The sequence below is a fragment of the Procambarus clarkii genome, chromosome 71 (assembly GCF_040958095.1).
Source record: "Procambarus clarkii isolate CNS0578487 chromosome 71, FALCON_Pclarkii_2.0, whole genome shotgun sequence".
Classification (NCBI taxonomy): Eukaryota; Metazoa; Arthropoda; class Malacostraca; order Decapoda; family Cambaridae; genus Procambarus; species Procambarus clarkii.
The window spans coordinates 14,432,321-14,504,409 of NC_091220.1; the positions used below are offsets into that span (position 1 = coordinate 14,432,321).

The following is a 72,089-nucleotide window of genomic DNA, read 5'->3' on the forward strand; positions in this document are numbered from 1 at the left end:
ACTTTGCATTCATGAATGTAGCTAGCTGCTAAGCCATTTGTATGTACATTGTATGTTTCTAAGTTTAAGTAAGAAAAATATTCTACAATAATTTTTATTAAATGACTTCAATTAACTGTCGTGTGTGGCCCTCATGACAACATGAATGTGACCCATATGGTCCTCGGGAACCCTCAGTTTGACATGCCTGACCGATTCAAGATTACTGTATCCAAGCATGGAGATTTCATAGTCAGAAGGACATATCTGCTTTGAATAAAAATTAACATTCAGTGACAATAATCATCCAGAACCAATTTAACTCTCATACCAAGAAAGGTTAAGAGCCACAGGAGTAACAACACGCCACACCAGACATAATTGAACTTGTTGACACTTTTAAAATACAGTACAGAATTGAACAATTTGGATTTGTTAATCCAGATTACTTCTTTAAAAGGTCAATTGTGACACGAGGAGTATGGCTTCAAGCTTAAGGGGCCCAGTGACAGAAATTTTAACAAATATGAAATATAGTGAAATTTTTTTAAACAAATCTCCCATTATTTGGCATCAGTGTCGTGAAAAATGTCATCCCAATATGTTAAGAAATTATTTTTTTCATGAATTTTAAACAAATAAATGTGTTCACGATGGGAGGCAACCGGTACTGATAATAACAATAACACCTCCTATTTACTGGCAATCAGGGATAAAAAATGCAAGCACCTGTCCAACGCACATAGAAGACAAAGTAGTAGTAATTAAGGAGGGGGTCTACAAAGTTGATATGCAACTGGTGCCACCTGGAGGGCCAGATTTCACACATTGTGTTCGTATGTTATTATGCTGTATTTTATTATACTGTATATCATATAATACATTGCCCAAGGGCAATATTTCTTATGTCCCAATGAACAAAAAGCTGACAACCACTTATTTTTTTTTAAGCACTCTACCCATTTGCCAGCCGGCCAGTCACCAACCCACAAACAGCCAATCTGCCTTTCCATCCACTTGCACCACCCACCCAAACACCTACCAGCCAGTAAACTCACCATCCATTCCAATGCTCTCCAAAATATGACTTAAAAAGTTACCAACATTTTAATACCTCCGTATTTAACAGAGCCCGGATTTAACGACCTGGATATAGTTCCGTATAGGTCATTGAGTGAATGCATAACAAAAAAACCAAAGAGACTTCTACCTCTACCAGTTGATGTTTTAGATTCAGCTACTCTGAATGAAAGTTCCAAGTAGCATGGGCTATGGTGAGCCCGTAGTGGACTTAACCTATACCTGAAGACACCTGGGATACATACGTATTTAGGAGCTTTCTCAAAACTCAAGTGTCAGATAGACCTTAATTGTGTCAACTTTGTGAAAGAGAAAACATGCATTCCTATTTACCTGAGGGCCACTAACACTCAAGTGACCTCGATGAGGACAGGAAGCCAGCAGCTTGTCGAAGAACATGTCACAATTTTTTTTCAGGGTAGATTTTAAAATTGAACTTTTAAATGTTTTGGAATTTATGGCTTCAGTGGGTAGGTAGAAGTTCAGGGTAAAGAATCAACTCGACAGTTCATGGTAATGAATCAACACGATATATTATATATTATTATAGTTCAGGGTAAAGAATCAACTCAACCATTCTGGATAAAGAATCAAACGACTGTTCAGGGTAGAGAATCAACTCAACAATTCAGGGTAAAGCATCAACTAAAGAGTTCTGGGTAAAGAATCAATTAAAGAGTTCAGGATAAAGAATCAATTAAAGAGTTCCGGGTAAAGAATCGACTCGATAGTTCAGGGTAAAGAATCAACTAAAGCCAGCCCCATATCCCAGCCACATATCAACACATATCTCTCAGGCAGCTATCCAAACTCTCTTCTCCTTTCACCAGTCAGTCCGACAGATGTTGTGTCCATCATACACTCACTAAAAACCAAAGCTGGGAACATCAGTGAAATCCCTTCCATTGTATACAAGAGCGCCTCCCATGCCCTTGCGCCACCTATAGCTCTGCTGTTCAACAAATCCCTTGAGTGTCATACCTTCCCTGATATCCTTAAAAAAGCAAGAGTAACGCCAGTTCATAAAGGAGGTAATCCGGCAGACATAAACAACTAAAGACCAATATCGAACCTACCCATTCTATCAAAAATATTTGAAAAAATTATCTACAAAAAGCTCTACTCCTATCTCGTAAAATTCGACATTCTTAGCCCCTGTCAGTTTGGCTTCCGCTCTCAAAAGAGTACCAACGATGCAATTATTAGTCTCCTTGATATAATTTACTCAGCCCTTGACAAAAATGAGTTTCCGATTGGACTCTTCATTGACCTGAGAAAGGCCTTTGATACTGTTAATCACGATTACCTCTTATGTAAACTCCATCATTATGGAATCCGAGGCCATGCACTGGACTATATCCAATCCTATCTTAGTGATAGACACCAATGTGTAGCCATCAATAATATAACCTCTCCCATTCTACCAATAACTGTTGGAGTGCCACAGGGCAGCATCTTGGGACCTCTTCTATTTCTTATATACATCAATGATCTGCCTAATGTCTCTAACATTCTGAAACCTATTTTGTTTGCTGATGATACTACCCTCATCTACTCCAACCCCAACCCACATATATTAAATGATGTTGTTAATAATGAACTAAAAAAAGTCCACTTATGGATGTCAACCAACAAACTAACACTTATAATAATAATAATAATAATAATTTTTATTTAGGTAAAGGTACATACATAAAGAGATTTTACAAAGTTTGTTGGCTTTATAGATAGAGCTAGTACATACAATGCCTAAAGCCACTATTACGTAAATCGTTTCGGGCAGGAAAAATACTAATGACTAAAGCTTAAAACTAATGGGTAAAAAGAAAAAAATGCGTTGAGTACAAATAAAAATAGAGGTAAAAGAGGGGGGAACATTGTTGAAAAAGCAGCACAAATACAATTTCAAATTATTACAGAAAATTACATTCAAACAGCGTTTTGAAAAAAAAAAAAAAAAAAAAAAAAAAAAACATACATGGGTTGACAATAGAGGGGTAAGGTAGGTTACAGGGAATTTATTAGGTATAGCTTCGTTTTTAACTTAAACTGGTTGAGAGAGGTACAGTCTTTAAGTACAGACTTACAGACTTAACATAGAAAAGACCTACTACATCCTATTTGGAAGCAAATCTACAAATGCAATTCAGCTTCAGATAGACAATGTAAACATTAGCAATAAAAATGATGGAAAGTTTCTTGGCCTATTCCTAGACAACAGACTCAACTTCAGTACCCACATACAACACATAACTAAGAAAGTCTCTAAAACAGTTGGTATACTCTCCAAAATCAGATATTATGTACCTAACTCTGCTCTCATCTCTCTATATTATGCACTAATCTATCCCTATCTCAACTACGGTATCTGTGCATGGGGTTCAACCACTGCAAACCACCTCAAGTCCATCATCACCCAGCAAAAATCTGCTATCAGAATAATATCAAATTCTGCTTTCAGGCAACACTCAGCCCCCTTGTTTAACTCCCTAAACATGCTAAACATAATCTCACTCCATAAATTCTCTTGTGTCAACTACATTTACAAAACCCTGTTCTTAAATGCAAATCCTGCTCTGAAACTCTTCCTGGACAGATGTAATAGGACCCATTATCACCACACCAGAAATAAATATCTCTTTGATATCCCAGAGTTAAACTTAATCTGTGTAAACACTATGCAAATGAAGGGACCCAATTTATGGAACTCACTCCCTATTGAATTGGAAAGCTGTCCAACTTTTATATCATTCAAAATCAATACTAAAAAGTACCTAATTTCATCTTCATAGTTTTTCACTTTTTGCCTTAAAATTGCACTGTATCTATTGCTATCCAATCTCCCAACCTTTATGTTCCCAATTTGAACATCTTTACCATTGTGATCATTGCTGTCTTCTTATATGTGCTGCCAATCTGCTGTATGGTGTTTATTAATCTTGTTTATCTGTATCTTTTGCTTCCCAGTCTCCCAATCTTTATGTACCCAATCTGAACATCTTTACCATTGTGATCATTGCTGTCTTATATGTGCTGTCAATCTGCTGTATGGTGTCTATTAATCTTAAATAAATAAATATGTTTATTCAGGTAAGGTACATACATACAAGTGATGTTACATTAATGGATTGATATATAGGTAGAGCTAGTACATACAATGCCTAAAGCCACTATTACGCAATGCGTTTCGGACATGAAAAACATTAATATCTAGAACTTAATACTAATTGAGCATAAAGAATAAAAAGTGTTGAGAACAAATACAAATAAAGATAAAAAAAAAGGGGGAACATGACTGAAAAAGCAGCACAAATACAATAGGTTGACAAACAGTGTTGATTAAAAAAAATAACAGACATGGGTTGACAATAGAGGAGTGAGGTAGGTTACAGGGAATTTATTAGGTAGTGTTTAGTTTTTATCTTAAACTGGTTGAGAGAGGTACAGTCTTTAACATGGTTGGGAAGGTCATTCCACATTCTGGGTCCCTTGATTTGTAGAGCATTTCTAGTTTGATTAAGTCGTACTCTAGGAATATCAAAACTGTATTTATTTCTGGTGCGGTGCTCATGGGTTCTGTTACAACCTTCAATGAAGCTTTTGAGGTCAGGATTGGCATTACAGTTCAGCGTTTTATATATGTATAATACACAAGAGAGAATGTGCAGTGACTTAATATCGAACATATTCAGAGATTTGAGTAAGGGTACCGAGTGATGTCTGGGGCCAGAGTTGGTTATTGTCCTAATAGCAGCTTTGTGTTGGGTAATTAGAGGACGTAAATGATTTTGGGTAGTAGAACCCCAAGCACAAATACCATAGTTGAGGTATGGATAGATGAGGGAGTAATAGAGAGTAACCAGGGCAGGGCGAGGTACATAATATCTGATCTTAGAAAGAATGCCAACAGTTTTTGAAACTTTTTTTGATATATTTAGAATGTGTCCCTGGCCTCTTGTTTAAATGTGTCTTGTTTAAATTACTAATCAAGCTGTCAATGTAATCAATCAGAGCTTTAATATAACAATGTGCTTTAATATACTTACTAAGCTCTCTCATCTCGTTTTTCTCTTGCAATGTATCTTTATCATTTATCAATCCTGATAGAAATTATCTACTTAAAATTATCTGTTAGACTAAGGACCTGCCCGAAACGCTGCGCGTAATAGTGGCTTTACAAGAGTGTAAATACTGTACTATCCAATGTATTCTCACAAACCCAATGTACCTTCTTGTACATATATAAATAAAATAAAATAAAATAAAATAAAGAGTTCAGGGTAAAGAATCGACTCGACAGTTCAGGGTAAAGAATCAACTAAAGAGTCCAGGGTAAAGAATCGACTTGACAGTTCAGGCTAAAGAATCAACTAGAGTTCAGGGTAAAGAATCAACTCGGACAGTTCAGGGTAAAGAATCGACTCGGACAGTTCAGGGTAAAGAATCGACTCGGACAGTTCAGGGTAAAGAATCGACTCTGACAGTTCAGGGTAAAGAATCGACTCGGACAGTTCAGGGTAAAGAATCGACTCGGACAGTTCAGGGTAAAGAATTGACTCGGACAGTTCAGGGTAAAGAATCGACTCGGACAGTTCAGGGTAAAGAATCGACTCGGACAGTTCAGGGTAAAGAATCGACTCGGACAGTTCAGGGTAAAGAATCGACTCGGACAGTTCAGGGTAAAGAATCGACTCGGACAGTTCAGGGTAAAGAATCGACTCGGACAGTTCAGGGTAAAGAATCGACTCGGACAGTTCAGGGTAAAGAATCGACTCGGACAGTTCAGGGTAAAGAATCGACTCGGACAGTTCAGGGTAAAGAATCGACTCGGACAGTTCAGGGTAAAGAATCGACTCGGACAGTTCAGGGTAAAGAATCGACTCGGACAGTTCAGGGTAAAGAATCGACTCGACAGTTCAGGGTAAAGAATCGACTGGACAGTTCAGGGTAAAGAATCGACTCGGACAGTTCAGGGTAAAGAATCGACTCGACAGTTCAGGGTAAAGAATCGACTCGACAGTTCAGGGTAAAGAATCGACTCGACAGTTCAGAGTAAAGAATCGACTCGACAGTTCAGGGTAAAGAATCGACTCGACAGTTCAGGGTAAAGAATCGACTCGACAGTTCAGAGTAAAGAATCGACTCGACAATTTAGAGTAAAGAATCAACTCGACAGTTCAGGGTAAAGAATCGACTCGACAGTTCAGAGTAAAGAATTGACTCGACAATTCAGGGTAAAGAATCAACTTAAAGAGTTCAGGGAAAAGAATCAACTAAAGAGTTCAGGGTAAAGAATCGACTAGACCGTTCAGGGTAAAGAATCAAGGTACGTAATCTTACTGCGGCTGACAAGCCTTAACACCAAACGAAGTGTGACTGTATTTACCTATTTGTGCTTGCGGGGGTTGAGCTCTTTGGTCCCGCCTCTCAACTGTCAATCAACTGGTGTACAGGTTCCTGAGCCTATTGGGCTATCTACACTTGAAACTGTGTATGGAGTCAGCCTCCACCACATCACTGCCTAATGCATTCCATCTGTTAACTACTCTTGGCACTGAAATAGTTTTCTCTAACGACCCTGTGGCTCATTTGGGTACTGTACTAAAGTTTCCACTTGTATCCCCTGTAAGAATGTGTGCTAATGATGGCGTTAGACTCGCCAGAGGGAGCTACATACCTGTAGAGGGTTTTGAGAGCTCTTCTACTCCCAAAGCCCGGCCTTGGGCCCAGCTACCAGACGACCACAGAATATACTGGGGTCCCGGTATTAGTCAGGTTCGTTCTCGACGCACAATCGAGATTTCCGGGTTCGAATCCCGGGCGGGACAGAAATGGTGTGACACATTTCCTTTCACCTAATGCTCCTGTTCACCTAACAGTAAGTAGGTACTGTACTCGGGAATTAGTCAAATCAAATCAAATGTTTATTTAGGTTAAGGTACATACATACACGAGATTTTACAAAGAGTGATGGATTTATAGATAGGGCTAGTACATACAATGCCTAAAGCCACTATTACGCAAAGCGTTTCGGGCATGAAAAACTTAAATGACTAAAGCTTAATACTAATTGAGCATAAAGAATAAAATGAAAACATGGAATGAAAACATAGCTGAAAAAGCAGCACAAATACAATTCTGTCGACAAACAGCGTTCTTTAAAAAAAAACAGACATTGGTTGACAATAGAGGGGTAAGGTAGGTTACAGGGAATTTATTAGGTATAGCTTCGTTTTTATCTTAAACTGGTTGAGAGAGGTACAGTCTTTAACATGGTTGGGATAAGGTCATTCCACATTCTGGGTCCCTTGATTTGTAGAGCATTTCTAGTTTAAGTCGTACTCTAGGAATATCAAAACTGTATTTATTTCTGGTGTGGTGCTCATGGGTTCTGTTACAACCTTCAATGAAACTTTTGAGGTCAGGATTGGCATTACAGTTTAGCGTTTTATATATGTATAATACACATGAGAGAATGTGCAGTGACTTAATGTCTAACATATTCAGAGATTTAAGTAGGGGTACCGAGTGATGTCTGGGGCCAGAATTGGATATTGTCCTAATAGCAGCTTTGTGTTGAGTAATTAGAGGACGTAAATGATTTTGGGTAGTAGAACCCCAAGCACAAATACCATAGTTGAGATATGGATAGATAAGGGAGTAATAGAGTCACCAGGGCAGGGCGGGGTACATAATATCTGATCTTAGAAAGAAGCTTGTTGAGTCAGCTTGTTGTGGGGTTGAATCCTGGGCGGGGGTCAATAATTCGACCTTGGGATGGTGGTGAGGGGGCGCAGCCCCTCCTCCGAATAGACCATACGTTTTAATACTAAGTGTAACAAGTACAATCCTGTCTACAAGCTTAGTACATAAATACACTTAAATCACGCTACACACGAATGAAAATCGATAAAACCAGCTGTGCCTTACCAAGCGATGATGCAAAACGGGAGTGGTGGTGTCTGTAGATGTGTTCACTACACTAAGGTAGGTTTGGTAGTGATGAATACCTTCACAGCGGCCGGCACGCGTCCCTGAACACGTCTCCTTCCTGTACCGACTACCCTGTATCGATCCTGTACCGAACTACGTCGCAGTTGAATTTTTGTCAGTCCTATAAATTCTTTGGCCTAACACTGTGAGTGGCTTCGTAAGGATTTAAATTGCACACAGACGCTGTTATATATATATTTATTTATTTATTTATTTATTTATTTATTTATTTATTTATTTATTTATATATATACAAGAAGGTACATTGGGTTTGTGAGAATACATTGAATAGTACAGTATTTACAATCTTGTAAAGCCACTAGTACGCGCAGCGTTTCAGACAGGTCCTTAATCTAACAGATAATTTTAAGTAGGTAATTTCTATCAGAATTGATAAATGATAACAAATACATTGCAAGAGAAAAATGAGATGAGAGAGCTTAGTAAGTATATTAAAGCACATTGTTATATTAAAGCTCTGATTGATTACATTGACAGCTTGATTGGTAATTTAAACAAGATTAATAGACACCATACAGCAGATTGACAGCACATATAAGACAGCAATGATCACAATGGTAAAGATGTTCAGATTGGGTACATAAAGATTGGGAGACTGGGAAGCAATAGATACAGATAAACAAGATTAATAAATACCATACAGCAGATTGGCAGCACATATAAGAAGACAACAATGATCATAATGGTAAAGATGTTCAAATTGGGAACATAAAGGTTGGGAGATTGGGTAGCAATAGATACAGTGCAATTTTAAGGCAAAAGGTGAAAACTATGAAGATGAAATTAGGTACTTTTTTGTATTGATTTTGAATGATGTAAAAGGTGGACAGCTTTTCAATTCAATAGGGAGTGAGTTCCATAAACTGGGTCCCTTTATTTGCATAGAGTGTTTACAAAGATTAAGTTTAACTCTGGGGATATCAAAAAGATATTTATTTCTGGTGTGGTGATAATGGGTCCTATTACATCTGTCCAGGAAGAGTTTCAGAGCAGGATTTGCATTTAAGAACAGGGTTTTGTAAATGTAGTTGACACAAGAGAATTTATGGAGTGAGATTATGTTTAGCATGTTTAGGGAGTGAAACAAGGGGGCTGAGTGTTGCCTGAAAGCAGAATTTGATATTATTCTGATAGCAGATTTTTGCTGGGTGATGATGGACTTGAGGTGGTTTGCAGTGGTTGAACCCCATGCACAGATACCATAGTTGAGATAGGGATAGATTAGTGCATAATATAGAGGGATGAGAGCAGAGTTAGGTACATAATATCTGATTTTGGAGAGTATACCAACTGTTTTAGAGACTTTCTTAGTTATGTGAGTACTGAAGTTGAGTCTCTTGTCTAGGAATAGGCCAAGAAATTTTTCTTCATTTTTATTGCTAATGTTTACATTGTCTATCTGAAGCTGAATTGCATTTGTAGATTTGCTTCCAAATAAGATGTAGTAGGTCTTTTCTATGTTAAGTGTTAGTTTGTTGGTTGACATCCATAAGTGGACTTTTTTTAGTTCATTATTAACAACATTATTTAGTGTATTTGGGTTGGGGTTGGAGTAGATGAGGGTAGTATCATCAGCAAACAAAATAGGTTTCAGAATGTTAGAGACATTAGGCAGATCATTGATGTATATAAGAAATAGAAGAGGTCCCAAGATGCTGCCCTGTGGCACTCCAACGGTTATTGGTAGAGTGGTAGAGGTTATATTATTGATGGCTACACATTGGTGTCTATCACTAAGATAGGATTGGATACAGTCCAGTGCATGGCCTCGGATTCCATAATGATGGAGTTTACATAAGAGGTAATCGTGATTAACAGTATCAAAGGCCTTTCTCAGGTCAATGAAGAGTCCAATCGGAAACTCATTTTTGTCAAGGGCTGAGTAAATTATATCAAGGAGACTAATAATTGCATCGTTGGTACTCTTTTGGGAGCGGAAGTCAAACTGACAGGGGCTAAGAATGTCGAATTTTACGAGATAGGAGTAGAGCTGTTTGTAGATAATTTTTTCAAATATTTTTGATAGTATGGGTAGGTTTGACTCCTGAGCGTGATTTTTGAGCCGAATTCTGACTCTCTGCACCTATTTTCATTTTCAAATTACGACTTTTTATACCGAAAATATGCCAATTATTGAAAGCAGCGATGGGTCATATTTTGCCCAAACCCCCCTGCAGTTAAATTATTAATCGAGCTGTCAATGTAATCAATCAGAGCTTTAATATAACAATGTGCTTTAATATACTTACTAATTTAAGCTCTCTCATCTCATTTTTCTCTTCAATGTATCTTTATCATTTATCAATTCTGATAGAAATTACCTACTTAAAATTATCTGCTAGATTAAGGACCTGCCCGAAACGCTGCGCGTACTAGTGGCTTTACAAGAATGTAAATACTGTACTATCCAATGTATTCTCACAAACCCAATGTACCTTCTTGTATATATATAAATAAATAAATAAATAAATAAAATTTCGGACACTTCAGATATTTTGAAAACTGCAGGGGGGTTTGGGCAAAATATGACCCATCGCCGTTTTCAGTAATTGGCATATTTTCGGTATAAAAAGTCGTAATTTGAAAATGAAAATAAGTGCAGAAAGTCAGAATTTGGCTCAAAAATCACGCTCAGGAGTCAAATTTCCGACATTTCAGATATTTTGAAAACTGCAGGGGGGTTTGGGCAAAATATGACCCATCGCCGTTTTCAGTAAATGGCCACTGCTTCGCAAAGCGGGGATGTTTCTGATGGGGGAGAAAGAAACATTTGCGCAGCGCTTCCCGCGGCGTTGCGCGGGCAGTCTAGGGCCGTATAAATACGGGGGCACAGAGGGGCTCTGCCCTCACTCCGCCTGCCCTCGCCGCTGCCCTCGCAAAGCCCACCCTCCTCCCCTTTGCAAGCGGCTGTCTTTGTGCCCCCGTCATGCTTTGCACAGTTGTCTCCCTTTTCTCCCCACTGCATGTGGGAAGGGGGGTGCAGCGCCGGTCCCCAAGTGTCCCGCTGTCCGCAGCTAATACTTTGCCCAGTCTAGGTGCTAGTAAGCCCTACTTGTAGTCACCTCCCCCTTCTCCTTATTCTTTAGGTCTTTACGGCCTCTTGGTCGGGTACATTATGTGTTATGTGGTCTCTCACTTATTAGTTACTCTTTGTGTCCTGCCTGTTATATCCTAGTGTTATATAATTACTACACATTTGCACTCGGCCTTAATTCTAGTACCAGTTAAGCTTTAGGTTTCTGCAGAATTAGTTTCCATGTCACTATAGGCTAAGGTCTTATACTTACTACGGGTGTACCTTTTAAGTTAAATCTAGTCCTCGGACTTGGAATTGTTACTGTTAATTCTGTTAATTACTGTTAATACTGTTACTGTAATTCTGTTAATTACTGTTACTGTTTACTGTAATAAACTTTATATATTTACATGTTCTGCAGAATTTAATCTTCAATAAACTTTAAAGCCCCATACTGCCAGTATCTTAATTTCTCCCCCTGATCAGAAATTGGCATATTTTCGGTATAAAAAGTCGTAATATGAAAATGAAAATAGGCGCTGAGAAATGATCACTGCTTGCATCACAAGCGGGGATGTTTCTGGTGGGGGAGAAAGAAACAATTGCGCAGCGCGTCCCGCGGCGTTGCGCGGGCAGTTTGGGGCCGTATAAATACGGGCGCACAATGGGGCTCTGCCTCACTCCGCCTGCCCTCGCCGCTGCCCTCGCAAAACCCCACCCTCCCCCCCTTTGCAAGCGGCTGCTTTTGTACCCCCGTCATGCTTTGCACAGTTGTCCCGATTGTCTCCCCACTGCATGTGGGAAGGGGGGTGCAGCGCCGGTCCCCAAGTGTCCCGCTGTCCGCAGCTAATACTTTGCCCAGTCTAGGTGCTAGTAAGCCCTACTTGTAGTCACACCCCCTTCTCCTTATCCATTAGGTCTTTTACGGCCTCTTGGCCGGGTACATTACGTGTTATGTGGTCTCTCACTTATTAGTTATTCTTTGTGTCCTGCCTGTTATATCCTAGTGTTATATAATTACTACACATTTGCACTCGGCCTTAATTCTAGTACCAGTTAACCTTTAGGTTTCTGCAGAATTAGTTTCCATGTCACTATAGGCTAAGGTCTCATACTTACTACGGGTGTACCTTTTAAGTTAAATCTAGTCCTTGGAATTGTTACTGTTAATTCTTACTTTATATATTTACTTTATATATTTACTTTATATATTTTAATATAAACGTTATATATTTACTAATTTAGATTTGAAACTTTATATATTTACATGTTAAATATTAAGTTTTATATAATATCAACTTTGTTAGGTCTATAATATAAACCGTGTTTAATATAAACTTTATATAATTACTTACTTTATGAGAACTTTATATATTTACATGTTCTGCAGAATTTAATCTTCAATAAACTTTAACGCCCCATACTGCCAGTATCTTTCTCCCCCTGGTCAGAAATCAGAATTCGACTCAAAAATCACGCTCAGGAGTCAAATTTCTGACATTTCAGATATTTTAAAAACTGGAGGGGACGAACCCGTCTATTGGACCGGAACTTCCCAATTTAGAATGTCATGTAGTGTGCATTTTAGGTTAAAGTCTTTTGTTAAAAGTAAAAATATTTTAACACTTACAGGTCAATATAGAAGAGTTGCTAGTTTTGTTATTTAGTCTCCATAGTACATAACTTATACATTATTCACACATGTTATTCACCTACTAGAAGCAAAATATGAATATATTGCAAAAAATTTAAGTATATTGTTATTTATTATGAGATGATTTGCTATTTGGTGCAGCGTGAGTTGCACGAAACTGATTTATCTCTACCTTTATAAAACTCTGAGAAGATCAATCTCTAAATGGTTTATATATCTCACAATATGTGATTCTCTAATTTTTGTGTCTCATAGTTCTCATAGTTTACACTTTAGTTTAGACCCCTCAGTCCAAGCCGAGGTTTTCTGTAACCAAGTCGTATTCGACCTGTTACGTTTTCTCTCACTGAGTCGTGGATAATACCCAGAACTAAAACATTCTTACTTGTTGGTCACAAAGCACCTATGTGCCCTTAATAACCCCTCAAGAGGATGATGATAGGCCTTAAGCCGAACAATCACGACGGGCAAGGCTATGATCACATAGGTATATACCCCATTTCAAGATACTGGTAATGTATATAAACCCCCGTCCCATCCTAAAATCTTATCCCGACCCCTTCCCAGTGCTATATAGTCATGATGGCTTGGCGGTTTCCCCTGGTATCCCCCCCTTCCCCCCCTGTAGTCACTGTTAGATAAGTACAGACACCACAAGCATGTAATATCATCTTGTAACTACACTTAGGTAATAACAGGAAGCTTCTAATATCCATCAAGGTATTCATATGGTAACGACTGACCTACTTCAGGATGCAAGTCCACATATCAGATGGGTTTTGGGTAGCGAATGAGTGCTGGGTGAAGCAATGCATCATAATTTGATAGGAACGTCATTGTATATTATTGTACCCCATAGCTCATACTCCAGACTAGAATTGCTCAAGTTCAAGTACGTTTATTGAGACAATAATACAATTACAATACAATTTTATTTAGGTAAGGTACATACATACAATAAATTTTTACAAGGATTGGTTGACTTATAAGTAGAGCTAGTACATACAATGCCTAAAGCCACTATTACGCAAAGCGTTTCGGGCATAAGATAAGATATATATCAAAAGGATAGAGTGGCTTAGGCTCTCTCAACTTATCCCCAGGATTGTCTGCACCAGTTCCCAGCAAGGTTCGTACCCAGACAGGTCATGTGTGTCTGGGAACAAGCTCTCCCTTGTCCCCCTCACCTGGGTCGAAGGTCATGCTTCGACCCAGGTGAGGTCGAAGTATGACGTGGGACCTAGTTAACGTGGGTCCTCGGGGACCCACGTTAACTAGGTCCCCGAGGAACAAGCAGACATTTATTGCATTTATGAAGCCTATTTGCTGATTATCACAGAGCCCCAGGATGCAAGTCAATGCTTATAGCCTATGTTCACACCTGACACGTCTAGACCATTGCGTTTCACACTCTTCAGCACGGGTGGAACACGAACAAGGGGACACAGGTGGAAACTTAGTACCCAGATGAGCCACAGAGACGTTAGAAAGAACTTTTTCAGTGTCAGAGTAGTTAATAAATGAAACGCACTAGGAAGTGATGTGGTGGAGGCTGACTCCATACACAGTTTCAAATATAGGTATAATAGAGCCCAGTAGGCTCAGGAATCTATACACCAGTTGATTGACGGTTGAGAGGCGGGACCCAAAGAGCTACACCTCTCCCCGGAAGACATCACGACAAGCACTGATAGGTCAGCACACCACCCACACTGGATCAGGTCCAACTTGAAGGTGTGTCAGCCCGGCGAGCCAATCAGCGAGCCCCGCGCCTGCCCCACCCTCCCGCTGACCAATCACCTCGCGTCGCCTCAGGTAAACACTCTTACCATGCAACAACTCTTCCAGCAGTGACGTCACGAATCTCACTCCTAAATATACCGATTTTGTTCCCCTCAACGTTCAAGAAAATACAACATTTGTTTATGATCTATTAAATACCGTTGAGCTGAGTGACGTCAAATATAAAGTAGTAAGATCAGCCGATGCCTCATCTATTTTACAGATGGTCATTGGCTGTTCATCACCCCCCCTACCCCCCTCCTTACGGACATAAACCTGTATAAACTCTCAAACAAAAACAATAATTGAACCAAACTATGCATTAATCTATGTATCTTGAACTTAAGGCGCTGAAGCCTAGGGAGGCGATGTATGGAAAGTTAATGTTTACATTGTGGTGAGCGGCGGCGCCGGCGTCGCCAGCTGGAAGCTCCAAACATCCACATCACTATACTGCGTTGTTGCGGGGACCTTGGAGGTGGTGGGGGAGATGGGGAGGCTGGGGCAAGGCTTAATTCCCTACCATTGGTGGATTCTGGTGGCGTGAGCCTTGGTGGGGCATGGTATTATTTGTGGGGGGATGTTTGGGGTGGGTGGCGAGGGAGAAGGATAGCGGGGTTAGAAAGGGGGAAGGATAGGTTGAGCAGAAACATACACTCACTCCACACATTCTCATGTGCTATCTACGTGTACAAAACCTTGTTGATCAATTTACACACTAGAAAATGTAGGGACGACGACGTTTCGGTCCGTCCTGGACCATTTTCAAGTCGATTGAGAATGGTCCAGGACGGACCGAAACGTCGTCGTTCCTTCATTTTCTAGTGTGTGGATTGGTCAACATACTTAAGCTACGTTATTGTGTCTCATCGCCTGCATATAAAACCTTGATCCTAAATGCTAATCTTGATCTGAAACTTTTCCTTGATAGGTTTAATAGAAACCCATGAGCACAACACCAGAAATAAGTATATCTTTGATATCCTCAGAGAAAACTAAATCTGTGCAAACACTTCATGCAAATAAAAGGACCCAGTCTTCGAAACTCATTCCCTGACGAATTAAAAAAATTGTCCAGCCTATGCCCTATTAAATTGTAAAACCAAAACGAACCCAATTTCACCCTCATAGTTACCTACCTTGTGCTTCAAACTCACACTGTATCTTGTACTGCCCACTTCTCCAATATTCAGGAAGGTAGGACAATCGTCTTGAGAATGGTCTAGGACGGACCGAAACGTCGTCGTCCCTTCACCTTCTAGTGTGTGGTCTGGTCAACATTTCTCCAATATTAGTACTTAAGACATATATCTTTACCAGTGCAATCACCGCTTGTTAACTTACATTGTAGTTACCCGGCTGACCTGGGGCCTGACGGCTGAATGGACAGTGCTCGGCATTCATAGTCCTAAGGTTCTGGGTTCGATCCCCGGTGGAGGCGGAAACAAATGGGCAGTTTCTCTCACCCTGATGCACCTGTTCACCAAGCAGTAAATAGGTACCTGGGAGTTAGACAGCTGCTACGGGCTGCTTCCTGGGGACGCGTAAAAAAATAAGGAGGCTGAGGACCGGGCCGCGGGGACGCTTAGCCCCGAAATTATCTCAAGATAACCCGTATTTGCCGGCGTCTAAGACACCCTGGTATAGGACGCATCCCTATTTTAGAAGGATATTTTGTGGAATAAAATTACTTTAGTATATTTCATTATACATTTATTGAAAGATATTTTAAAGTGGTTTTTGTACCCCCACCTTTTACCTCCTCTAAGATCAGATATATACGTGTAGTTGTTTATGTTTTGGGCAAGAGAATTGCTATACAGGATGTGAAACTTGGATTTCTGGACGTGATGTTTTGTGTTACCTCGACAGGCCACCAGGGCGGCGCACCATTTTCCCTTCACAGATTCCACTGCTTCTGTTATGCAGCATGTAGCCAGAGCTAGAGTTAGTGGCAGCCATGGTCAAGTCACAGTCAGTCAGGGCTTCATAGTCACCGTCAGTCATAACCAGTCAAAGGCAGTCAGGCATTCACAGTTGTGGTAGCAATCAGTCACAGTTTGAAAAACAATATGAGTCTGTTGTTTACAGACCACCAAGGCCACCACTTGGTATGAGGGAAGCTGAGATTTACTGTATTAATCACGTAAATGGTTGTGATCAACAAAAAGGTTATGCTGGGCAGCAGTTTACAATAACAACCACGAAGCTTACTGGAGCATGAATAGTGCGTGCTCAACATTGCAAACAGAATTATATAACCTAAAAAGAGGCCATAACTTATGCAATTGAGAATACATAATCTCATCATTTATACCGACTCTAAATCTTCGCTCGAGGCATTGTTATCCAGCCAGCACAGAGATAATATACAATTAATCACAGAAATCCACCATATTTCCTCCAAGGAGTGCCGGACCAACCGGGCTGTGGTGGGTATGTGGGCCTGCGGGCCGCTCCAAGCAACAGCCTGGTGGACCAAACTCTCACAAGTCAAGCCTGGCCTCGGGCCGGGCTTGGGGAGTAGAAGAACTCCCAGAACCCCCATCAACCAGGTATCAGGTATATAGGAAAAAAAAACACAATCTAGGGCTGTCAATCATCCTAAATTGGATACCAAGTCACATTGGCATAGATGGTAATGAAAAGGCAGACTCACTAGCAAAAACTGCCACTGCTCTACCTGTTGTACAGGTTCAAATACCTCCAAGTTTTCCACAGATTAAGGAGCAAATCAAGAAGAAAATACTCCCAACTATCAAAATTCACCACAGAGCCATAGCGAAGATATGATATCCAGATATCCCAATTTTTTTTTTTTTTTTTTTTTTTTTTGAGATATATACAAGAGTTGTTACATTCTTGTACAGCCACTAGTACGCGTAGCGTTTCGGGCAAGTCCTTAATCCTATGGTCCCTGGAATACGATCCCCTGCCGCGAAGAATCGTTTTTTCATCCAAGTACACATTTTACTGTTGCGTTAAACAGAGGCTACAGTTAAGGAATTGCGCCCAGTAAATCCTCCCCGGTCAGGATACGAACCCATGACATAGCGCTCGCGGAACGCCAGGCGAGTGTCTTACCACTACACCACGGAGACTGCAAGTTTTACAGTAGCCATACACAGACTCAGACTTGGTTACAAGTGCTTGGTTAATAATATTAATATATAAATGAGAACGAACATTTTTAATACACACTTCATTAAAATTGATGATTAATACGTATTGGGGGACGGCCGCAACTTTAACGAGCTTGGCCTGAGGACGAGTTGATGAAAGATAAGGGGCTCATAGCCTAGCAGGACAGGGGTGGGCAACATTTTTTTAAAATGGGCGTGCCAAAATCGCCAATTTTTTTATGCAATTTTTTCTCCCATGCCAACCGAAATTTTGGGAAACATTATATTTCGTGTCTTTTTAAGTATTGGATCAAAATAAGGTTTTCAAGTTTTCCCAGTACATTTACAGTGCCCAAACCTATTATCGTTTTACTTGACTAAATCACACTAAAATAAAATAAAATTAAAGACGTCACTTCATTAAATCTTAATCCATTATGAGTAGTACATAAAAATGACATAGCTCAGAAAATCTCATCATAATCACTCTGAATATACCTAGAAGATTTTATGAATATCGGTTCGTAGGTGAGCAAATAAGAAATGAGTACAATTATAAGCCTATGTTTGTTGATTTAAATTTAGCTACTCGGAACAAAAGTTCCAAGCAGCACGGGCTATGGTGAGCCCGTAGCCAACCTGCATAGCTACAATGATGGTAGAGGATTCAGGCGACGTCTGGCCGCCTGGTGAACGACCCAAGAACTGAACAGGACATAGCTTGTACATCAATATATTAAGGAGATAGAAGGCTTGGAAATAGAACGTTTGTTTAAGTTTCCTAATTACTTATTACTAAAAGAGTTGTCGGTGATGTTTGTTTATTGCATTTTTATTTGGTATCGCTCTGCTTAATACAACTGTATTTTATTAAGTGAAAATATATAACTCAGCGAAGAAATTAGATATTGATTTTATTGTTTACTTCTAAGAGTTTCATGTGCCTGCATAAACAAAAATAAGTAGCTGGTGTGTCACCTTTGGAAAACGTGCCATTAGATAGAATTTTTAGCTCTCCACACCCACAATGCAGTTTCCATTTTATATATATGAGTGGTTGCCAGGATTAGGCTATAGGTGACGAGGCTGCAGAAACTGGGGCATCGCATGCACTATATTATTTAATGCCCATCTATTAGACCCTTCAGACCTGGAGCTTTGCAATCACTTTATTAACTCTCGTATTCTTGAGGATATCCTCTACTGGTCACATATAACCATCCTACGAGATGAGGATTTTTAGTATCAGATATCTGGATACACAATATACAACCCTTCATTGTCTGGGGAAGTTTCATAAATGTCCATGTATGTTAAAAAGGCAAAAAAGAATGAGAGGTTTGCGGGTTGTTTGGTGGTGTGGGGATGGGGGTAAGGGGGTTTGGAGGGGGGTTAAAGGGGTTTGGAGGCGTGGGGAGGGGGGAAAGGTAGTGCTGGTAGGGGTTTGGAAGCGTGAGGAGGGGGATATGATTGTGCTGGAAGGGGCAGGATTGTGAGTTGTGAGGAGTGGCGTTAGGCGATGCTGGGAGGGGAATGAGGTGGTGGGGGGAGCCGGATAGTACGTTGGGGGGCCGGGTAGGGTGTGTGGAGGTCGCTGGTAGAGTATAGGTGCCCCGCTCCTCCTCGGCCGGACGCCCACACCACTGGCAACCTGGATGCCTAGCTGACCTGTGGTACATCTCCACTCTGCCCTGGCTGCTCGCGCTTCTAAGGTGTTCTCTGTGGTCGTGAAGAGGCCCACAGCGTCCTCAAGCTCATCTCTACCCAACAGTGTGGCCTACAACAACTTGCTCCGCTCTCACCAACCAAGCACCATTTGTAATGATCCAAGTGTCCTGAAATTTTTAACTCTTCGGATATTTTTTTAGGCTACTGTTTTCGTTTCGCAAATTTGCTAAACCATGAAGTGATTAAATACACCTTGGCTACCTGTGTATTGTCATTACAACTACCACACACACTCGAGGGGCAATTTGAGTGCAAGGAGACGATCGTTAAGCATTGCAACAGAACAAACTAGTGAGCGGTTTGTGACCATGCGTGCAAGAAAGTCGTGGAACGTCAACTCGTCCAGCTACGCCAAGAACACCTTCAATCCCATCAGACACATCGTTGAAAACCTACAAATCGTCCCTCATCCAGACAAGCCGCTCATCGCCCTTTCTGTCGGTAAGTACTGCATGTTATAGATTCAGCTACTCTGAACAGGTTCCAAGGAGCACGGGCTATGGTGAGCCCGTAACTTACCTGCCACAGGAGCGGGGCAAGTAAAGTACTGCAATGTTGCGTTAATTATATACCCACAGGTGTCTATATACCGCTTCCTGGTGAATGAATATACAGACGAGGCTTGGGACTAAAATTATATTTGCCGGTTAGTTAATAAGCTATTATTCGACTTAATGACCACACTAGTACAACAAGCTGTTGGTAGGTAAGTTGAAGAAACACCAGATGTGCGCATGCGTCCATCTCTGGACACACAGCTCAGGGGCCGTGTTCCCATTCTCGTTAAACTTGCAATCATACGCAATAGGCTGTGAGCCACAGCTGGAGTAGATTAATGGAAATTCGGCCAGCGTGTATAGTACGGTTGTATGAGCCGTGATCACTGGTTACCAGGGCTGATGTTATAGATTCAGTTACTCGGAATAAGTTCAAAGTAGCACAGGCTATGGTGAGCCCGTAGTGGACTTACCTGGCACAGGAGCGGTGCTGTGTGAAGTCGACCAGGGCTGAAGCGGGGTTTACTTATTTATGGGGTTGTACGGTCACCATCCCCTTAGTGGAGATTATATTAATTTAACACAAGTATACTATAAGCCATAGGGGGTTGTACAATTGTATTTTATACTTTTGTGGTTCAGAATGGATCACAAAAGTATATATTTTCTAATATATTAGTATAAATATATTTTCACTATTCTCTATTTCATTGAAAGTCAGAGTTGCAAGTTCCTCCATTTTCTTAGTGACCTTTACTGTATAATTTATAGATCAGTGTCAGGGTGGATATCTTAAACGATCCCTTATCCTTGGGGATCGGGGCTACAAGCCGACCCCGACCTATCCTCGGGCAGTGTACCCAAGCGTGTTAAATAAAAAAGTGAAGTGTAAGATAAGATACGTGAGGATCTTAAACTTGAACTATCACTTCAATAAATGATGGTGCAAAGGTTCAAATGTTTTTACCTGCTAGCAACACACGAGGGCTAGGAGATATAAGGAGCATCCACTTACCCTAAGTTGTGTAGGTAACAGAGGACTGGTTCGTGGTAGTGTTTAGCCTACAACTTGTAAATAAAATTAAAGCTAAAAAAAATCCAAACGAGATGATGGGTTTGTACGTTGATGCAAAGGCTGATTGTGTGTATTTGTTTGAGGTTAGTTGTGTTAGGGTTTAGTTGTGCTGTGTGAGGATGCATCCTTGCTTTATTGTAAGTACATGTTTTGTTTTGTTTTTAAACGAGAGAAAAATCAACACGTATCCATATTTCACGAGCTAACTCGTCCTCACACTAGGCTGTTCAAAGCAGCAGCCGGCCTACCCAGACGAATTCATAATTTTTAACATGTTTTAAAAATTAGTTAATGCTTCACCCACGTACTACAAATACAAATAATCGCCATCAGAACCTAAACACCTAACCTAACCTATGCCTATATATGCACAGTATGCTAATATATCATAAAATTAATTTATAGTTGAGAAAATTCCCGTTTTGAATGAACAGAACGTGAAAATTGGTCTGTGGGGTCGGCCTCTGGATGAAATGAACTTTGAGTCAAGGACGGGTTGCTTCGTATGTCCCAGTGGCTTGGGAAACAGCAGGAAGAAATGAAACTGCTTATACATATATAATATATATTTTATATAAATATAATTATTTGATCAAAGTTGTTAATACTTAATTTTGTGTATCCAGGGGACCCCACTGTGTTCGGAAATCTGAAGCCAGCCAAAGAAATCACCGAGGCTGTAGTCGAAGCCATCCAAAGCGGCAAATTCAACGGATACGGACCATGCACAGGTACTAAATTTTGTAGTAATTCATTATTGCAAATTGATTTATTAAGATATTTTAATGCATATTAAGATGTGTACTCATTAGATGTTGTATACTAGTTCAAAGTTATTTTTTTATTATTATTATTATTATTAGTTGATGTCCATTTCACTGATATATACATTACTGGTTATAATTGTTTTTGATCTATGATCGTCGCTTACAATATCTCTGATACCTACTCCAAAGTATTTTTGCTGCCTACAGGTTTTAAATGCTTTGATTGTAGACTTTGTAAAAAAAGAAAAACATTTGTGGAGATGAAGAGCTCTGGATTTTAAAGGATGATACAACAATCAATGCTTTTAGTAGCAAGAAAATTCGGTAGCGCTTGCAATAGAGCTTTGGCAATTGCAACAATACAAACATTAGAATAACAGATGACAGCAAGTTCAAGTATGTTTATTGAGACAAAAAAATATATCTCAAAGGGATAGAGTAGCTTAGGCTATTTCTACCCCCACCAGATGACGGCTTCGTTAGCTAGTGTGGAAATGCCAATTATTTTATACATCAGGACACTTGAAAGTGTTTGGCTAAGCACTCCACCCTGAGGTGAACCGAATTACTCAAAACAAGTTACTTTTATCCCCTTTTAAAAGAACTGAGGCAGTTCTGTTTTACAAGTGCCACCCATCCCCAACCCCCCAAAAAAGTCATGTCAATTTTTTTTCCTTGACTCCAAAAAGTGGCAAGTTGGTCTAAGATTAGTGGTCTGTATCAAAAGCAGTTTGGAGACAAATGTCGTATGAGAGCTTGGTTCCCCGTGTAATAAGATATTCAGCAAAGCAAGTTTGAGTTTTTTTTCGGGAAGGAAATAATTCAGGTTAGGAGCAAGATGGGTTCTAATTTGAAACATTAGCTTATCTAGTATAAACCTCCAAGGACATTTGCATATACAGGACGTCAGAGACGGGGTCTGAACTTAAGTGAATTTCTGTATTATGAGTCCCCGTGTCTATAGCGGTTAGGCTAGACACTCTGCCTTGGCATTTGATTAAAACTGTTCGGGTAGCGGATAGTGTGGCAGTTTAGCTAGAAAATTATAATTTCAGTTATTGGGGGACAGGAAACCTGTATATATACACGTTAGACTTGTATCGAGATCCTCAAAGGTCGAACGACTGACGTTCCCCAGGATGCAACCATACAGCAGGGACCTAACTTCCTGGTACTCGTTTACTGTTAGACGAATAGAGGCATTAGGTGAATGGAAACTTGGCCAATCATTTCTGTCTCGCCCTGGAATCGAACCCGGGATTCCCAGATTGCGAATTAAGAGCGTAGCCACTGTACTGGATCCCCATTTTACTACAGGCATTTGAAATGATCAAGTTGAGATTTATATTGGTCTTAGCAAGATTGTTATCAATTGGTAGGTTTTTTGTTAGTTTGCATAGCGCATCATATCGCTGTAGAAGAGTAGTGAGCAAACTATTCTTTTAATACAAGTGAATATACATTCTACAATTTTATGCTTAAAGTGCTTTCCTTTGAGTGCTTTTGTAACCAAAATTTTTGTAACCAAGCTGAGTAGCGTCAGGATGTGAAAGCTTTTGAATTTTATTCCATGTTTTGGCTGAGAATGCTGGATAATTGTAAATCAGTGATGGTGATTGTATAATCAGCACTGGAAAACTAATCCCAGTGCTGGTTATACAGTTGTTCTTTTAGCTCTCTAAACTAAGACGTCACTAAACAATGTAGTACTCAAATACGGTAAATAAATACAATAGGAAAATGTAAACAAATTGCATGTTCAGTGCAGAAATGTTTTATTCTGGGTTAAAATACAACGGATCCTCATTGAACCATCTCCAAATAATACGATACCCAATGGGATTGTAAGAAAACGTTCACAATCCTTAGGTTAGGTATAGGTTAATTGTTCATGCAATTGTAACCTACCCTAGCCAACTTGCAATACCGATCGTGATTTAGCCTAGCTCTTACAGTGGAGAACCTAACGTAGCCTAGTCAATCTTAATCCTTACATCTATATAACATAGAAAGTTGCGTCTGTCTCTGTCCAAGGAGAAGGCCAGATGCTTCTGGCTAGCCTCACCCAAATTTGCATTTGGGACTCCAGTTAAGTCTGAAATTTGGGTTTTATTTCCAGTCTTTCAATAGTTTTTCAGCTTAATATTGTATGTTCAGACACACTTAGAGGGGAAAGAAGGGAATGAGAGGGGCAAGAGATGAGGTGGGAGAAGATATTGGAGACACCCGGATCTAGTTACTTCAAGTATGTTTATTGAGACAAGAAAAAATACATCTCAAAGGGATAGTAGCTTAGGCTATTTCACCCCCAAGTTACTTAAAATTTCTGCATAACCCAATTCGGTCATGATTCATTATTAAAACACGACGAAACACAATGTTTAAAGTTAATTATTGTCAAATGCAACCCATCCTCTTGGAATGAAAGTATTTTTCGTAACTGTGGGCGAAAGTTCCGATCTGTAATGGAGTACCAGGAAACCACTTTTTGTGCAATTTTTTTTGCTATAGTCCAGAAAAAAAAACTAAAAACCAAACATAAATATTGTTAGGTCAAGTATAGTACATATTTGTATTAGGCCTAGGGTGGCTAGGAGAGGTTGTTAGGTTTTATTTGTTACTAGAAAAAAAAGTTTGTCCAAATTCAATGATGCAAAAGTCTACTTTCTGGCGGTCCATCACGACATACTGGTACTTTTGACCACACACACTAAGTACTGTACCTTCATTTTAAGAGAATGAACTGTAAAACTTACATTTTTGCCAAGCCCGCGCAGCGTTTTATATAGTATTAGAAGACGAACGTTTGAGACAGACTGAGAACTTTCTAAATCCCACCATACCGTAGTGTACAAGTTGGAACTGATAGGTGAGGAGTACGAGTCTTAGAGAGAGGTACAAGGACTCGCCTCTCCTCCTTCTGAACCGGTTTGCTAGGCTGCTAACGTCTGTGCTTCATGACCAACGCTTGGCAACAAGCCCAAGGGCGCCCTAGCTGGCCACTCGTGCACACACATGCCACTAGCATACATATAAATGTCATGACTTTTGATCAATTGTACTAACCATATATTGCTGTGAAATGTTTACATAAACGGCCATAAATGGCTGTTTTATGTTCATGGAATTACTGTGACGGATACAGACAATCTGGGAAAGAGTTGGAGGGATAGTTTATTTTTATTTTTTTGAGGGGACTGATATTCCCGTGCGGGCCTCAAGCCTCTGGCTGGCCCGTTAAGTGTTACTCATTTTTTTCTTGCTTAGGTCGTGGATGAGTGTTTGTGTCCTGAATGTTGGCTTCAGTGAGGTAGGTCGACGATGAGAAATGGTTAGTTTGGAGGGCTGGGATTCAATAGAATGGGGAAGACGAGTGAAGAAGGGGCAGAGAGGTGGTGGTTTCTCATCATGCAAAGTAACCCTACTGATAGATCACGTCCCCTCAATGGTCGCTATACCACAACGGTTCCTCGTTTTGAACCCTTTACCGTGATATTGCTGTAAAGGGGAAAAGAGGTGACTCCAAGAACCAAACCTTCATTATTAGAAAGAAAAACATTAAAATCTCTAGTCGCCGATTAAAAAATTTATATATATATTTATCGGGGACTGGAACCCACTTGCGCTAAATATTTTACTTAACTGTTTTAACAGACTTGTCCAGATATAAGAGATTTAGTGTCTTAATATTTCCTATGCCTATTTATGCCCGGGATATGCTCAGGCGCGCTCCCCCCCCCCCCTCTTTTTCCCTCCAACCTCATTCCACCTTATTTCCCCTCATTCTTCCCTTTTCCCTACCCCTTCCCCTCCCTATCTATCTATGACTTGTGATTGTATTGTTAGAGTACGACTGGTATAGTCTACCCTCTCGCATAACACACCGTATTTTGACGTAAAAATTCCAAAGTGAAAGATGTCCTGAAGCTCAAAGCAGCTCGCAAAAATTGATGTGGTCCCGTTTTCTGTTCGCGAGTCCTCCGTTAGGTTAGGTTCGGGTAATTTAGTACATCAGTTTAGTGACGTTCTGAACCCTCGAGAGGACGAGTTGATTGTAAGGCATCCACTTATACCTCCTAGTTTTATAACGATATAACTATAATTTAGGTAAAAGTACATACATAGAAAATGAGTTGCAAGCGGAATGTTGGATTTCTAGATTGAACTAGTAGCCACTAATACAGCGTTTAGGGCAATTAATACGCACACAACAGTCCACTACGGGCTCACCATAGCCCGTGCTACTTGGAACATTTTGTGCCAGGTAGCGAATCTTAACAACTAATACGCACAGCGTTCATACTTGCGTTCAGTTATTCACACTTGATTATCGCCATTACTTCTGCTCGCCAATCATCGCAGTTCACTAGTTGTCAGCGCCCAAAGGTTCTTAACGAGTAGTGTTAAATATATAATTCTTCAGAATAATTAATGATAGGCTGTGGGTACTTAGTGAAGTAGAATACTCGGTGAAATTATTTCTTGATAGTGTGACGGTAACGCGGTGGTGTTCGGCTGTTTCAAAAGCTAGGGGTATGGCCTCGTCACATAAAGAAACAAAAAGAGAAAATCTGGAACTTTCGTCTGTGGTAAGGTAATGGGAAGACACACAAAACACAAGTAAATTTAACAATGAGATTTTAATTACGTTAGAAAAGCAAAACATGAATAAAATTGGACATAAAAATTGTAACATAAAATCAATCAAACAAAATAATAAGAATAACCACTGGCAAATGAAAAGTTACGTTAAGACAAGTGAATAATAGACAAGTGAATAATATACAAGGAGATATATGAATGCAGGAATATTGGCTTTAAGCTGCCACCTCTCTTAGTACACGTAAGCCAGGGCTTAGTCTACCAATGAGACGTGTTAACTTGTGGAAAGCACGGGATATTCTGATGACTGTAGGTTGTGGTGGCCCAGACGTCAGCTAGTGTGGCGGGTGGAGGGAGCAGGTGCGACGGGCACCAGCCAATCAGCGATGGGCAGGCGATGGACAAGTAGTTTGCTGGTTTGAGTGGCGGAGGTGGAGCAGGTGTTCCCGGTGCTGAATACGTTTGCTCTCTGGGCAAACCTTGGTGTTGTACTTGTTGGATATATCTTCTATATTAGTTGTTATTGTTGTTATGGACGTACTTAGGAGGGAAGAGCAGGCTCAATCTCTCTTGAAGGAGATAATCGTCACAATAGTTTAATATTTAATACGTCAAATTAACTCGTGGAATTAGTCAATTGGGTAAGAAGATGGTTCTAGTACCTTTTAAATTTATTAAATAGCATTTAATGACATACACCCTAGTAGTTGTTTGTTGAAATTGGCAATTAGAGATTACCTAATTTCCTTTATACTCAAACTGGGCTTCCAGGAATTTTTGATTCTTATAAATATTGAGAATAAATCACAATAACATAGATGAAAAAAAACCCTCAAACACACATGAAAAGAAAATGGCGACGTTTCAGTTTGTCCTCGACTGTTATCAAGTGGTAACTGAACGAAAGTGGAAGAGGGAACCAATTAAATATTGTAAAAGTTCACGAGAATCTTTCTAAAGTTCTCCTTAAGTGTCCACACACAGTCTTACTATTCAGACTGTTCTCACCCCACCACTGTGTGTGTGTGTGGGGAGGGGAGGGATGGGGTACCCTGGAGGTAGTCACTTCATAACCCATACGTAATTAGTGCTGTTATTTACTCGCTATTCATGGTTAGGTTTCATTACGTTTGGTTACGTTAATAAAGCATTATTCCCAAATATGAAATTGGAAAACTATTTTAGAATCCCCTAGAATTTGCTTTACAGAAAACTAAATTCTACCGTTTCAAAGAAAGTGTTAAGCATAGACTTTATATTTTAAACCAACGATTTATAACAGTTATAACTTGACAATATTAATTTTTTTAGGACAGTTTGACTTCGCCAGTTAACAGGTAGACCATTATTGGAACCATAATAAGCTTTCAGACCATCCCGAATCTCTAGATAACTATCCAATTGGTGTGAGAATGGGCTCGGGGTCTTGTGGTAAATCACTTTACCCTCAGGACGGGCTTCAGTAGAAATAATTAAGTTAAATATGCAAGCTCACTTAATGAAACATATGAAACGAGCAAAATTGTTCATGTGTTGAAATCTCTGATGATCCAAGGGAATAAAATGTTACATAAAACAAAGCAGTCTTTAATTTAGCGAGTTATATGAAGTTTGTAACGGGGAGTGTGCGGGGAACCTTGGAAAGTTCCTCTTAAATCATTGTTTGTGATATCTCGTGTCTTTGTTTGTGATATCTCGTGTTATTGTTTGTGATATCTCGTGTCTTTGCAGGTTTTGGCGAAGCAAAAGAAGCGGTCGCGAGGTATTGCTCCATTCCCGGTAGCCTCGAACTTGATGCAAAGGTGGGTTGATTGTTGATCATTAATGACCTTTGTCACTTTACCTCATCTTCTGTAGCCATATTTCTCTCTCTCTCTGTCTCTCTCTTGTTTTCTCAGTGTACTTCGTTCTTTTTGTCAAGATGTCTTCAGTATTTACTTTGTCTAGTAGTAATCCATGACTCCTTCTCACCAGCACCGCGATTTGTCGTCTCGTTAATAAAAAATACAATTTTTTTTTTTTTACAAAATTGACGACTGGTAAAAATTGTTCGCAAAAATAGTCTGATTTTTTAAGAAATGGGAAAAAGTTAATTTAGAGTATTTTAGATTTACCTGTTTATTTATACATTTTTATTGCATTTTATCCACATTTTTGTTAAGTCTAAAAATTGTATTCAAATCGTCCCGGAGAAAATCCCTCGCAATATCTATAATTGAGATCACACAATGTACACAGGCCAGTAAATCGTCCCGTGATATCTAACTTCTGTCCTTACAGGGAATTTTGATTCCTGTTTTGGTAAGTTCGAGTCTCAGTATTCTGCCACTACACCCGTATGTTGTGGGAAGATAACAGGGGTCTGGGTTTCTTTTTCCAATGTGTATTTCCTTGAAATAATGTATATATGTAGTTTATTTTTCATTGTTTTTCAAAAGTTTATTATTTGGTGCCTTTTTTGATGGCCAGTAGCGACTTTGATGGTTCTATTAGGCATGTTATGCAGGCGAGGAGTCACAATAACGTGGCTGAAGTATGTTGACCAGACCACACACTAGAAGGTGAAGGGACGACGACGTTTCGGTCCGTCCTGGACTATTCTCAAGTCGATTGTGACTTAAGAATGGACACAGTTGACTTGAGAATGGTCCAGGACGGACCGAAACGTCGTCGTCCCTTTCACTTTCTAGAGACATATTTTTGTAATATCAGCAGTATATGGGATGGTTTCTCAGTGTTTGGGTTGGGACAGGTCGGCTGTGTGTATGTTTGAAACCGTGACGACATTTCCCTCTGTGTGTGACGTTCTAACCTTCTCCCCTACTACCTGTGTGACGGTGTACCCCTCTCTCCTACCCCATTACCTGTGGAGGACGGCGGCGACCTTTAAAATCGTGACAGACTTCCCTTGCGCCATCAATAATTGGCAACGTCTCTGATGTCGGTGACATCTTCAACTTTTGACGTTATTTTCGCCTTCATAGTCCTCTTCGTACACCAGGGGGACACGAGTGGGGGACCGACTAGTTTGTCCCCCCACACCAACTGTACTAAGGGGGTCAGGAGCAGGCTGCTGTTAGCTTACACTACTCTACACTGGCTTGTACCTCACTGTTCCCGTGCCTCCATACTCCTCCCTCACTGATGAGGCTCTTCCCTCTGCTCTGTTATGAAGTCCTCTTGGAATTGTTAGTTCCTCACACACTTCCTTATCTTTCTCTGTGATACTGTTTACATACCTTGCACTTTCACGGTGTTTACCTTATGGTAGTGTTTAACTGTTTCTCTTTGCTCAAGTTGGCATCTTAAGTATCTTCTTTCAATCATGGTATCTTTCTCCTATTGCCTCTTAGGCTTCACTTCTAATGTTAATATTTTTATTTTCTAAGGTTAATGTTTTAACATCTTCATTTGATGGAGGGGTTAATGTTATTATATTACAAAAAGTTCATGTGACAGAAGTTTGGTTTCCACTGCTTTTAACTTCCTGATAACCCATCAGGGCTTGAGAGGGCAGATTGGTAGTGCATAATATTTGCAATTTTTCTCTTGTGTTGGTCCAAATCTTCCAAGAACTTGGGTTGCCTTGTCGAAGTCTGTCATCCAGTCTTCATCCTTGATTGATGCTTACTTATTCTTCCTTGACTGTTCTTCACCCCCTTGTTCTTGTGTTCCTGTAATTCATCCCTGGTGGTTGGCTAACTGTTCCCCCCTACCTGCTTGTCTGTACAACCCCCCAGCGAACTCTAAGATGCCCCGGGCTGTGATACGAGGACAGGAGAACCCACACCTGCTATCAAAGAGATGTTATCATTACAGACCAAGAGAAAATTACTCTCCCGAGAGTAACCTTCGAGTCGTGAATGACGGGAAGAGTGCAGTCTTTGGAGGAGGAGGATGAGAGAAGTTGGAGGAGCAGAGTGAGGCATTTTGTCTCTTCATGTGAAAGTTTTTACAAATGGGATTTAGTATTGGAGTTGGTAATACTTTAGCTATACAAACAATAGCTCTGGTTTTGTCAAGTAGATGAATTCTTCAACTTCTTGAGTGATGTTTTTGTTAATTTTTCCGTTCCAGGTCATGAAGGTCAAGGCGACACAGTTAGCACCTTTGGATTATGATTGTTTGGTATTCCGGTAATTCACCGTGTTTGGTACCTGGGAATAGTTTGAAATGGTTTCAGTGTCGGAACATACAATGAACACAGTGTTCACTTTTCCTCAGGACATAGTGTTGTGCTCTGGCTGCAGCTGTGCCCTTGATCTATGCATCACCGCGCTCTGCTCTCCCGGCCAGAACATCTTGGTGCCTCGTCCGGGCTTTCCCATCTACAAGACCTTAGCAGAGTGCCTCTCCATTGGCACCAAGTACTATGACCTTCAGGTGAGTGCGAAGAGTGAGGCTCTCGAGTGAATGTGAGTCCGGCTTGCATTAGAATAATCACTTGCAGAGTGTGCAGGATGGACGTTGCAAAGGAAGATGCTATGTATGTTATCGCGTAAGATCCGTAAGGCTGTTAGTAAGGGATGAAATGAGAATTGTTTCAACCTTTTTTTGGTATAGAGAATATTGACCAATCATTCCTTAGGTGAGAAATGTAATGATTCTACTGTTTGTGTATAGTACCATAGACACCTGCACTCCCCAATCACTCCTCTAACCAATCATTCCATTTTGGGTACATGCAGTACAAATCCCCTTCTTACTGTCCCCCTCTTCACCCCCCTCTTCACCCCCCTCTTCACCCCCCTCTTCACCCCCCTCTTCACCCCCCTCTTCACCCCCCTCTTCACTCCCCCTCTTCACCCCCTCTTCACCCCCCCTCTTCACCCTCCTCTTCACCCTCCTCTTCACCCCCCTCTTCACCCCCCTCTTCACCCCCCTCTTCACTCCCTCTTCACCCCCTCTTCACCCCCTCTTCACCCCCTCTTCCCCACGTCATCTGGCGATCATAACACTCTTCCCCCTACTCCTGCCGCGCCTGCTGTAGCCGGAGAAGAACTGGGAGGTGGACCTGGCCATGCTGGAGGAGATGATCGACGACAACACGGCTGCCATAGTAGTCAACAACCCGTCCAACCCGTGCGGCTCCGTGTACAGCGCCCAGCACCTGCGGGCCATCCTCGAGGTGGCCGCCAGGAACAAGGTCCCCATCATCGCCGACGAGATCTACGAGAACTTTGTGAGTAGGTCGCCGGGGTTGGCTAATGTCAGTCGTGTTGTGTGAGAGAGGGGGATTTTAGGGTCTTGTGATTTAATGGGATTTGGAGCAAATTTGGAACATGTAGATGGTTTGAGGAGCGTGTTTGACCTGTTCGGGCGAGGTTAATGATGGGCAATGTTCACACACTAGAAGGTGAAGGGACGACGACGTTTCGGTCCGTCCTGGACCATTCTCAAGTCGACAATCGACTTGAGAATGGTCCAGGACGGACCGAAACGTCGTCGTCCCTTCACCTTCTAGTGTGTGGTCTGGTCAACATTATTATTAAAGATGCCGGTGGCTCTTAACATCCACGCTCACTGTAAAGCAGAACAAAACGAGAATTCCTCCGCCAATAGCTCAAGAGGTCGAAATATTCGGAGACTTTTAACATGGATTTATATAACGTCATACTGGGTACGTTATCCAATTCTGACGGTATAAAAAGGTGCCCCGTGTACAGCTGGTGGGCACACTGGTCACGTGCCCACCTGCTGCCCGGTTACAGGCTTCACCCACGAGTTTAGGTGTAATCTAAGGGTGGGGGAGCTTCCCGAGGGTGAGGGAGGGAAGGTAGGGGGGGAGGGAGGAGTGAGAGAGATGGGTAAGAATAGAATAGGGTGAGAAGAATAGTCAATGAGCAGAGGAGCCCCTGTGGGAATGGGGAAGGACGGGGGGAGGGGGGGCAGGGGAGGGGTTATGGAGAGAGGGAGGAATCCTGTTTGTACCAGAGTCGTGGACCCGAGGCCTTCAAGTAGACAGCGTTCCTTGCAAGGGATATTCTTAGCGCCAAACACACACACACACACACACACACACACACACACACACACACACACACACACACACACACACACACACGGGGTCTGACGGCTGAGTGGACAGCACTCGTGATTCGTAATCCTAAGGTTCCGGGTTCGATCACCGACGGAGGTGGAAACAAATGGGCAGTGTTTCACCCTGATGCACCTGTAAACTAGCAGTAAATAGGTACCTGTGAGTTAGACAGCTGCTACGGGCTGCTTCCTGGGGGTGTGTAACAAAAAGGAGGCCTAGTCGAGGACCGGCCCGTGGGGACGCTAAGCCCCGAAATCATCTCAAGATAACCTCAAGATAAGATAGGAAAAATGAGTTTATCACTAATTTCTCATATGCATAGAACAACCCTTAACCTGTCGCAGAACACCTTATATGACCAAGGTCTACACAACATGTAGACCAAAATAGCAAGTAAATATAAATATATACATGTATACACAAGTTCTTCAACTGCTCAGCTCAGACGGCCTTGATCAAACTTGCTAACGTAAACAAAGTACCATTTGCAAATTCGCGAGGCCTTCAACATATTCCGTTAGTGACTTTTTGTATGGAGCGGGTCTCCCAGGAAGTGTGGACCTGGCCAGACTGGGTCCGGCCACCACTGACCAGTCCACCCATTCTTGGGTGTAGTGATATAAACACCCAGGGGCCTCCCAGTGGGTCGGGTGGGTAGCTGGCTGCTCGCTTCTCATCTGGCTGGACATTTGCGTCCCAGATGGGATGTTATGACAAGTCTGGGATGGTGTTATGTCCTGAGAACGGCTTACTTCGGAGTGGACACCGGAATCGCCGTTCTCCTGGGAGACAGGCTGAAGAGGAGCTTCACTCGGGATCATGATTAGGAACCCTCTTGCCTTCAGTGATGCAGATTCGTGCGCCTAATTCATGGATGCACATTTTTGCTTCCAGGAAGCCATTCACAATGGCAATATGAATTAGTAGTAAGGACTTCTTTCTCAGGTCTTGCCTCCCGCTCTCCTCAGAGTTTCGCCTTCAGTGGGCAATGGATTTTATCCCAACACTGGTTTATGAAACTGTCGTGGTTTGCCCTAACACATGCAATTCTCGTTGTTCCCATTTTCATTATATTCCCATTTTCATTGTTCATATTTGTACATAAAGTGATTGCTCTTTAGATTAAATCACAATTTTTGCTTAAATTGGCCTTATTTGTTGCCAACAATTGATGATTTATAATTACTGCCATTTTGGTTCTGATCCCGTTACTCTCTCTTCCCACTGCCTCTCCCCTACAGGTGTTCGAGGGGGAGGAGTACCACGCCATGGCCTCGCTGACGGAGGAGGTGCCGGTGTTGTCCTGCGGGGGCCTCACCAAGAGGTTCCTGGTCCCGGGATGGCGTCTGGGCTGGATAGCCATCTGCGACAGAGGCAATGTCTTCGACGCCGAGGTGAGGGAAGGGCGGAACGAACACACGAAATGGGTGGAAACGGTCGGTGTACGACCGAGGGATAGGTTGTGGGGGGACACAGAGGATGTGAGGAAGGACATGAGTGGGAGAATGATAAATGGGAGAGGTAAATAGCGTGTTGGTAGAAGGGAAGAGAGCTGACAAGAGATGAGAATGACAGGTAGAACAGAGAGTGCGCGCCCGCCCGTCAGAATTAGAGAAAACGGTGAAGGGGTAACTGCTCAGACCACAACCACATTGCCTTCTGTCATGTATAATACCTTCTTGAAAGAACCAGGAGCTGGTAGGCAGGCAGAAAGCAATATGTAATATATCTATACAATTTGCAATCATAAACTCCATAACTGCTAGCGATTTATAATCAAACATTCTAAATTACGACTGTGTTAGTATGAACAAAATCGATCAGATTATCACTCAGTTAATCATTCTGGCGCAGGTACGCCAGGCGCTGCTAGCTCTGAGCCAGAGGATCATTGGGAGCAGCACTCTAGTGCAGGGAGCTCTGCCAGCCATCCTGGCCAACACTCCTAAGGAGTTCTTCGCCGACACCGTCAGTCAGATCCAGGTACGTCACTGTGGGTTCTGATTCTCTGGTGTGTTGCCTGCTTCTTCCCCATCTGGTGTGTAGCCTGCTTGTTGCCCCTCTGGTGTGGTGCCTGCTTGTTGCCCCTCTGGTGTGGTGCCTGCTTGTTGCCCCTCTGGTGTGGTGCCTGCTTGTTGCCCCTCTGGTGTGGTGCCTGCTTGTTGCCCCTCTGGTGTGGTGCCTGCTTGTTGCCCCTCTGGTGTGGTGCCTGCTTGTTGCCCCTCTGGTGTGGTGCCTGCTTGTTGCCCCTCTGGTGTGGTGCCTGCTTGTTGCCCCTCTGGTGTGGTGCCTGCTTGTTGCCCCTCTGGTGTGGTGCCTGCTTGTTGCCCCTCTGGTGTGGTGCCTGCTTGTTGCCCCTCTGGTGTGGTGCCTGCTTGTTGCCCCTCTGGTGTGGTGCCTGCTTGTTGCCCCTCTGGTGTGGTGCCTGCTTGTTGCCCCTCTGGTGTGGTGCCTGCTTGTTGCCCCTCTGGTGTGGTGCCTGCTTGTTCCCCCTCTGGTGTGTTGCCTGCTTGTTGCCCCTCTGGTGTGGTGCCTGCTTGTTCCCCCTCTGGTGTGGTGCCTGCTTGTTGCCCCTCTGGTGTGGTGCCTGCTTGTTGCCCCTCTGGTGTGGTGCCTGCTTGTTGCCCCTCTGGTGTGTAGCCTGCTTGTTGCCCCTCTGGTGTGGTGCCTGCTTGTTGCCCCTCTGGTGTGGTGCCTGCTTGTTGCCCCTCTGGTGTGTTGCCTGCTTGTTCCCCCTCTGGTGTGTTGCCTGCTTGTTGCCCCTCTGGTGTGGTGCCTGCTTGTTCCCCCTCTGGTGTGGTGCCTGCTTGTTGCCCCTCTGGTGTGTTGCCTGCTTGTTGCCCCTCTGGTGTGTAGCCTGCTTGTTGCCCCTCTGGTGTGGTGCCTGCTTCTTCCCCCTCTGGTGTGTTGCCTGCTTGTTGCCCCTCTGGTGTGTAGCCTGCTTGTTGCCCCTCTGGTGTGTAGCCTGCTTGTTGCCCCTCTGGTGTGTTGCCTGCTTGTTGCCCCTCTGGTGTGTTGCCTGCTTGTTGCCCCTCTGGTGTGTTGCCTGCTTGTTGCCCCTCTGGTGTGTAGCCTGCTTGTTGCCCCTCTGGTGTGTTGCTTGCTTCTTCCCCCTCTGGTGTGTAGCCTGATTGTTCCCCCTCTGGTGTGTAGCCTGATTGTTCCCCCTCTGGTGTGGTGCCTGCTTGTTGCCCCTCTGGTGTGTAGCCTGATTGTTGCCTTCGTAATCATTAACACAACTTGTGATTACGAAATTCAAGAGGCGACGAGTCACAATAACGAGGCTGAAGTATGTTGACCAGACCACACACTAGAAAGTGAAGGGATGACGACGTTTCGGTCCGTCCTGGACCACAATCGACTTGAGAATGGTCCAGGACGGACCGAAACGTCGTCGTCCCTTCACTTTCACTGCTATGGCTCTTGCTACAAGAATGTATTTATCGATATTTAATGGAAACCGGGTACTAGAACATCTAGGGCCCAGGTACACTAAGGGGCCCCCCAGGTACACTAGGGGGCCCCCCAGGTACACTAGGGGGCCCCCCAGGTACACTAGGGGGCCCAGGTACACTAGGGGGCCAGGCCGCCTTAGGCTTGTCCCTAGAGCGCGTGGATCAGATTACCCCATAAGGTCAATAATCTGGTAGTGACCGCCTTCGCTAATTGGTCATGGATAGAGAATACGCAGAGCGAAAACACCCTTCGGAATATACTATATTTACATGTTTACAAAAGTTTACGGTTTGGTGTAAATGTCACGAAATTCTTTTGAAATTCACGAACTAAAACTGCAAATCATAGTTATTTTACAACGGTTAATCGGTAATCCATTTTCAGAAATTTATTGTACTTTCAGTAGTAAGTTTGTCTTAATTGGCCATTGGCGGCACTCTAGATTTCGAGAGTTGATATCGTCAGAAAGTTGATTACCCTGAGAGTTGGAAAACAATTTCACTCTACCCGTTTCTAAATGCAACTAATAGGTCACATTCTATACGCTATGGTAACCATCGTTGCAAATGCAACCTATTGTGAAAAAGGAACTGCTTACAAATATCTAAGTTTACCCATGCATTGGTCTAGATAGGTTAATTAGGTTGCTTGGATTTGCACGAATGTGATTAGGCTAGAAAGTTGGATTTTATACGGAGTGGCAGATCACGAAAACGGCTGATGAGTAGCCATATGAAGCCTGATGAGTCTCCCAGCCAGTATGGTTATAGCGCGCACTTACGGAATATGTAGGTCAGTAATATGTAGTGTTTGTATGCACACTAATCTACATCATTTAGATACTGAGTTTTCTTACTGTCTGGGACAGAAAGCCTGGCAAGTTGATAGAGGTTCCCCTACAGGCCAAAGCCAACGAATGTCCTTGGTAGAAATGCAACCTGCAACAGTTGGCCAACTCCCTAACTAAAATGTTTACTACTAGGTGAACAGATGCATCGAAGGGTAAGAAAACGTTCCAAAAAGTCTCGCAGTACCAGGGAATCGAACACGGATCCAATCTGTAGTGACCAAACTGCAGTAACGGTCAATATAGACGTATATGCCAACAACATCTGTTGCTCTCAGGCAGTCACCCATCCAAGTACTAACCAAACTCCAGGCTTCTTCGCTAATGAGACGAACGCCGGAAGATCCGTTCACCATAGACTAGGATAAACACAGCACTGATTTGCAGTCTAAATTTTATATCAAAATAACCCCACACAACTTCCTTGTATACAACAAATATACCTTGCTGGCTACCGCCTTGCACCGTACTTAGCATGATTGTACCGCCAAGCTCCGGGCAATACAGGTTTTTCTTCAGCGTTTCTCTTCTGTGATTGGCCAGAAGGCGCCGTCGTTAGACAGGTGGGAGCTAACAGAGTATGAAGCGACACGGACAAGTATGACGGGTTTCTCATTGGTTTAAACCAGAAAAGAAACCTTACTGTCGTTGTAGATACAGTTCTACGTAGTGGAGATAAGATAATGGCGTCATAGGACATATCTCTGTTGTGATTGGTCAGTGAAAATTATAGGCTAGGCTTGACTTATTTTTAGACCTTTAAATATTTTGTGTAGTGTGCCAAATGTATAGACAAATGGAGAAACATGAACAGTACATGTAAGGCAGAGCTTCACTAATAACGCCTGGATAAAGTCATTTAAGTTTCTCATGCCCGAAACGCTTTGCGTAATAGTGGCTTTAGGCATTGTATGTACTAGCTCAATCTATAAATCCATCATTCTTTGTAAAATCTCTTGTATGTATGTACCTTACCTAAATAAACATTTATTTTATAATTATTTAAATGGAAAATAAATGCCAAACGAACAAAAGTAGACGGACAATTTGTACATTATAAAAAGCAAGAAAAGAGGAGGAAAGGAAAGTGTAGGAGAGAAAAGGGTTTGGTAGCATCAGTTTAACTAGAGTATACAGTTGGCAACCTTAGTCTCATTCACACACTACTCCAGCGTAATACCTAATCTTTCATTATCATAAAACGCCTTAAGTGGGACACTGGAGAATTGTTGGTAAAGGAACTATATCACATAAACGGTATATATTTTTTCTTTATTAAATAATATACAATATTAAGATCATATTTACACCCATTTACAATATATTGATATATATACAAGAGAAAATATTACATTTATATATTATATCATTTTCGGTAAACCAGTTTTCTATATCACAGAGCAAGAGCCGTAGACCTCGTATATGCCTTGCTTCTATACAACTTTTGTTGTGAGAAATTAACATTATTGTATTTTCTGCATTTCACTTCAGTACCGAATATTCAAAATTTAATTAAAGCTTTGATACCTTTTAAACTAATTTGCCATTACTCGCTGTTCTTAATTCTTGTTTTTACCCATTTCAAAGCTGCTAAAATCCGCTCTTGGAGTGTAACACGGAACAAATAAATATATACAATGTTGTGTGGGGTCAAGTCTCGCCTTGTCTTGCAAGACGTGCGGCTGTATATATATATTATGGAGTGATTACTTTAGAGTATATAAATTTTTAATAGCATTCTTTGCCCTCTACCCCTCAGACGAACGCCAAGATGTGTTATAATTTCCTGAGAGACGTGCCTGGCCTCAGCCCCGTCATGCCTCAAGGAGCCATGTATATGATGGTAAGTACGCATTGCCTACTAACGTATATTATTGAAATATATTATTTCACTAATATATTTTTGAATGCAATGCTTCACATCGTGTTACATCAATCGTCAACCGCAAATGTTATACTTTATTCTGCCTTTCTAAAGCTTCATTATTTTGTCTGAGTAACCCACCTGTTTGCTTATATTCTAACAGAAAATGTCATCCGAAAATAGGATAACTAGTGTTTTCCTAATTTTCTCCGTTCTAATGTGTTCCACATAATGGTTTGTCTTCAATACAACTTATCCAATGGACCTGGACATGATACCACATTAAAATAAACGGCTTATTACGACATCATGCCGATTTATTTCAAGGATATGGTTAATTTGAAGCAAACTAAAATGATGTATGTAATCATTTTAGTTATCCTTCAAATGACGTTGCTATTTACTCGTGCCGAGTGAGAATTCTAAATTGTGATATTTCTCGCTAACCAGCGAGAACATGTTGCCTTCAGCAGAAAGGCAAATAAAATGTCTGTCTAGAGCGAGACTCACCTTGAAGAGACGAAGGTACACACGCACTGTCACGCGTCACGTGGTAGTGTGATGCCCGCCCTCACTCTCATTGGCTCCGGCTCCCCAGAGACGGCTGTGATTGGTGGGAATCAGGGGTGTGTGAGGGCGTGGAGTAGGGGGGGGAGGGTGAGTGCATGGAGCAGCAGCAGCAGCAGGAAGACCTGGGGGCCTTAAGCAGAAGCAGATGTTTAAGGAATTCGTAGCAAGTCATCCACTGTACTTCCTATGCATACGAACTTGTATAGAAACATCCGTATTTAGGCCTTGTATAAAGGTTGCATCGTATGATTTTTATACAAAAGTAAATTTATCGTTGATAATGCTTATGATATCGTATCACTCAAATTTCATCAGGCTTTCAATTTTGCCTCGAAGGGGAAAGGTAGTTGAGCAGCGTCATTGAGCCACAGATCGCTCGTATCGTCATTGGCGGATATAAATGGCCTTCCTTGACCCACACCCACCCCACAGTCCCCAATAGGAAGAAAACCCCGCAGGGTTCAAGTTCAAGGAAGCCTATTGACATATTAGAATGCATAACAAAAGGTGTGAGTAGCTTAGGTTATTTCTACCCTCCTGACGCTGTTTTGCCTCTCATGGCGTCAACTGTTCTCTGAGGAACATGGGGAGGCTTTGAACTGGCTCTAACAGATTATCAAACGGAAGGTGGGCAGGGGAGTGGAATCTTTTCAAGAAAACATTCATGTTAGTCTGTTTTCTCAACTCAAATTTGGATATGTTACACTGTGGCCGTATCAGATGTTTCTAATGTGGAAACGATCTCCGTAGCAGCATTCTTTTAGGATGTATTCAGCAGTAAAGCAAATAAAATGAATACTATAGTAAGGCGAGGATCACCTTGAAGATGAGCTCCATCATGCGTCACGTGGCGCTCCAGGCCACGCTTTTCTTCTGCAGATTGCTTGACTTTCATCCACATTTGGGCATCCATGACGAATTTTTATTATAACTTCTCTCCCTTGACCACCATTATATTTTTATTTTATGAATTCATTCATATGAAAAAGATAATTTTAGTATAGATTTCTATGCTAATGTTCCAGAAATTGTATGATAAAGTTGTACAAAAGTCGCGAACGCCCAGAAACGTTTCGCCCAGCCTAGTGTGTACATTATGCATGACTTGTACCTCTTTTATCAATAACCTCCCGCTAGATAGTCATAATGGCTTGGTGCTTCTCCAGATAATTCCTTCCTTCCCCGCACCCCCTCCCCTCTCCACACTGAAATGAGGATGATTCCTCATTTGTAGAACGGTCTTGAGGATGAAATATTCTACATTGCTTTCGTTTGCGCATACGACAGCCAACCTATCTCTCCGCCCGTCCTTTTTCGCCAAGTTCAAACATGAGACATAATCTACTGGAACTTGATCACCCTTCCTTGATTGGATGGCATTTTCACTTCTCTTGATTTCTGAGACTGTTCCCTTTTACTGCCTGACCTTTTTAAGACTGAAAAACAGGTTTCTGGTTTTGGAAGATCGCTTGTTTTTTTTCTAGATATATGAATGATTCTCAATCCGTACTTTTGAGTTTTGAAAAAGTGATATTCCTAAGCCTAGTACGTACGTGTGCACTATTCCTGTATTTATAAATATTACCAGAGCCATCATTGTTTGTCTTTCATATCATGCCGCTATAGTAATTTTCTAAAGATGCATGAACTTAGTAGCAACACGCCTGGACTACATTGTGTATGCTTTCAAATATTTTACATAGCTCGAGGTACATTTGCATAGAACTGGACTGACATAGGCTATGACGGAGTGTACAAAAGCTGTTGACACAGATTTCAATATAGTATATATTATATACTGCGATATAATCCCGCGACAATTCGAGGACATGGCTTTCAGAGTATTTATGGACACTTCAATGTCCATATGAATTGATCATTTCCCTCTTTCCTTTGCCACAGTCGACAAGCCCAGGATACTGATGAGGTAAACGCATTAAATACATGTTAATTAAATTTCAGGTCCCATTTTTTTTTTTTTTGGTGGGAGTACGCTTCTGTCTTGTGTATTCGCAAGCGATGGGTCGCGAACACCCTTAAGGGTTTTTTATTAGAAAATAAGTAAGCTTCCCCCCAAAAAAGTTTGGGACCATTGTTTGTGAAAAGAGGAAATATACTTTTATTTTTAGCAAAGATGTTGACCCACATCTTAATGATGTGCGTAGGACTTAACACACACTGTAGTACCAAGTTTCATAAGTATTACGAAGACTGAGGCGTGAAATAGAATCTTGGCTTTCTTAATTTTGGTAATCTTTAATCCGCACACGAATCCTTCCCTTGGACCCCGTGCTTGCTGTTCCAACTCGGTTTTTAATGGGTTTTACTCGGTACAAAATATATTAGTTTGGTCCATCTGATATTAATGGGTTAGCCCAATAGTAAGTTACTATACAAAAGGCAAGCCCGCAGGTTGAGCTTCGCTAGGCCCAGCCCCCAGGAAACATAATCCCAATATAAAATGTCCAGAAGTACAATCTACGAAGCCTCCACCAGTCCTCAGAAAGAGGATTAATAACTACAACACTTTATTAATCAATGCCAACTGTTGTAACAACATTTTCACTGCCTATCCTACATTTAATCTACTTTCAATACTCCACATAGGCAGCAGTATGAATTAAAGGCAATTATATACCTGAAGGAGGCCTATGAACTCCTCCCAGAAGTTGTAGACCTACAGCCTCTGACGGAGACATACACTTGGACGTTATCCCTTAACCCTCGGTTCATTTAATCAATTCTGTCCTTACAGCTCAAACAACCCAATACAAATGGGTAATGGCCGAAGTCGCTGAACATACCACCAGTAGTATAATGAAAGTGTTGGCCGGTAAGTAACGAGTGGAAATTTGCACTTGTATAAATCGGACGCAGTTCGGCCCATGTCCTAGGCTGCACTCCATCTTGACTTTCCCACGATACTATAAGCAGCCCCAAACTGTCGCTGTAACTGCTCCTTTTACAAACATTAAACCACCGCCAATCTCTTCAGTATTTACCATACATATGGCATATCCTTCTAGCTGGTTAATTACCGAAGAAAAGTTAGTAAGAGGTTTATTTAAACCATCTACAAGCTTGCATCTCTTTAACTCGTCATGCGGTTGGTAGTAATATTTTTTTTCAACGGCCCTTGGACACCCTGCAAACTCGTCTAGGATCACAATCCCTTGAACCTGATCAAAAAGCTTCCTTGATGTCAACAAACACAGCGGACTTGTCTATTATTCAGTTGGCTGTGATTACTTCTAAATCGAATAGTTGAACCCCATCAACTTTGGGAAAGGTTGCTATCCCCAGCACTCCCACTCAACACAACCCCAGGATGCAGCCCGTAGGTGTTGTCTAACTCCTAGGTTCCTATTTACTGCTAGGTGAATAGATGCATTAGGCGAGATAAACTTAATTTGTTAGAGTCGACCAGGAATCGAACCTGGGATCCTTTGGATTACGAATTCCGAGCTTTGTCCGCTGGGCCGCGAGGACGTACGTGCGTATGCGGGAGAGTGGCGGCCTTGAAGGATGTAGTAACCGGGAGACAAGTATGCAGATGGACACGAGGCTACGTGCAATAGCTAACGTAAACATCAAACATCCTAATCACTCCCTCCCTTCTCTTATATAGTCGTAATGGCTTGGCGCTTTCCCCCCCCCCACTGATAATTCTCTTCCTTCCCTTCATCTACTCTTTCCTTCTTGTCCACCTTTCCACCTTTTCCTTTCCCTTCTCTCCAGCACAAGCTTCTGTACGGAGTTCTCAGGGAACTCCAGTGAAGCAAGACTAGAATGTAGGCTTTACACTGTTTTATCAAGTCTTCATTATACATAGTATGGGAGAACATCTATGATAAACGTGCTTCGTAGTTTTATTGTCATTTTATTAACTCGCTTGTAGATGAATAATTATATCTAGTGCCACTCCATATATTGTTTCGTATACTGACGTCATCAAGATGGCGCCCATCTCTAATTTTTGTTATTTTTTGTTAATTTTACTATATCTGTAATTTTTTCGATTTCACTGTAATGTTGCCAGTTTTAAAGGAAATTTTATGTGTGCAACATAAGATAATACCAACATTTGGATATAATTTGCGGTTTTTGAGATAAAGGGCTATATATAGTTATTTTGACAATTTCCTGAACTTGGTTAACATAGGTATTTATTTTTATTTTTTTTCAGTTAGGAGTTTATTCAGCTTTGTTGCTAAAGAGGACACATGAAGAGCGTTTAGGCTCCATTGGGAAAATGGAAGGTGAAGGGAATTTTTAGGGGAAAGCGCCAAGTCATTAAGACTATGAAGCACCTGGAAGGGTGCTATGTAGTAGTAATATATATTACGACATATTACGGGTGGATAAGGATTTGGGATGGGACGGGGGGGGGAGAAGGAAGGAATGTTGTCCAATCACTTGGACGGTCGGGGATTGAACGCAGACCTGCATGATGGGAGACCGTCGCTCTACTATCCAGTATAAGTGGAGCGACGGTCTCCACTAGCATAAGAATCCACTAGCAAGGACATGAGAATTAGCCTCAGAGCCTCATATTGTTAGCTCTAGAACTCTAAATGTGAGAGGAGGTAAGGCGAGGTAAATATCAGAAGACAGCGCGAAGCGTACATGACTATATAACACTTAGAATGGATGTTGATAAGGAAATGGAGTGAAGGAACAGTGCCCAACTACTTGGACCATTGGGGATCGAGTACCAATAGTGCAAGAAGTGAGGCAGTCTCTGCACCGGCCTGTAATTGCGTGGGGAATAAAAATTCGACCGTCGCTCTGAAACTCATTTCACCTTGCAAGTCATTTCCCAGGTTTTTGAGCACCTGTTTGCATCTCATGTTACACACATGTAGCATCATTGGGCCGCGACTAACCAAAATCCTCCGTCACCAGGTTGGCGTCGACATGTCAGGCTTCCACAAGTTTTCCAATGACCTCGAGCTTGTAGAGAAACTGATCAATGAGGAATCAGTCTTCTGTCTCCCTGGCAAGGTAAGTTGCAACGTGAATAATTACACATTTACGGTATCGTGAATAATAACATTATCTTGGCTTATCGATGAATTGAACAAAAAAGTTATAACTTACAAGGCTCAATCAGACTCTTGCAATAAACTAACTGGATTTTGATGTTTTACAGACGTCTGCTGTTCAGGGCAAAGCCTATTAAAGCCTATTCAGTTTTGTCTAACCATCATAGTTATGTATATTTTGTGACGGCTAAACAAGTAATAAACCAATCTTCTTAACCTGACAGTGCTTCGACTACCCAAACTACGTGAGACTGGTCCTAACAGTGCCCTTGGAGCAATTGAGGGAAGCCTGTAATCGCATCTCTGCTTTCTGCAAGCGTCACTACCACGCCATCAACGGCCACAGCAATGGCATGACTTTTGATAGTTACTCGGGCAGGAATCATGAGGTCAATGGCCACGGGGAGCAGGCGGCGACAAGAGCCTTTGCTAAGGTTACTTCCTTGGAGAAACCATGTATTGTCTCTCAGATTGAGGCTGAATAGCTGGTTAGTGCGTAGTTTGTGGTAGCTGGGAGGCAGTCTGAAGCAAGAGTGTGAGGTGTGTGAGTGAGAGAGAGAAAGAGACATAGATTGGGTACATGAAAGGTAGTGAATTCGGCAAAGCCTAGCTGTGACAGCTAGGCTTTGCCCATTTTGAAGAGTAAAAAATGAGATGGGAAATTGAACATTGCTCTAGGAAGTGGGTGAGGATGTCTGAGCGATGTAATACTACATAAATTTACAATTTCGTTGTGCAAGTGTAGTAATCGCAACTAATATTTGACAATACTGGAGAACTGTTAGTTTATGGCATAAAGATTACCAAGTGCTACATTAATATTAAATTGTTAGTAATTGGAATACCATTAAAGTTATGAAATGGGGATAATTATTGGATCCTTTTATATATTTTTTTCAAACTAAGGAAAGTAATGTAATAAATTTGACTAGGATTTTCAGTAAGACACTAGAGATTTTAAAGTGAAGCTTAAACGATATATAGCATTTATTTCATTACTGAAATTTTCAGGACTACATAGTCTTGAAGAAATTTAGAATTGGAGAAAATATAGCTTGTTTTACTCTTGTTATAATGAGATTGAGTACAAATAAACAGCAAATGTTGGTTCGTTTATATTTATATGTTCAGAAAATTTTAAATTATTTTTAAATATATGTATACATATGTGTGTGTTTGCGCACATACATTTAATAGATGAGGCTAGATTTTATTCTAATAAAAATATTGCAAAATTTTTATTTTTGACCATAAACTACATTATTAATAACTTGAGAAACTATGGGACTTCAGAAGGCAAAATTATTCCTTTTGAAAACTCCATATATATGAATATTTAAGCGTAATAGAATCGCGTGTTTTTTTTATTCTTTGGTGTGGGTGTGTGTGTGTGTGTGTGTACAACCCGTTCTCGCAAATTTAATAAGTCAATATTGACTTATTAAATATGTGCATAGGTGACATACTTAACATAAGTTTCCCTTGAAAAGCTTCATAGAAAACACCGACCTGAAAACATGTCACCTATGCACGCAACTAATAAGTCAATATTGACTTATTAAATTTGCGAGAACGGGTTGGTGTGTACGTACGTACTCGCCTAGTTGTCCTTGCGGGGGTTGAGCTCTGGCATCGGTCCCGCCTCTCAACTGTCAATCAACAGGTGTGTGTGTGTTTATCGGGAATAGTGCAAATAGACATCAAAGTTCTCTAACAACATAAAACTTGTGTATAGTATACTACTTAAGTGGATCTTTAATCCCATATTCTGCATTTTAATAATACTTTTTCAGCTGCGTATGAATACCTACTGTATGATGTATGTATATATATGGATGTAGCGTGATAATAGATCATAAAGCTGTTGTATCAATCATCACTCAGTGGACAATATCATTGTATAGTATTGATATTTGGTGACTTCAGATTCCTATTTTATTATTTGCTTATTATTATTATTTTTCGGGGTTATATTCTGAAAATATATATTTACAAGAGTTACAAAGTTAATATTGATATGTTGGAATTACAGAGCTCTAATAGATTGGTAGACGAGTAATGGTTAGTGTTTAAGGTGAAAATTTTTGTATTCCTGACTTTGTAGCTGGCCACTGTAACTAGTGATTTTTATGTACTTGCTTTAATTGAACATTTCAAATACAGAATATTTGAATAAATGTATTTTTTTCTGGTAACCTGAAACATTGAGTTATATGGGGGGTTGTATAAATAGGGAGGTGGCTGTGTTGAGGGGAAGGAGGAACAATTATGCACTTCTATACATTAGGAGAGTGTATAGCCAGTGTTCTATACACTAGGAGTGTATATAGCCAGTGGACTAGCCTATGTTTGTCCCATACCCCAGACCAGTCCCCCCTGTAAAAAAAACTAAAAAAAAATCCAGCCGCTTAGCCTAACTAGAAACGTACAAACCCAAGCAGCCCACCTAACCTATCGAATCCGATGCAAAGGACACGAAGCCGTTACTCTTGATAGTATAGTCTGCATTTGTAACGTTGGTCGCTAGAACGTAAAAAACGCGACCTATTAATGAAAACAACAGGTTTCTCTCATTCAACGACGAAAATTGAACCCTGATTGAGTTTGAAGGAGAGAACCTGTATCTACTTCAGAGTCGGAAGGTTCATATAACTATCTATAACTAATTATTACAGTTCTATAAGGTTCATTATATATATATATTATACATGTTAAACAGGTATCGCAGTGGCCTACGTCCTCGGCTCGCAACTGAGGGACCAGAGATCAATAACTGGACGCATTTCCTTTCACCTGATGCCGCTGTTCACCTTGGAGTAATGTAAGTACCCATGAGTTTGGAGACCTGTTGTGGGAGCCATTCGACTATTTTCTTCTTATTAAGAACACTCAAGTTACCAAAATTCATGGCTAAGAAACTCTTCGTAATTATTGAAGGATTTATTTTCTACAAGGTTTCATTCCACTCTGGAACACTCTTCAGGTAAAACATGAAATCAGGTTCCATGATTGTAAGTAAAGCCAATTTTACTAAAAGGCCCAAAATAATGTTTTTATGTAGCCACAAATAACATTTTGAAATTGTATTTGAAGATTTAAAAGTATTTGCTCGCCATTCAGTGTACTAAATAAATGAGCTACTGCATTTTTATTTATATTACTGCATAAAAATTATATACAAGGAATTAGATGCATTTTTTCAGCGAAAAGAAAACGGAGTAAGTTATATTTAAAGAAAACTAATTGTTTGGAAAATTTTCAGGAGTGTCTTATCTATTTCCAGAAGTATTTTTTTTCTTTTTTTTTTTCTTTAATGTGATTGTTCTCCATTAATGCCCAGGCTATAGTCCAGTACACAATTCAGCTCGAAAAAATCCTCATATTAATTTTCTTTTTATTTACACAGGTGGGTACATGAACTGACAATTTGTGACTCCTGTTAGGACACCGAGAGCTTCCCCTTCCCATAGCTCATCCCATGAGCTATAGGAAGTTGTACACACTGGTTTCCTCTGGAATACGACCCGTCAATTGGTTAACAACCAGATTCACGAAGCAGTTAGCAAGCACTTACGAACCTGTACATCTTTTCTCAATCTTTGGCGGCTTTGTTTACAATTAATAAACACTTAATGAGCTCCGAAGCACCAGGAGGCTATTTATAAAAATAACAACAGTTGATTGGGAAGTTTTCATGCTTGTAAACTGTTTAATAAATGTAAATAAAGTCGTCAAAGATTCAGGAAAGCTGTACACGTTCGTAAGTACTTGCGTAACTGCTTCGTGAATCTGGTCCCAGGCACCCAATACCTCCTGGGTGAACAGGAAGGCAAGGGAACTATTGGGGAAAGCGCCAAGCTATTACGACTATATAGCACGTAGAAGAGGTCAGGATAAGGATTTGGAATGTGACCCGGTGGATAAGGAATGGTGCCCAACCACTTGTGGACGGTCGGGGGATTGAACGTCGACCTGCATGAAGCCAGACCGCGTCGCTCTACAGTCCACCCCAAGTGGTTGCAGGTAAACCAGGAGCGAACAGCTAGTTGACTGGTAGCCAATCAATCCTCCCCGGGGTAGAATAAATGTCTTTCCTGTATTCTCTCCATTCCTGTGACATGAGATATGATTCCTTCAGTATTTTCTCTCGCCTCACACCTGGTATTCTTATAACTAGTAGCAGTAGGAATAATACTACTTAACACTTAAACAAGATGTCAACAACATTTTGTCACCTCTTCCACTACTACAGTTCTGTAATGTTACCCTCGTGCACTTAGATGTATATGGTAAATGTACCTGGAGATTCCAGATATTCTCTTGTATCATTAAATACAAAAAAATACTAAATACAATTAGTTGTATTTTGCTTCATTTTAATTATTTTATCACACGTTTCACATTTCCTCGTCCATTTACATTTACCGGCTTGCGACTTCGTACATTATTTAGAGCTGGAGAATGAATTATTTAGATAAACGTTGTGAATTATGAAATGATACAAAGTGCATTAAAATCCCTTTTTAACTCTTCTTACGCGAGTTACCAGTGTGTATATACATGTATGGATTTATATGCATACTCTATGTTGACGAGTTTGGAAATACAACTTTACTTAGGCTAGAATAGTATGTTGATATTATGGTCGTGCACAACGAGCCTAATGCACATTACTATAAGTATTTTAACAGTAAAAGCATTTTGATGTATATTACGAGGCACTTTGTTGTAAATAATTAATACACATTATTACACATTAGTGTAGATCATTGCACATTATTATACGAGAAACGTGACGATTAAAACAGAGAAGCACTAGAATAGAGAAGCACTAGGATAGAGAAGCACTAGGATAGAGAAGCACTAGGCTAGAGAAGCACTAGGCTAGAGAAGCACTAGGCTAGAGAAGCACTAGGCTAGAGAAGCACTAGGCTAGAGAAGCACTAGGCTAGACAAGGAAGAGAGTTGATTTCTCAATCAAAATTTCAACAATATATATACCTGTTTAACAGGGTGATTAGTCCTTGTGTACTGCTAGTAAAACAGGTTCTAAAGTTAGGGGGAAGCGATGCATATTAAATTATTTTAATTTAATTTAACATGTAATATTTCCGTTTGCGATGACGTGTTAAGAACGTGTTTGCTAAAAATTGTAATTTGTTCACATTATCTGCGTTGCCAAAATGCTTTTGATCATAAGCACTAAAATTTGGAAGCCACATTTCTAAAACGGTGAAATCTTTTACCTGTGCTGTTTATAATAAGAAATCTGAGGACTTGAGGTAAGATTCATCTGCGAATTTCTTTCAGGAATCAGATATTTCTTCGTCTCCCTGCAATTTCCTGATGGATTTTGTTTTCATTTTTACATTCACTGTGTTGCTTGTATTGCATATTGGAACCCGGGCTCAGGCCAGGCTCGTTAAAGCGGCGGCCATCCCCCCCCCCCCCCTAAAAAACATCATTATTTTAACGTATTGTGTATTTTAAAAGGGGGGGTAAACGTCTGGATTAATGAGCATTTGGTCTTTGTTGATGAAGACTTGTCTAGCCTAACCTAGGTGCAATTATTCATCACTACTATTATTTATATCATCACTACTACTATAACTATTATAGCTTGAAACATTACTTTATATTTGAGAAAAAAAATAAGCATTTTACATACACAAAACATTAACAATAACAAATGAATCTTCGGGTTAGGCCGCCGCTTAGACAAGCCTAGCATGAGGACATGCTGCTTATCAGCGATTCAATATAATAAAATAAATAGATCATCGTTGTCGACTGTGCCCCCCGAGCATTTTTGGTATTGTATTAATATTGTGGCCTATTTTATGCATTTTCATTTTGGTCTACGGCTCACAAAAGGGCTATACGACCCTCTTGACCCAAATAAGAGGTCTTGGCGCGGAGCGCGGAGCAGAGTTGGCAATTGGTGGATCTTCTTACTGAATGACACGTAAGACCTCTCTCAAGTTGTCGAGGAGAAGTTGTGGGGTTTAACTTTTGTCCCTCTCCTGTTTGTGTACCCACGTGTTGGTGTGGGTTACCTCTGTCTGTCTGTCTGTCTCTGTCGCTTGGTCGCGTACTCATACGTGGATCGTCTCACTGAGGTGAAAGATATCGTCTGAATTATGGACAATATTTTGTTTTTATTTTGAAATGTTTGGGAAATAGATTTGATTTGCTTTGATATCGTAAGTGAACTGAATAAGCGGTTGGTATGGTGATTCTTGAGCGTGTCATTATCTTCCCCACCGTCACCATCACTACCATTATCACCACTCAGATAAGTTCAAGTGGGTCCTTCCTGCTCTACCTTGCCTGTGACCCCCCCCCCCCATCCCCCATTCCCCCCTCACACACACACACATGTTTACATGTTTTTTGGGGGGAGTAATATATGTGTTGTTTTCCGTGTAGGGGAAAAAAAAGAGTGTGTGCAAGAAAGAGTAATAACACACCATTCCCTTGCACACATACACAGCAGACGTCCTACCTGCAGACCTTCTCACATCTCCTGCAACACTGCACGGGAACCTGTTCTCGTGCAACCAGGTGCTCTGCTTTGTCTGCAATGACCACGATGACAACTTTATTTACACACAAATACATACTTTTTTGGGGGAGAGAGAATGGCGGGGAGGGGGGGGTTAGATATGAGGTAAGGCGGTAGATAGGATGGAAGGGGGGTAGATAAGAGGGAAGCGGGTAGACAGGAGAGAAAGGGGAATAGACAGAAGAGAAGAGGTGAAAGATATTTTAGCGGAGAGAATTTGAGCAAATCTCAAAACAGACAGATGAGGCGTCTTCTCGTCATGTATCCCGGGCGAGATAGACATGGTTGGGCACGTTTCTTATCACCTAATGCCTCTGTTCACCTAGTAGTAAATATAGGTACCCAGGAGTTAGTCAGCTTGTTGGGGCGTTGCATTCTGGGGAGGGTCAGTAATTCGACCTTGGGCGGGGGGGGGGGGGGTGAGACCTGTAAAATTATATATGTACAAGTGGAGCATATTTACACACACACACACACACACACACACACACACACACACACACACACACACACACACACACACACACACACACACACACACGGAAGGTACAACAATGTGAGGATCGAACAAGCAGAAAAGGAGCAAGAGTGGACACATTTGATATAAGACTTGGACTTTGGACAAAGAGCAGCCAACGCAGATATTGTGGTCGCAATATACAACCTTAGTATCCCTCCCTCCCCCAATGAATAACAGCCGTCCACGACAGAAACACACATAGACACCAACAAGGCAGTTATGGGAATAAATATATGCATTGCAAGCGTATCTAAGCATGTAAACAAGGACCTTATTGACGAATAGTTTTAAACACCCGCGAAACGAACGAAAAACACCTACGACTACAGTTGTTCCTGAACACTTGCAGCAGGATCCAAATAGCAGCAGAAAGATAACGAATAAAAGAGAGAGAGAGAGAGAGAGATACAAGAGGCTTTAAAGAAAATTAGACGAGGAAAAACATGAGAAAGGTATCATTTTAACAATAAGGAAATATGATTGACGAAGTGAAAATGGATGAACTATCAGGTTTGAGGGAGACAAATAGAGTAGGTGGAGGAACAGGAGATAGAAGACTCTTCAGGAAGATATTGAATCCTCTTGATAGCTGAGCCAGAGAAGAATCCGTTCTGAAGAATCCTCAACCATTTCTCGAGATTATTGGGTCTCGATTTAAGTTAAGATTTATTTATTTCACAGATATATGGTGTTGCGGGAGGCTGGGGTAGTGGGAGAATGGACATTTAGGGAGGTTGTGGTGCAGGGGAAACTGAAGTATTTGATGCTCGACGCGGAATGCAATAGGCTAGTCACGACCAACGGCTCACATGACTTTCCACAACACAACAAAATATCCCATGATGGAGGCTCAACTACGCACTGCAGACGATGCACAACAAACGATAGACAGTCGATAGACGTCGTTCAACGGATTCAGCTACACGAGGCATTATAAACGACGCGGCAGTCTATATACACGACTCAAACACACTGGATCAAACGACACACGTCGAAATGGAAATCAAAGACATTCAAAGAAGCCTATTCTATCTATTACTTGTCTACGTCCCAATCCCCCAAAAAAAGACTATAATAAATTATGACAGTTATGCTGCCTTAGTTACAGGGAACACTTCCAACTCTACAAAACAATTCAGCATTATTACTAGTCGCTACATTCACTAAGTTGATGTTTTGTGTAATCGCCCCCATCATTTGCTTTCACATATCCCTTCCCGCCTGACACTTGCCATTCTTCTACAACGCCCCTTCCTGTCCCCTCCTGTCACCATTCACGGCACCTGTCCATCTTCTCCATGCTCTGTCCCTCGCCCTTGCACCCTTTATTACACTATAGTAATTATCAGAATAGCAGCGATAAAGAATAAGCGTGCCAAAGTTTAACTTGATTAAAGCTTGAATATGCAAAATTTGCAAGTCATATAAATTGTGAGGAATCGCCAATTCCTCGTTTTGTCTGTCTTTACGTAATTTATCACCTAGAAAAAAGTAATTAGCAAGAAGGGGCAATCGCTATCAAGCTACAGCAGTTTAAAGGAAAACATTAACAAGTAATTAACAGCGTTTATTGGTTAAGGAAATTCACACCGTCATTAATGAAGGCAGCACGAGGCTATATAGTTCGAGGCTCGGGTTTTGTTGCTTCAAGGAACGATTTGTGTGATGATAATCTTGTATGTAAATTATTATTTATCCTGTTTAAAAGACGTTATAACTATGTACTAAAACTGGTTTACGTACATAGATGTAAGTAGTATTTTTCACCGATATGTAGCTATGAGGCTTGTGTCTGAATCTTCCAAGAACATTCTGCTTTTAGTCATAACAAATTTAATTATAACTCCCATTGCTGGAGCAAATTTGGTTAGGCAAGAAGTATCGGAAAAAAATTATTACTGTTGCACATTGCATAGGCTATCAAGACGTATGCAAATGCAAGACCATTAAAAATTTCTGATTCCATGAAAAAACTTGAAATAGCTATGTAATATGTAATCATATTAACATGGACATTTTGAGTAGCCATTAAAAACCTATGGCCGAAAAAATTAAGATAATTCCATTTAGACAAAATGATATCATTCGTTTGTAAATTATTCCTTTAAATATAGGTGTGAAGATCATGCCAAGCCTGAGATTTCAATGAGTGAGAGGATCGATTCCTAAGATCATTATCTAAGATCATTCCCAAGATCTTAATTATTACCTTCATGCAGTTTAATTTCTCAAGCTCAGCAATTTGCACGTCCCATAGTTCACGATAATACTAAGTGAGAACTTGGCTGTTAAATTTTTCTTTCGACCAGATCTGAAGATAAAGAACTTGACTCAAGATGACATTTGTTCTTGGCTTTCACGTCTCTAACAGCATCAGAAAAATGTATAAGCAGGCCGCTGTGAGGATTTAATATAACCCAAATCCTTTTGGAATATTGTACTGGGTTCTTTCTTCCCAATAGTTTTCTGACTAGCGAATCCTTTGAGTTATATAAAGCAATTGCATCACATCTGCAAGGATTGAAGGTGAGACCGTATTCAGTGCTAAATTTATATAAATCTATAAATTTGTTCATATCATCTTTGGTGACATTAGAAGCATATAACAGATAAGAAAGGTTTAAGAAGCCAAGTATGGAAAAATATTGACCAAAAATCATTTAAATATTTATGAAAATGCTTTAGCGATATGGCAACATTTTCGTACAAAGATCTTCCTGTCATAAATATGTATGCAATTATGGGTAATTAACCCCTTTCCCCCTACATACAGTGTGAAGCGGGAGAACTGTACTTGACGACGGCAAGCGTAATTATTTGTCTAAACTTCGAAGTTTTATGTAATTAGAAAGACATTTTCCGATTCATTTATGAAGTTCACTGGCAACCCCACACAGGGTGAGTACTCTGCCAGGATGCAAGATTTAATATACTGACTACAAAATCTTTTACGTAAATCAGAGTTATGGCTAGGTTAGGTGGCTAGCCTAGCCATTATGGCTAGGTTAGGTGGCTAGCCTAGCCATTGTGGCTAGGTGGACTATAAATCCACCTAGCCATATATACTCTAGACAATGACTCGCTACGTGCTTCGTTCACGGTCAGCTGTGTTTTGTAAACACACACTATATTAACGTCACAAACTCCTTTCTTAACCAAACCTCAAGTCCTAACTATATATATAAACCCACAAAGATATAACTGTATTAATTTACATTTCAGACAAAAAAAAACTTTCGTTATGATACAGTTTGAAGGACTTATCCTCTCAGGTGGTTGACTGCTGAATTAGTCAACAACGAAATTATCTTATTTGCTGTAATTATTTCATCCACATATCGCAAATATCAATAGTTGCCAACAGAATGTGATCACCTAAGGGCTAAATATTCAACACATTCTCTTTACTGTGCAGAAATGTTAACTTATAATGGAGAAAATACAAATTTTTGAATAACCAGCCTAGCCTGAGGACAGGTTGAACCTGTCCTCAGGCTAGGCTAGTATACGCTTTGCCCTATGTAAAATCACATCGTACACAAGACGATGTACGCCAGTGGATATATTTTTTTAAAACCTGCCTGACGCTACCCAACCTAACCGATCCAAACACAGCGTAAACCTAAGCTTAACACACCGTAAACCTCAGCTTAAAAACAGCGTAAACCTAACTATTAATACTATATATATAGAGGGTTTTAACAAGCGGAAAACGAGCAGGGGTCGAATCGTCTGGTGAGCAGCTGGACCATACCCAATGACGCAGCCTCCAGTGACCTCTCAACCACTGGGCAGAGAGGACGCACGCAACCTGGAGGTCCACCTCAGCGGTCTGGAGGTTCACCTCGACCGCAAGTCTCCTGGACTATTGCCCCATTTCCGTGAATATAATCGGGGGAGAAAACATTGCCCAAACAAAAGTTTATTTATGCTTTAGTGAAGTGTGAGAAATTGCGGTTCTAAACCCCGAGGAATGATTTCGAAGTTGTGTATGTACACAGGGCAATTTACGCTTCACCTGTTGGTAAGTACAACAATCTCAAAAGTAATATGATTGCTTCAAATTTCACCCTTTCCTAACCAGAGAACGCCATGTAAGTTCCTTTTGATATATAAGTTACTCACTAAGATATAGAAGTTCCTCACTTACCATGATAAAGAAGTTGCTGACTTACTGAACTTTATGAACTATTCGAACATTGTTCAATCAATTATACATTGTTCAATCAAGTCAATTCAGTTGTTCAATCAATTATACATCGTTCAATCAATTTAATTGATTATACAATCACCGCCCCGGGGCTGGCATCTATTGTTGTTCCACTAAAATAGTAGTCAACTTCTCCTACAAAAATGGTATCTCCATTGTGGATAAAATCCTCAAAATATGGATTGTTGCATCACAAAGAGTTTTGGACGTATTTTTTTGGTATATTAGAGACCATATCAACAAACTGCAAGAACCTAACCTGTCTTAAGGGCCAAATAAGCGAGTCTAGGCCTAATTTAGTATATATATGTGCATTATACTAGGCCTATTAAAGATCAAGTTTAGGTATTTTCTCTTGCCCTTGACAATAACATGTACAAAACGTGAATTTTTTTTTTCAGGGCATCAGTCCATACTTTTGTGTGTATCTACTGTCGCTATACCTACTGTCTTTTGTTTTTTAGAGGCTAGGCTTTTATATTTACACTGTCTTTTATTATGTTTCTATTACTTTTTTTTTTGCTTAGTTCTGTCATAATCTTTCACGAAGCAGTTACACAAGCACTTACAAACGTGTGCATCTTTCCTCAATCTTTGACGGCTTTGGTTACATTTATTAAACGGTTTACAAGCATGAAAACTTGCCAATCAACTTTTGTTATTGTTATAAACAGCCTCCTGGTGCTTCGGAACTCATTAACTGTTTAATAATTGTAAACAAAGCCGCCAAAAATTGAGAAAAGATATACAGGTTCGTAAGTACTTGCGTAACTGCTTCGTGAATCTGGGGCCAGGTTGTTAACCAATTGGCGGGTCGTGTTCCAGGGAAAAAGTGTAGGGTATGAGCTAATTGTAGGGAAAGCTCCCGGCTTGTTAACAACAAGATTCATGTGTCTGTTTTGTACCTATGCTACAAGCATAGGAACTGAATGATGCAGGCGATGAGTTACAATAACGTGGCTGAAGTAGTTTGACCAGACCACACACTAGAAGGTGAAGAGATGACGACGTTTCGGTCCGTCCTGGACCATTCTCAAGTCGATTGTGAGAATGGTCCACAATCGACTTGAGAATGGTCCAGGACGGACCGAAACGTCGTCGTCCCTTCACCTTCTAGTGTGTGGTCTGGTCAAACTGAACGATGTACTGTTTCATAAGTTTGAACGTAATCATTCTTGTCATTTGAGCAGTGCTCTGAGGATGGTTTGCCTTGTCATGTCCTTTGACAGCTCGTCTTCTTAATCATCCTCCAGCCCAAGCTATGTGTCAAATACTGACTTGTGCAGAATTTAGTAAGTCGGTATTTGGTGTATATGTTGAGAACGTGGTGGCATTTTGTTTAGGCTATTTGTTGGGTAATTTATCCGCTGGCTTCCTCTGCTTGTGAATGACAAAAATCCATTACACACACAACTTGGGACGTTCGAACTGTTCTCGAATAGTCATTCGTTCACTTCCTGTGTTTGAATCGCACTTTTTAAGTGCGAATCATCATGTACTGCAAATAAATATAATTGCCAACATAACCTGAACATTTAACCGAACCTAATCTTAACGATATAAAGAATATTAAAATATATATTTCAAACAAAGCCGATTTTGAATACACAGGTTAAAATTGATGAATGCGTCTTTGGGGTCGCCGTTGTGTTGATGAGCCAAAGTCTGATGAGGATGGGTTGGGAAGCTACACAGTTTGGGCGAACATAGCCTAAGGGTGAACAAATCCACAAGGGCCGTGACGAAGGTTCGAACCTACGTCCGAGAGGATCCCAGACGCTGCCTTAATCGACTGAGCTAACCATGTCGTAGCTCAGTCGATTAAGGCAGCGTCTGGGATCCTCTCAGACGTAGGTTCGAACCCTCGTCACGGCCCTTGTGGAATTGTTCATAGCCTAAGGGTGCTCTGGCCGAGTATCTTTGTCGAAGGTTCTCTGGCTAGTATCTGGGCCATATTACAAATTGTTCAGGTGCTGAAAGGCAATAAAAATAAAATAATTTCAGTCTTGGGGTCCGAGTTCGTATTAAGAATATACTATGAATTGATAAAACATGTTTAATGTGATTTTTTTAAGAGAATCTCGCTATTATATAGTTTAAGTTTATTATAAACAGTATTAGATATTCAGATCCTTTATAGACAAAGACTCATAAACTTTCGCGTATCAGGAAAAAAAACTTAATTTATTGGCTGGTTAGGCTGGGAACTGCCAGTGAATTAAATATTTTTGCTCCAATTTCTATTAGGGAATCTGTCATTACCAGTATGATGGGTTACCATACACGCGATCAAATGGGTTTTATTATTTACTGCCAACGGGACAGCTCGCGTGTGTATTGTCTATTGACTTTCACCTTTATTTTTGAGAATATGTGTAGACTGTAGAGGGGTACGAACCCATATTTTTGTATTACCGGGAGTCGAGCAGAGGGGGTACGAACACGTAGCCTAGCGCTCCCTTTACATGTGTGTTTGTAGTTAACTGTTGTTTTTGTCAGGTGTTTTTGTCTTTTTATCTGCGTGTCCTTGTTCGTGTCGTCTGTTTGCCAGCCTGGCAACCTCTGCTTGCCTGTTTGCTTCTGTCTGTCTGTCTGTCTCTCTCTCTGTCTCTGTCTCTGTCTCTCTCTCTCTCTCTCTCTCTCTCTCTCTCTCTCTCTCTCTCTCTCTCTCTCTCTCTCTCTCTCTCTCGACATGCCATCCTTCACTGGGATGATCTCCGATACATCTTATGGTTATCCTCAGCACGTCCTCTCCCCATTTTCCTGTGACTGGTTCCATTTTTACAACCCCCCCCCCCTCCCTCCTCCCCAACGGCTCGTGTCCTAACTCCCAGCTTCCCATTCCTCTCTTCGACTCGTGAGGCTTGTAAATGGTGAATAAATGGTGAACCATTGGCCGTGTTCATGCCTCGGTTGGTTCCTTGAACCGAAATCAAGCGAATATGGACAGAGGCGCTACGTTCTGTCATGCAGGTGCACACACACACACACACACACACACACACACACACACACACACACACACACACACACACACACACACACACACACACACACACAAATCGTAAAGTGTTGTAATGGTTTGTTGGCGCAGTCAGGAAACTGTATGAGAGCGCCCTCCCTCCCACCACGGCCTGCCTTCTCCTACCCTTTCCCATCCTCTCCCACCCTCACCCGCCCTTTCTCACCCTCACCTTTCATGTGCTACGGTATCCGGCTGTCTCGCAACTTTATATTTATGTAATATGAACGTCATTTTGAGGCAATGGGGTGACTTGAACCGCCCTTTCTGGTGGTTCCCAGGCACCTGCCTTAACCGACTCGGCCACGATGGGCAAAAGGTCGACCAACCCGTAACACTACTGAATTCACCGAGAGGTTCTGGAGGCCCGTGAACCGGAGCCCAACCTGGATTTGTAATCTGAGGGAGAGTTTCCATTACCACAGGCCAGAGTGTGGGGGGTTCGACTGTGCAATGACCCTCATTAAACAACGAACGGTTGGAAAGGCGGAGTTCAAGAGCTAATGCTCGATCTTGCAGACGAAAATAAGTGAGTACACACACACACACACACACACACACACACACACACACACACACACACAAAAAAAAAAAAAGGGGGGTTTCCTTTCACCTGATGCGTCAGTTCATCTAGCAGTAAATATAGGTAGTAGGGAGTTAAAAACCTTGTTACATGGCCTGACAGTGATCCAAGACGGATTGAAACGTCGTTTATTCATTTTCTGATGTGTGGGATGAGTATCAGGTATTGTGGTGTGCATCCTGGGGAGTGTACTCACCTGTTTATGCCTGCAGGACCGAACTCTTAGCTCTTGGACCCCGCCTTTCTAGTCGTTGGTTGTCTAATGAATGACTCCTGACCTATTTCCTATAGTGTATGTGTGTGTTTGTGTGATATAGTAGATTTGAAGTAAAAAATTGTTTTAAGAATTAGTACATTACATTACCGACAAATGAAAGGTGACGTCCCAGAGCTAAAGCTCGGTCCTGGGGGAACACGTAGGGGGGGTGGGGGGTTGGGGGGGGCAGACTTCCCACACCGTCCCAACGCGGGTATCGCGATGACGTAAACATGTCCACGTCGTAATATTAATAAATAAGTTACGGACGGAAGGACAAGGAACATTTTACTTAATTTCCATGTTTTGTGATGGAGGGAAATTTTCAATCATGTTCGGAGATTGTGACAGCCGCCAACTGCAGACTGTTTCCCTGTTTCCTTCTTCCCTGGCGGTTAATATATATATATATATATATATATATATATATATATATATATATATATATAATATTATATAATGACAGTGTCAGACCACGGAGGAAAATTGAAACAGGAAATTCCTTAAGTACTTTCGTATATTAATACATCTTCAGGAGTCTAAATTGTATTAATATACGAAAGTACTTAAGGAATTTCCTGTTTCAATTTTCCTCCGTGGTCTGACACTGTCATATATATATATATATATATATATATATATATATATATATATATATATATATATATATATATATATATATATATATATAATATATAATATAACCATCATATTGTGAATACTAATATTTCATTCATCTGGACAATCAGAGTCTTGAACCGCCGGCCACATAAACTGTAGTCTGTAGCTCTACCTACTGAGACACCCCCTTAAAAAGGAAGGATTCCAGGGCCACTTATCTGCTGGCCAACTTTAAACCTTCCCTGAGAGGTACCACTTTGGCATGACAGGATCAGGTCGTCCAAGTCATTATAAATGATTTACCACCATGGATAATTCCATTTAATTCTCTTGGACAATCAGGGCCCCCTTAATAATTAATAAATAATAATAATATATGTTTATTGAGGTAAAGTACATACAAGAGGTTTTACAAAAATTTATAGATTTATAGATAGTGCTAGTATATACAATGCCGACATAATAGGATCAATAGTGCTGATAGGATGATTAATAGGATCAATAGTGCTGATAGGATGATTAATAGGATCAATAGTGCTGATAGGATGATTAATAGGATCAATAGTGCTGATAGGATGATTAATAGGATCAATAGTGCTGATAGAATGATTAATAGGATCAATAGTGCTGATAGGATGATTAATAGGATCAATAGTGCTGATAGAATGATTAATAGGATCAATAGTGCTGATAGGATGATTAATAGGATCAATAGTGCTGATAGGATGATTAATAGGATCAATAGTGCTGACCCCGATCAGGTGATCCCCGTCCTGTACCCCCAAGCCATTCTCTCTGCAAAGTTGAATGAGGCTAACTCAATGAGCGTAGCCTCTTAACCTCATAAAAAAGACACATTCTAATATATAAGTATATTATTAGGTATTATTTTTATTATGATTGTTAATATGATTATTTTTATTAAGGTAAGACATATTTATTGTGAGCTCGTTATATGTAATGTTACTATAGGGGGTTCTGAAGGCTGAACCCGGGTCTCCTTTTTTTTTCTCTCTCTTTCCTAGTCCCTATGTTCCTCCTTCCCATCAACTTTCTCTACCCTCTCTCACACTCTCCACCTTTCTTTCCCAACATCCATCTCCACTCTGCCTTCTCCACTCTTTATCACAATCTCCCTCTCTCACCTTTTTGCCCCCCCCCCCTGTCGTCTCCTCTGATCTTCCCCCTCCTCTTCACCTGTCTCCCCCTCTCTCCTTCCCTCTCTTCAAACATCCACCCTCTCCCTGCTCTCTTACTATCTTTCTGTCTCTGTGTTTTTCTGTTTATTTTCTTGCCCCTCTCTCTCTCACTCTCTTTGCCCTGGTCGACCCAGTTTCTGTGTCTGTCTCTGTATCTATGTATCCTTTTTGCTGACTATTTCTGTCCCTTTCTCTTCCTATAGTCTTTCTATGTTATATAAATATGATAGTTTCCCATTGGCTTGGAGGGCGGTTGGATCTGCTGGTGTGAGGAGCCTAGCACTGTGAAATATTACAAATATATAATAGTTTCTCATTGGCTTAGAGAAGGGACAGGGCTTGAGAAAGCCTTTGAACCTGTGGAGGATGGGGGGTGGGAATCGTCTGTTTTACGCTGATACTGGCAAAGTTTGATTAGAGATTTGTCTGATTCCTCTGAGATCAATACATAATTTTTCATGTTACTATAAGATTTTTGTGTTTAATTTATATTTTTTAAAGATTTAGCCAGTCATAGCCGGGGAAGCAATGCCAAAATTTTTGTCATAGGGGTTAGTATGTGACTATGGCGCTGTTTCATCTTGAATTCTGGTAGCCCCTCAAGTAGCTTATGTTCGTCCCATACCCCAGATCTGTCCTCCTGCAAAGTTGGGCTAGGCTAACCCCAAGCATCTGACCTCCAAAGTTAGATAAGACATTCTCTCGTAATGCTTCAGCGCTCAAAAAAAGGTGTACAGGTTGTGTAAATTACGTAAGTTATGTTTATGGAAGTTATGTAAATGAATGTACATAAATTATGAATCCTGGCCATGATTATAACTAAAGAGGCTGTGCTTATTTGGTATAGATAGTCTCATCCATCTTCTCATATTTAAGAAATGCTATAAAAAATACAAAAGTTGGTTTTAGTACTTTTAACTTTTTTGTTTAATCAACATTAAAAAAATTTTATGTCTCTGTTTTTTTCCTACAATATTTTGGCTATTTTTCCGCATCGAGATTTACGTTCGAGATAAAGATATGAAGATAATATTTTATTGCGAAAAGTGTTCTTGTATTTTTTGTTCAACCTGTTCTGTCAACAGTATTTCGACCTCTTTTTCTTCTCTTCCGTGTTCGTAGTTCAGTGTACTCGCCTCCCGAACGTTCGTAGTTCAGAGTTCGAACGTAAGAGAGGCGAGTTCGGTGTACTCGTGGGGTGGGGAGCTGGTCGGCCGAGCGGACAGCACGCTGGACTTATGATCCTGTGGTCCTGGGTTCGATCCCAGGCGCCGGCGAGAAACAATGGGCAGAGTTTCTTTCACCCTATGCCCCTGTTACCTAGCAGTTAAATAGGTACCTGGGGTGTTAGTCAGCTGTCACGGGCTGCTTCCTGGGGGTGGAGGCCTGGCCGAGGACCGGGCCGCGGGGACACTAAAGCCCCGAAATCATCTCAAGATAAGAAGATACTGACATATAACACGTTCGTATACTCGACTGTGCCTTCGTCGCACTTTTGTACTCGACTTTAACACGTTTCGTATATTCTCTTATTATTTCCTACCTATAATCCTTCTCTTTTACGAGCCACTCCGCCGTATTTCATATTAATTTGACGTCGTAGATTGTTATCTGTTGCCCCATCGCCAGTGACCGATGGATGGGTTAACCAGTTGGAAATTGGGAAGAGACCCATGAATTGGGATTAGTTTTTTTATGGGAAGGAAGGAAGGAAGAGGGGGTCAATGCCCCCCGGAGCGACTGTCTTATCTGAGGTCGGCCCCGTGGGTCAGTTGTAGAACTCGAAGCCACCTATAAATCTTCGAGAGTCTGGGGTAAAAACAGGCACAAAAAATGATTCCAGGGAAACTTACAATCCTGGGGTGAGTGAGGGGTGAGGGAGGGGTGAGTGAGGGGTGAGGGAGGGTTAATATGAGGGGTGAGGGAGGGGATGGCTAGGGGTGGGATGGGGGGATAAGGAGGAGGCTTGGCTTGGACGTGTTTGCGGCTTTAGTTATAACTGGTGACTATCTTTCTGTTTGTCTGTGATTCACTCTCTCTCTCTCTCTCTCTCTCTCTCTCTCTCTCTCTCTCTCTCTCTCTCTCTCTCTCTCTCTCTCTCTCTCTCTCTCTCTCTCTCTCTCTCTCTCTTTCTCTCTCTCTCTCTCTCTCTCTCTCTCTCTCTCTCTCTCTCTTTCTCTTTCTCTCTTACAGATGAGGTCACAGGAGTAGACGACTTCAAACTCCCAGCAGCAGCCTTAGAACCTTCCCTTCCCGCAACACATCTTAAACTTGACCCTCGTACTAGTTCCCTATAGCACATCCCACCACTATGTTTACACCACTCACTCCCTCCCCTGGGCGTTATCTGGTAGCGGCCGCAGGACAGTACAAAGACGTTTGGAGTTATCAGGGCGCCAGAGGGTCAGAGAAGTAGGTTGGCGCGCGATCTGGCAACACGCGGGCCAGTCTGCCTGCTAGGGGCGGCCGAGGCTAGTATCGCCTCGACCAACGCCCACAACGGTACTCGGCCGCGCTCGCTCGCGTTCCGCACGCGCTCCACGCGAAAACGCTCCTTAGGCTACTTTCCTCACGCTCCCTACGCTTGTACATGCTCCATAAGGCTGATTGATCGAGTGCAGGATATGTGCTACTTAACTTGTAGGCTCAGGCCACGCTATGGGCATCTCTACTACCCATATTATGGCTGTGTCCCCCCCCCCATGCTGTACCCCCTACCCATGTTGGCTGTACCTTTCCACGCGTCCCTCTACCCGTTTTGGCTGTACCCCCTTCCCCCTAACACTGTACCTCTACCCATGGTGGCCATATCCCTACCCATGTAGCCTGTTATCCTTTCACGTTGTTCCTTTCTCACGCTGTACAACCCTTGCAACTCTGTGCTACCATGCTCTACCGCTCCTCGCATGCTGTACCCTTCCCAATATGCTGTACCCCTCCGATATTGCTTCCCCTCTCCAACGCTGTACCCCCTATTTGTACCCTCACCCTGTACCCCTCCTACCAGTTTATTTCGTCTCATCACATTCCACGACAACAATCAACCCTCGGCAATCAATGTTTACAAAGTGGTTAGGGAACTGTGTGTGTGTAAGCGACCACTGTTCGTATAAGCGAGCCCTGTTCGTATAAGCGAGAACTGTTTGTATAAGTGAGCACTGTTCGCATAATCGAGCCCTGTTCGTATAAGCGAGCACTTCGTATAAGCAAGCACTTCGTATAAGCGAGCACTGTTCATATAAGCGACCACTGTTCGTATAAACGAACCCTGTTCGTATAAGCGAGAACTGTTCGTATAAGCGAGCCCTGTTCGTATAAGCGAGCCCTGTTCGTATAAGCGAGCACTGTTCGTATAAGCGAGCACTGTTCGTATAAGCGGGCGCTGTCAGTATAAACGAGCACTCTGCCTTCCCAGTCTTGTGATAAGGAATTATATGGCGAGAATTGGCAAGCAAGTTCTGTAACTCAAGAACTTGGCGACACGATACCAGTGGCGGGATAAGTTTGGCGAAGCTGCGTCTGGCTGTGATTCGCCAGAGGGTCACGTGGTGGCGAGGAGGCTGAGAGAGAGATCGCCAATGCCGGCTGAGGCAATCCTGAGACCTGAGGTCTTTACCGAGGCCAAGATGGCCGCTCTTGTTGATATGGTAGTGGGTGTTGGTATTCCAGTGCTGTGTGGTACTGGTATTGGTACTAGTGTGGTGTACGTGTGATGTATCAGAGCAGCACTATTGCCTTACTGGTATTGTCTTGTAGTAGTGTGGTATTATTGCTGAAATAGTACTTGTACTGTAATAATGAGCTACTGGTGAGGTGCTAGTGCAGTACCAGTTCTGTAGCAGTGTTGTACCAGTTGTAAAGTAGTGCTGTACCACTTCTGTACTAAGTGTTGTACTGGTGCTTAACCAGTACTCGCATAGTTGTGTATGCTGGGGATGAGCCACGACTCTTGGGTCCCGCCTCTTAACTCTTAATCACGCGGTGTATAGACTTTATACACAGAGCCTATTGGGCTCTGTGATATCTGCATTTAAAGCAACGCATGGAGTCACTCCTCAACCCCTTCCATGTTCACTATTGCGATACTGAAGAGATTCTAATATCTTTATGGCTCATTTTGGCATTTAGCTTCCGTCTGTGTCCCATTGTTCCTGTACTTACCCTGCTAAATAATTAGTCCTTGACTACCCTGTTTATTCCGAGTATTTTATATGTGGTAGTCATGTCTCCCTCCCTGTTTCGTTTCTCTCTTTCAGCGACGGGTAGATATATAACACCTGTTTCCACTAAAGTTGTACCTTTCAGCTCTGGGACTGGTCTGGTGGCGTCTGAACTTTCTCCGGTTTGTTCCAGAGATAAGGACTGTACGTTGGTGTCGCGTGTTCCAGAACTGATCTGAACAACGACTCTTTGTTCACGTTCATAAAGGCAGTTCTTAGCCAACCTGATCGGTGTGGTACTAGTTCTGTAGCCTTGCGTGGTACTATATAGTTCTGTACCGTGGGTGGTACCGTGGGTGGTACTAGTTCTGTACCGTGGGTGGTACCCTGGGTGGTACTAGTTCTGTACCGTGGGTGGTACTGTGGGTGGTACTAGTTCTGTACCCTGGGTGGTACCGTGGTTGATGCTAGTTCTGTACCCTGGGTGGTACTAGTTCTGTACCCTGAGGGTACCCTGGGTAGTACTAGTTCTGTACCCAGGGTGGTACCGTGCGTTGTACTACTTCTGTACCCTGGGTGGTACCCTGCGTTGTACTAGTTCTGTACCCAGTAGTTCCCACCCTGGCATTACAAGGCACAAGTGGACCTCATCTCTGTGTTTCTCGTGATGGATTTACTATGTTAATGATGTTTTGACCTGACGCCGGAGTGATGTGTGGCCGAGGCTATTGAACCTGACGGCTGTTGTCTTAATGGTCAGGTCAGGTGTTGGGTAGTTTGTTGCTGGTGCCACTGGGACTGTTAACTGGTGCCACTGAGACCTAATGGGTGCCACTGATTTAGACTGTTAACTGGTGCTACTCAGACCTAATGGGTGCCACTGATTTAAACTGTTAACTGGTGCCACTGAGACAGTTAACTGGTGCCACTGAGACCTAATGGGTGCCACTGATTTAGACTGTTAACTGGTGCCACTGAGACCTAATGGGTGCCACTGATTTAGACTGTTAACTGGTGCTACTGAGACCTAATGGGTGCCACTGATTTAAACTGTTAACTGGTGCCACTGAGACTGTTAACTGGTGCCACTGAGACCTAATGGGTGCCACTGATTTAGACTGTTAACTGGTGCCACTGAGACCTAATGGGTGCCACTGATTTAGACTGTTAACTGGTGCCACTGAGACCTAATGGGTGCCACTGATTTAGACTGTTAACTGGTGCCACTGAGACCTAATGGGTGCCACTGATTTAGACTGTTAACTGATGCCTCTGGTGGCAGGGATGCAACTGAGACTGTTAGCGATCAACTGGAAAAGGAATTTGTTGGAGTGAAAGGGCAAGATATATGAGGATGTGTTGTCGCGTTACTAATGTGGGAAAATGTTAAATTGAACAGAGAAAATTTTTAAGCATATCTCACCCCCGACTTCGGGGACTCCACCCCCACCCCAAAAGAAGCACCCCACCCCAGGAACCCCACCCCCAGGAACCCCACCCCAAAGGGAACCCCTACCCCAAGAAGCAACACTACTTAAGGGTAAGTACCATAGTCTTACATAGTCTTACATAGTCTTACTATGTCTTACATAAACATAATGTATGTCTTTGTCTTGCTAAGACATACGCACAAGCTGTAAAACGATATTAATGGTATCATTGGTATCAAATGTCTGGCTTACATGTCTGGAGGCGGAAACAAATGGGTAGAATTTCATTCACCCTGATGTCCCTGTTCGCCTAGCAGTAAATAGGTACCTGGGAGTTAGACAGCTGCTACGGGCTGCTTCCTGGGGAAGTGTGTGTGTGTGTGTGTGTGTGTGTGTGTTAGAGATATATCTAACACACACATCAGTGTGTATCTATAGTAGAAGATATAGTAGAGGAAAAATAGTTTGGTTAGAAAGGCGGGGTCCAAGAACTAATAGTTCGATTCTGCAGACACAACTAGTAAACACGCACACACACACACACACACACGACAAACACAATAATAATTAGTTTATATATATATACAATAAATGGTGTAATTACCGGTGACGAGAAGTAATAGAGTCCGTAAGTAGTGCCGTAGACATCCTTCTAGAGCCACGAGAGGCACTAGAGGGCCGGCAACTAGGCACTGTATATATAATGCACGCCCAGAAATGTCAGACTGTATCAGCAGTGAAGCCAGAGCCACGAGAGGCACTAGAGGGCCGGCAACAAGGCACTGTATATATAATGCACGCCCAGAAATGTCAGACTGTATCAGCAGTGAAGCCAGAGCCACGAGAGGCACTAGAGGGCCGGCAACAAGGCACTGTATATATAATGCACGCCCAGAAATGTCAGACTGTATCAGCAGTGAAGCCAGAGCCACGAGAGGCACTAGAGGGCCGGCAACAAGGCACTGTATATATAATGCACGCCCAGAAATGTCAGACTGTATCAGCAGTGAAGCCAGAGCCACGAGAGGCACTAGAGGGCCGGCAACAAGGCACTGTATATATAATGCACGCCCAGAAATGTCAGACTGTATCAGCAGTGAAGCCAGAGCCACGAGAGGCACTACAGGGCCGGCAACAAGGCACTGTATATATAATGCACGCCCAGAAATGTCAGACTGTATCAGCAGTGAAGCCAGAGCCACGAGAGGCACTAGAGGGCCGGCAACAAGGCACTGTATATATAATGCACGCCCAGAAATGTCAGACTGTATCAGCAGTGAAGCCAGAGCCACGAGAGGCACTAGAGGGCCGGCAACAAGGCACTGTATATATAATGCACGCCCAGAAATGTCAGACTGTATCAGCAGTGAAGCCAGAGCCACGAGAGGCACTAGAGGGCCGGCAACAAGGCACTGTATATATAATGCACGCCCAGAAATGTCAGACTGTATCAGCAGTGAAGCCAGAGCCACGACAGACGAAGGGCAAATACCTCTGCCTGTTAGTATTCATTTGTTACCTTTTTCAACTGTATTTCAGCTGTTTTTCTCATTGATTACAGAAGATTACAGTTTTTCTCTTGAATATATGCACGCACACACACACACACACACACACACACACACACACACACACACACACACACACACACACACGCACACACACACACACTCCATATATAGTTTCAAATGTACATTTGATAGAGCTCAGTAGGCTCAAGTATCTGTACACCAGTTGATTGACAGTTGAGAGCCGGGACCAAAGAGCCAAAGCTCAACCCCCGCAAGCACAACTACGTGAGTACACACACACACTTAATTATCAACACAGGAAAAACCTGAAAAGAAAATTCCACACAGAGGTCAATGTATTCCAAACACTGGTAGATGTATTCCAGACTGGTCGATGTTGTCACTACAAACAAGCACAGACACACACACACACACACACACTCACACACACACACTCACACACACACTCACACTCACACACACACACACACACACACACACTCAACACACACTCACACTCACACACTCAACACAACCTGAGACAAACACACTCGGCCTGCAGTACAGATGCTGGCTAATGCATACATATTAGCCTCAATGAGTCCAAACTTGTAACCCTGATGCACTTGCATAAACTCCACTACTCTCTCTCTCTCTCACTAGACACCTGCGCTGAGCAGGCTTGTAACACACACACACACACACACACATGTCTGCTCGCATGAGTACCGCTCAGGTAGGTGTGGAGCAGGACCAGTAACTGTCACTCACCGCTGATATCAGTTGTATAGAGACTGGTGTAGGCCACTTCGTGAACGTCTGATATAAAAACACATAAGTAAATATATATTAGTAATCAGTATATATTTATATATAAATTGGTTTAAAGTTGGAGGAATGTAATAAGAGGCGTTCCAGAAGTTTAGGTACTGGAGCCGTTTAGGCCAATACGACTATATAGCACTTGGAAGAGAGGTCTGGATAAGGATCTGGGTTGGGACGGAGGGAAGGAATGGTGCCCAACCACTTGAGGGAGTGAACTCGTAGATGTTAGTGTCTGCAGATGCCGCATTGCTGATGTACGTGAAGACAGATGAGGACTACAGGAAGTTACAGGCAGACCTTGACGAATTCCAGGAGTGGTCAAATAAATGGTTCATAGAATTCAAGCCCATTAAGGGTAAGGTAATGAGGATGAGAGAGAGAGAGACCAGGAGGCATGTATACCATAAGGGAAAGGCAGCTACAAGAATCTCAAGTACAATGTATGTTTGGGAGCAGAAACAATTCCAGCACCAACACTGAAGGCACACATAAACAGGGTAACATCAGCAGCATATGGGACGCTGGCCAATATAAAAACATCACGTAGAAACCTAAATCACGACTATGTCAAGGCAATTTACACAGCATTTGTTAGACCAATACTGGAATATGTACCTTGGGAAACTTAAAACAAAATTGATCAAATACAGAGTTTGCAACAACATTGGTGCCAGAGTGAAATAAGTTAAGCTACAAGTATAGGCTAAAGGAACTAAATCTAACTACCCTAGAGGATAGAAGGAACAGAGGTGATATGATCACAGTATATAAGATACTGAGGGGAATAGATAAGGTAGACAATGATATCCTCTTCAAAATGAGAGAAAGCAGGACAAGACGACACAGATGGAAGCTGGAAACACAAATGAGCTGAAGGAATGTAAGGAAATATTGGTACAGTGTACGGGCGGTCAACAAGTTTAATGCCCTGAAAGAACAAGTTGTGGAAGCCACCTCCAGCCACAATGGTAAGGCCAAATTCGACGAAGAATTTGTCAGTAGTTAAATTGTAACAAAGAGGTACAACAAGGCTGGTAGGCGGGGTATAAACAGCTAGACTTCACTCTCCCTTAGACTGTCAGTAGGTAAGGACTACCACCATCACCACAACCCAACACCACCAACACAGCCCAACTAAAGCCAACCAGCACGACGACGACGACCACCACCATCACCACCACAGACTACCACCTCCCCAGTCTGGTCTTGTCTTCACTATTCGAGTACAACGGCACAATGTATACGTAGCTTTAATAGCCTCTAAATTCCTGGTCATGATGTGCGCCGCTGTACCGTCACGCTCACTTGAGTGCCAACTGCAACTTCTATCTGGCAACTTCTAGGATCTCTCTCGAGCAAACCAATTGTTCGTTGCACCCGACAAACGAATGGTGCAACGAACACTGCGTAAAACAACGGGTGCAATGAACACTGTAAAACAGCGGGTGCAACGAACACTGTAAAACAACGAGTGCAACGAACACTGTAAAACAACGGGTGCAACGAACACTGTAAAACAACGGGTGCAACGAACACTGCATAAAACAACGGGTGCAACGAACACTGTAAAACAACGGGTGCAACGAACACTGTAAAACAACGGGTGCAGCGAACACTGCGTAAAACAACGGGTGCAACAATGTAAAACAACGGGTGCAACGAACACTGCATAAAACAACGGGTGCAACGAACACTGTAAAACAATGGGTGCAACGAACACTGTAAAACAACGGGTGCAACGAACACTGCATAAAACAACGGGTGCCAAACCAGGGATGGCACACCTCACCAGGACCACCGAGAACGGTAAGTTGTGGCACATCTCCCACCGCAATTCAGATCGTTTCATGGCAGTACTCAGCGCGTAGGTTCGAATCCTCCGTGTGGCTCCTACTGATTTTCTCATTAATATATCATGTTAATATGATTTCCCTTTGTGCAAGGTACACACACACACTTAAAGGGGCTTGCAGTAACCCTATGCACGAAGAGGGGGGTTCGTACTAGACTGTACGTGTACGTAGAGGGGATCGTAGGGACGGTACGCGCATGTAGACGGGGATCATAGTGACGGTACACGCACACAATTTTCCACAACTGGTTGGAAGTCAGCATACTGAAATAATTCTTTACAAGACCAGGAGGGGCGTGTCCGAATGTGTAAAACAGACCCATCGAACAGTGTAGAGCTGTAATATATATTCTTTAGAAAGTACTCTATTAGGGGTTCTAGAATTGCTAACACCTTCCTTCTAAATATATATGGTACATTACTAGTCGATCTAAGTTGGGATTCAAAAGGGAGCTTTGATAAACTCATTCAAAATATTCCTTGATCAATCACGCTTTGATTCAAACTGCGAGCAAAACGGGACCAGTTTTTGGACTCCTCTCTCCAACTCCAACTCTGGAGGAGACTCCAACTTGGGCGACTTGAGACTCCAACTTGGAGGAGACTCCAACTCCTAGCGGGTTTGACCGGCTGGAGCGGGTCAAACAGCCTGATTAACCAAGCTGTCATCTAGAAGGCCTAGTTTGAGACCGAGCCGCAAGGGACATTGATCCTCGGTTTCTTAAGCTTGAACTCAATATCTTCGTGAGATTGGGAGTCGGTAGAATGAAGGCCTCGCCTCTTGCTGGGTCGGAGTTCAATTCTCGATGGTACAAAGTGGTTGGGCATCATATCCCATCAACACGTTCCTCTATCCCTATTTTGTTTCTCAGCTAAATTTTGAAACTCCTGACAACAATGTAGTTGTTGTTGGTTTAGATTTAGCTACTCAGAACGAAGTGTCCATGTAGCACGGGCTATGGTGAGCCCGTAAGAACGATGTAGTGTTGTCAAGGCTTTCTTGTATTTCCTGAAGTCTGTTCCATCTGTATTCCGGTTAAATCTCGCTGTATCCAAGTCTCTGTACGGCCTTGGCTGGTCTTTCTGGAGCGCTAGGAGCGGGTCTTATGAATATATTAAAGTGTCTCTCAAGCGCCCTTTACCCCCAGAAGAATTCTGGAATTGCTTCTCAAGCGCTTCTTTTTTCTCTTCAGCGAG

General features: G+C 41.9%; 3 protein-coding genes and 1 long non-coding RNA gene across 4 annotated transcripts in view; 3 read left to right on the forward strand and 1 right to left on the reverse strand.

Annotated features, from left to right (window-relative positions):
- The window catches only part of LOC123745668 (E3 ubiquitin-protein ligase TRIM32), a 15,543-nt gene extending 7,394 nt beyond the window's left edge, over positions 1-8,149 (reverse strand). Inside the window, exon 1 of the mRNA XM_045726471.2 lies at positions 7,990-8,149. The gene's annotated coding sequence lies outside the window, so the exon portion shown is untranslated. The remainder of the gene's footprint in view (positions 1-7,989) is intronic.
- LOC138356265 (cylicin-2-like) lies at positions 1,244-6,010 on the forward strand. The gene is made up of 2 exons (XM_069312234.1): positions 1,244-1,253; positions 5,412-6,010. Exons 1-2 carry the CDS (start codon positions 1,244-1,246, stop codon positions 6,008-6,010), a joined length of 609 nt encoding a protein of 202 aa, XP_069168335.1.
- An 11,077-nt stretch (positions 8,150-19,226) lies between the features above and the next one.
- LOC123745669 (tyrosine aminotransferase) lies at positions 19,227-46,315 on the forward strand. The gene is made up of 10 exons (XM_045726472.2): positions 19,227-19,816; positions 21,574-21,678; positions 28,048-28,118; positions 30,541-30,699; positions 31,307-31,498; positions 33,598-33,750; positions 34,211-34,339; positions 38,419-38,502; positions 43,999-44,097; positions 44,363-46,315. The coding sequence occupies exons 1-10, from the start codon at positions 19,684-19,686 to the stop codon at positions 44,621-44,623; spliced, it is 1,386 nt and encodes a 461-aa protein (XP_045582428.1). The 5' UTR covers positions 19,227-19,683; the 3' UTR covers positions 44,624-46,315.
- Positions 46,316-46,856: 541 nt separating this feature from the next.
- LOC138356321 (uncharacterized) lies at positions 46,857-48,512 on the forward strand. Its single transcript, XR_011224353.1, has 2 exons — positions 46,857-46,959; positions 47,545-48,512. It is a non-coding gene; the product is annotated as an uncharacterized lncRNA (long non-coding RNA).
- The last annotated feature ends 23,577 nt before the right edge of the window (positions 48,513-72,089 follow it).

Coding starts and splice junctions, on each gene's coding strand:
- LOC123745669 (XM_045726472.2), top strand. CDS start 19,684: ATGCGTGCAAGAAAGTCGTGGAACGTCAACTCGTCCAGCTACGCCAAG. Junction 19,817..21,573: donor GCTCATCGCCCTTTCTGTCG/GTAAGTACTGCA, acceptor TTGTGTATCCAG/GGGACCCCACTGTGTTCGGA. Junction 38,503..43,998: donor AAGGAGCCATGTATATGATG/GTAAGTACGCAT, acceptor CTCCGTCACCAG/GTTGGCGTCGACATGTCAGG.